Source organism: Nicotiana tomentosiformis, unplaced genomic scaffold, assembly GCF_000390325.3.
Source record: "Nicotiana tomentosiformis unplaced genomic scaffold, ASM39032v3 Un00001, whole genome shotgun sequence".
In the NCBI taxonomy this organism is placed as follows: Eukaryota; Viridiplantae; Streptophyta; class Magnoliopsida; order Solanales; family Solanaceae; genus Nicotiana; species Nicotiana tomentosiformis.
Genome location: NW_027174560.1, coordinates 1,962,269 through 2,034,357, shown reverse-complemented (window position 1 = coordinate 2,034,357; position 72,089 = coordinate 1,962,269).

The following is a 72,089-nucleotide window of genomic DNA, read 5'->3' as shown; positions in this document are numbered from 1 at the left end:
GCTGCTCAAGCAGCGGCTGAGTTTTCAGAACATGCACGCCTAGCTTCAAGAGCTATTGTAGAACTTTAAAGGCAATATTGTGTTGATGATGGTGGTTCATGCCACTTAAGTTTCAAGGATGAAAGGTTGGAACATGGGCACTCATTTTCTTGAGATTGTAATGGTAATTTTTCTGTTGGTAGGCAGAATTGGAACATGAAATTTAAGGATGCTACCTCTGCTGCTCAAGTAGCAGCTTAGTTTGCAGAACATGCAAGCCTAGCTGCCAGAGCTGTTGTAGAACTTTCAACGCAATATTGTGTTGATGATGGTCAAGGATGAAAGGTTGGAACATGGGCAATCATTTCCTGGAGATGGTAATGGTAATTTTTCTATTGGCAGGCATAATTGGTACATGAAATTTAAGGATGCTACCTCTGCTGCTCAAGCAGCAACTGAGTTTGGAGAACATGCAAGCCTTGCTGCCTGAGCTGTTGTAGAACTTTCAAGGCATATTGTGTTGATGATGGTGGTTCATGCCACTTAGGTTTCAAGGATAAAATGTTGGCACATGGTCAATCATTTCTTGGAGATGGTAAATTTTCTATTGACATACAGAATTGGAACATGAAATTTAAGGATGCTACCTCTGCTGCTCAAGCATCGGCTGAGTTTTCAGAACTTGCATGCCTAGCTGCAAGAGCTGTTGTAGAACTTTCAAGGCAATATACTATTGATGATGGTGGTTCATGCCACTTAAGTTTCAAGGATGAAAGGTTTGAACATGGGCAATCATTTCCTTGAGATTGTAATGATAATTTTTCTGTTGGCAGGCAGAATTGGAACATGAAATTTAAGGATACTACCTCTGCTGCTCAAGCAACAACAGAGTTTGAAGAACATGTAGGCCTAGCTGCCCGAGCTGTTGGAGAACATTCAAGGGAATATTGTGTTGATGATGATGGTTCATGCCACTTAGGTGTCAAGGATTAAAGGTTGGAACATGGGTAATCATTTCCTTGAGATGGTAATGGTAATTTTCTATTGGCAGGCAGTATTGGAACATGAAATTTAAGGATGCTACCTCTAATGCTCAAGCAGTGGCTGAGTTTGCATTAAATACAAGCTTAGCTACCAGAGTTATTGTAGAACTTTCAAGGTAATATTGTGTTGATAATGGTGGTTCATGCCACTTAGGCTTCAAGGATAAAAGGTTGGAACATGGGCAATTATTTCCTGGAGATATTAATGGTAATTGTTCTGTTGGCAGGCAGAACTGCAACATGAAATTTAAGGAGGCTACCTCTGCTGCTCAAGTAGCAGCTCAGTTTGTAGAACATGCAAGCCTAGCTGCCAGAGCTGTTGCAGAACTTTCAAGGCAATATTGTGTTGATGATTTTGGTTCATGCCACTTAGGTTTCAAGGATAAAAGGTTGGAACATGGGCAATCATTTCCTGGAGATGGTAAATTTTCTATTGGCAGGTAGTATTGGAACATGAAATTTACGGATGCTACCTCTGCTGCTCAAGCAACAGCTGAGTTTGGAGAACAAGCAAACCTAGCAGCCAGAGTTGTTGTAGAACTTTCAAGGCAATATTGTGTTGATGATGGTGGTTCATGCTACTTAGGTTTCAAGGATGAAAGGTTGGAACATGGGCAATCATATCCTGGAGATGGTAATGGTAATATTTCTTTTGGCAGGCAGAATTGGAACATGAAATTTAAGGATGCTACCTCTGCTGCTCAAGCAGCGACTGAGTTTGGAGAACAAGCAAGCCTAGCTGCTAGAGCTGTTGGAGAACTTTCAAGGCAATATTGTGTTGATGATGGTGTTTCATGCCACTTAGGTTTGAGGGATAAAAGGTTGGAACATGGGCAATCATTTCCTGGAGATGGAAATGATAATTGTTCTGTTGGCACGCAGAATTGGAAAATGAAATTTAAGGATGCTACCTCTGCTGCTCAAGCAACAGCTGAGTTTGTAGAACATGCAAGCCTAGCTGCCAGAGCTGTTGTAGAACTTTCAAGGCAATATTGAGTTGATGATGGTGGTTCATGCCACTTAGGTTTCAAGGATGAAAGGTTGGAACATGGGCAAGCATTTCCTGGAGATGGTAATGTTAATTTTTCTGTTGGCAGGCAGAATTGGAACATGAAATTTAAGGATGCTACCTCTGCTGCTCAAGTAGGGACTAAGTTTGCAGAACATGCAAGCCTAGCTACAAAAGGTGTTGTTGGATTTTCAATGCAATATTGTGTTGATGTTGTGGTTCATGCCACTTAGGTTTCAATGATGAAAGGTTGGAACATGGGCAAGCATTTCCTGGAGATGGTTATGTTAATTTTTCTGTTGGCAAGAAGAATTGGAACATGAAATTTAAGGATGCTACCTCTGCTGCTCAAGAAGCGGCTGAGTTTTCAGAACATGCAAGCCTAGCTGCCAGAGCTGTTGTAGAACTTTCAAGGCAATATTGTGTTGATGATGATGGTTCATGCCACTTAGGTTTCAAGGATAAAAGGTTGGAACATGGTCAAGCATTTCCTGGAGATGGTAATGTTAATTTTTCTATTGACAAGCAGAATTGGAACATGAAATTTAGGGATGCTACCTCTGCTGCTCAAGTAGTGGCTGAGTTTGCAGAACATGCAAGGCTAGCGGCCAGAGCTGTTGGAGAACTTTCAAGGCAATATTGTGTTGGTAATGGTGGTTCATGCCACTTAGGTTTCAAGGATAAAAGGTTGGAACACGGGCAATCATTTCCTTGAGATGGTAATGGTAATTTTTTTATTGGCAGGCAGTATTGGAATATGAAATTTAAGGATGCTACCTCTGCTGCTCAAGTAGCGACTGAGTTTGCAGAACATGCAAGCCTAGATACAAATGTTGTTGTAGAACATTCAAGGCAATATTGAGTTGATGATGGTGGTTCATGCCACTTAGGTTTCAAGGATGAAAGGTTGGAACATGGGCAAGCATTTCCTGGAGATGGTAATGTTAATTTTTCTGTTGGCAGGCAGAATTGGAACATGAAATTTAAGGATGCTACCTCTGCTGCTCAAGTAGCGACTGAGTTTGCAGAACATGCAAGCCTAGCTACAAAAGCTGTTGTTGGACTTTCAATGCAATATTGTGTTGATGTAGTTGTTCACGCCACTTAGGTTTCAAGGATGAAAGGTTGGAACATGGGCAAGCATTTCCTGGAGATGGTTATGTTAATTTTTCTGTTGGCAAGCAGAATTGGAATATGAAATTTAAGGATGCTACCTCTGCTGCTGAAGAAGCGGCTGAGTTTTCAGAACATGCAAGCCTAGCTGCCAGAGCTGTTGTAGAACTTTCAAGGCAATATTGTGTTGATGATGATGGTTCATGCCACTTAGGTTTCAAGGATAAAAGGTTGGAACATGGGCAAGCATTTCCTGGAGCTGGTAATGTTAATGTTTCTGTTGGCAAGCAGAATTAGAAGATGAAATTTAGGGATGCTACCTCTGCTGCCCAAGCAGCGGCTAAGTTTGCAGAACATGCAAGCCTAGCTGCCAGAGCTGTTGGAGAACTTTCAAGGCAATATTGTGTTGATGATGGTGGTTCATGCCACTTAGGTTTCAAGGATAAAAGGTTGGAACATGGGCAATCATTTCCTGGAGATGGTAATGGTAATTGTTCTGTTGGCAGGGGGAATTGGAAAATGAAATTTAAGGATGCTACCTCTGCTGCTCAAGTAGCGACTGAGTTTCCAGAACATGCAAGCCTAGATACAAATGTTGTTGTAGAACATTCAAGGCAATCTTGTGTTGATGATGGTGGTTCATACCACTTAGGTTTCCAGGATGAAACGTTGGAACATGGGCAATCATTTCCTGAAGATGGTAAATTTTCTATTGGCAGGCAGAATTGGACCATGAAATTAAAGGATGGTACCTCTGCTGCTCAAGCAGCGGTTGAGTTTACATAACATCCAAGCCTAGCTGCCAGAGTTGTTATAGAACTTTCAAGGCAATATTGTGTTGATGATGGTGGTTCATGCCACTTAGTTTTCAAGGATGAAAGGTTGGAACATGGGAAATCATTACGTTGAGATGGTAATGGTAATTGTTCTATTGGCAGGTAGAATTGGAACATGAAATTTAAAGATGCTACCTCTACTGCTCAAGCAGCGGTTGAGTTTGCATTAAATACAAGCCTAGCTCCCAGAGTTGTTGTAGAACTTTCAAGATAATATTGTGTTGATGATGGTGGTTCATGCCACATAGGTTTCAAGGATAAGAGGGTGGAACATGGGCAATCATTTCCTAGAGATGGTAATGGTAATTGTTCTGTTGGCAGGCAGAACTGGAACATGAAATTTAAGGATACTATCTCTGCTGCTCAAGTAGCGGCTAAGTTTGCAGAACATGCAAGCCTAGCTGCCAGAGGTGTTGTAGAACTTTCAAGGCAATATTGTGTTGATGATGATGGTTCATGCCACTTAGGTTTCAAGGATAAAAGGTTGGAACATGGGAAATCATTTTCTGGAGATGGTAATGGTAATTTTTCTATTGACAGGCAGAGTTGGAACATGAAATTTAAGGATGGTACCTCTGCTGCTCAAGCAGCAGCTGATTTTGGAGAATATGCAAGCCTAGCTGCCAGAGCTGTTGTAGAACTTTCAACGCAATATTGTGTTGATGATGGTGGTTCATGTCACTTAGGTTTCAAGGATGAGAGGTTGGAACATGGGCAATCATTTCCTTGAGATGGTATTGGTAATTTTTCTATTGGTAGGGAGAATCGGAACATGAAATTTAAGAATGCTACCTCTACTGCTCAAGCATCGGCTGAGTTTGGAGCACATGCAAGCCTAGCTGCCAGAGCTGTTGGAGAACTTTCAAGGCATTATTGTGTTGATGATGGTGGTTCATGCCACTTAGGTTTTAAGGATAAAAGGTTGGAACATGGGCAATCATTTCCTGCAGATGGTAATGGTAATTGTTCTGTTGGCAAGCAGAATTGGAAAATGAAATTTAAGGATGCTACCTCTGCTGCTCAAGTAGCGACTGAGTTTGCAGAACATGCAAGCCTAGATACAAATGTTGTTGAGAACTTTCAAGGAAAAATTGAGTTGATGATGGTGGTTAATGCCACTTAGGTTTCAAGGATGAAAGGTTGGAACATGGGCAATCATTTTCTGGAGATGATAATTGTAATTTTTCTATTGACAGGCAGAGTTGGAACATGAAATTTAAGGATGGTACCTCTGCTGCTCAAGCAGCGGCTGATTTTGGAGAATATGCAAGCCTAGCTGCCAGAGCTGTTGGAGAACTTTCAACGCAATATTGTGTTGATGATGGTAGTTCATGCCACTTAGGTTTCAAGGATGAAAGGTTGGAACATGGGCAATCATTTCCTTGAGATGGTAATGGTAATTTTTCTATTGGCAGGCAGAATTGGAACATGAAATTTAAGAATGCTACCTCTACTGCTCAAGCAGCGGCGGAGTTTGGAGAACATGCAAGCCTAGCTGCCAGAGCTGTTGGAGAACTTTCAAGGCAATATTGTGTTGATGATGGTGGTTCATGCCCTAAGGTTTCAAGGATAAAAGGTTGGAACATGGGCAATTATTTCCTGGAGATGGTAAAGGTAATTTTTCTGTTGGCAGGCAGAATTGGAAAATGAAATTTAAGGATGCTACCTCTGCTACTCAAGCAGTGGCTGAGTTTGCACAACATGCAAGCCTAGCTGCCAGAGCTATTGTAGAACTTTCAAGGCAATTTTGTGTTGATGATGGTGGTTCATGCCACTTAGGTTTCAAGGATGAAAGGTTGGAACATGAGCAATCATTTCCTTGAGATGGTAATGGTAATTTTTCTATTGGCAGGCAGTATTGGAACATGAAATTTAAGGATGCTACCTCTGCTGCTCAAGCAGCGGCTGATTTTGGAGAATATGCAAGCCTAGCTGCCAGAGCTGTTGGAGAACTTTCAACGCAATATTGTGTTGATGATGGTAGTTCATGCCACTTAGGTTTCAAGGATGAAAGGTTGGAACATGGGCAATCATTTCCTTGAGATGGTAATGGTAATTTTTCTATTGGCAGGCAGAATTGGAACATGAAATTTAAGTATGCTACCTCTACTGCTCAAGCAGAGGCGGAGTTTGGAGAACATGCAAGCCTAGCTGCCAGAGCTGTTGGAGAACTTTCAAGGCAATATTGTGTTGATGATGGTGGTTCATGCCACTAAGGTTTCAAGGATGAAAGGATGGAACATGGGCAATCATTTCCTGGAGATGGTAAAGGTAATTCTTCTGTTAGCAGGCAGAATTGGAAAATGAAATTTAAGGATGCTACCTCTGCTGCTCAAGTAGCGACTGAGTTTGCAGAACATGCAAGCCTAGATACAAATGTTGTTGAGAACTTTCGAGGAAAAATTGAGTTGATGATGGTGGTTCATGCCACTTAGGTTTCAAGGATGAAAGGTTGGAACATGGGCAATCATTTCCTTGAGATGGTAATGGTAAGTTTTCTATTGGTAGGCAGAATTGGAACATGAAATTTAAGAATGCTACCTCTACTGCTCAAGCATCGGCTGAGTTTGGAGAACATGCAAGCCAAGCTGCCAGAGCTGTTGGAGAACTTTCAAGGCAATATTATGTTGATGATGGTGGTTCATGTCACTTAGGTTTCAAGGATGAGAGGTTGGAACATGGGCAATCATTTCCTTGAGATGGTATTGGTAATTTTTCTATCGGTAGGGAGAATTGGAACATGAAATTTAAGAATGTTACCTCTACTGCTCAAGCATCGGCTGAGTTTGGAGAACATGCAAGCCTAGCTGCCAGAGCTGTTGGAGAACTTTCAAGGTATTATTGTGTTGATGATGGTGGTTCATGCCACTTAGGTTTCAAGGATAAAAGGTTGGAACATGGGCAATCATTTCCTGGAGATGGTAATGGTAATTGTTCTGTTGGCAAGCAGAATTGAAAATGAAATTTAAGGATGCTACCTCTGCTGCCCAAGTAGCGACTGAGTTTGCAGAACATGCAAGCCTAGATACAAATGTTGTTGAGAACTTTCAAGGAAAAATTGAGTTGATGATGGTGGTTAATGCCACTTAGGTTTCAAGGATGAAAGGTTGGAACATGGGCAATCATTTTCTGGAGATGATAATTGTAATTTTTCTATTGACAGGCAGAGTTGGAACATGAAATTTAAGGATGGTACCTCTGCTGCTCAAGCAGCGGCTGATTTTGGAGAATATTCAAGCCTAGCTGCCAGAGCTGTTGGAGAACTTTCAACGCAATATTGTGTTGATGATGGTAGTTCATGCCACTTAGGTTTCAAGGATGAAAGGTTGGAACATGGGCAATCATTTCCTTGAGATGGTAATGGTAATTTTTCTATTGGCAGGCAGAATTGGAACATGAAATTTAAGAATGCTACCTCTACTGCTCAAGCAGCGGCGGAGTTTGGAGAACATGCAAGCCTAGCTGCCAGAGCTGTTGGAGAACTTTCAAGGCAATATTGTGTTGATGATGGTGGTTCATGCCCTAAGGTTTCAAGGATAAAAGGTTGGAACATGGGCAATCATTTCCTGGAGATGGTAAAGGTAATTGTTCTGTTGGCAGGCAGAATTGGAAAATGAAATTTAAGGATGCTACCTCTGCTACTCAAGCAGCGGCTGAGTTCGCACAACATGCAAGCCTAGCTGCCAGAGCTATTGTAGAACTTTCAAGGCAATATTGTGTTGATGATGGTGGTTCATGCCACTTAGGTTTCAAGGATGAAAGGTTGGAACATGGGCAATCATTTCCTTGAGATGGTAATGGTAATTTTTCTATTGGCAGGCAGTATTGGAACATGAAATTTAAGGATGCTACCTCTGCTGCTCAAGCAGCGGCTGATTTTGGAGAATATGCAAGCCTAGCTGCCAGAGCTGTTGGAGAACTTTTAACGCAATATTGTGTTGATGATGGTAGTTCATGCCACTTAGGTTTCAAGGATGAAAGGTTGGAACATGGGCAATCATTTCCTTGAGATGGTAATGGTAATTTTTCTATTGGCAGGCAGAATTGGAACATGAAATTTAAGTATGCTACCTCTACTGCTCAAGCAGCGGCGGAGTTTGGAGAACATGCAAGCCTAGCTGCCAGAGCTATTGGAGAACTTTCTAGGCAATATTGTGTTGATGATGGTGGTTCACGCCCTAAGGTTTCAAGGATAAAAGGTTGGAACATGGGCAATCATTTCCTGGAGATGGTAAAGGTAATTGTTCTGTTGGCAGGCAGAATTGGAAAATGAAATTTAAGGATGCTACCTCTACTACTCAAGCAGCGGCTGAGTTTGCACAACATGCAAGCCTAGCTGCCAGAGCTATTGTAGAACTTTCAAGGCAATATTGTGTTGATGATGGTGGTTCATGCCCTAAGGTTTCAAGGATAAAAGGTTGGAACATGGGCAATCATTTCCTGGAGATGGTGAAGGTAATTGTTCTGTTGGCAGGCAGAATTGGAAAATGAAATTTAAGGATGCTACTTCTGCTACTCAAGCAGTGGCTGAGTTTGCACAACATGCAAGCCTAGCTGCCAGAGCTATTGTAGAACTTTCAAGGCAATTTTGTGTTGATGATGGTGGTTCATGCCACTTAGGTTTCAAGGATGAAAGGTTGGAACATGAGCAATCATTTCCTTGAGATGGTAATAGTAATTTTTCTATTGGCAGGCAGTATTGGAACATGAAATTTAAGGATGCTACCTCTGCTGCTCAAGCAGCGGCTGATTTTGGAGAATATGCAAGCCTAGCTGCCAGAGCTGTTGGAGAACTTTCAACGCAATATTGTGTTGATGATGGTAGTTCATGCCACTTAGGTTTCAAGGATGAAAGGTTGGAACATGGGCAATCATTTCCTTGAGATGGTAATGGTAATTTTTCTATTGGCAGGCAGAATTGGAACATGAAATTTAAGTATGCTACCTCTACTGCTCAAGCAGAGGCGGAGTTTGGAGAACATGCAAGCCTAGCTGCCAGAGCTGTTGGAGAACTTTCAAGGCAATATTGTGTTGATGATGGTGGTTCATGCCACTAAGGTTTCAAGGATGAAAGGTTGGAACATGGGCAATCATTTCCTAGAGATGGTAAAGGTAATTGTTCTGTTAGCAGGCAGAATTGGAAAATGAAATTTAAGGATGCTACCTCTGCTGCTCAAGTAGCGACTGAGTTTGCAGAACATGCAAGCCTAGATACAAATGTTGTTGAGAACGTTCGAGGAAAAATTGAGTTGATGATGGTGGTTCATGCCACTTATGTTTCAAGGATGAAAGGTTGGAACATGGGCAATCATTTCCTTGAGATGGTAATGGTAAGTTTTCTATTGGTAGGCAGAATTGGAACATGAAATTTAAGAATGCTACCTCTACTGCTCAAGCATCGGCTGAGTTTGGAGAACATGCAAGCCAAGCTGCCAGAGCTGTTGGAGAACTTTCAAGGCAATATTATGTTGATGATGGTGGTTCATGTCACTTAGGTTTCAAGGATGAGAGGTTGGAACATGGGCAATCATTTCCTTGAGATGGTATTGGTAATTTTTCTATCGGTAGGGAGAATTGGAACATGAAATTTAAGAATGCTACCTCTACTGCTCAAGCATCGGCTGAGTTTGGAGAACATGCAAGCCTAGCTGCCAGAGCTGTTGGAGAACTTTCAAGGTATTATTGTGTTGATGATGGTGGTTCATGCCACTTAGGTTTCAAGGATAAAAGGTTGGAACATGGGCAATCATTTCCTGGAGATGGTAATGGTAATTGTTCTGTTGGCAAGCAGAATTGAAAATGAAATTTAAGGATGCTACCTCTGCTGCTCAAGTAGCGACTGAGTTTGCAGAACATGCAAGCCTAGATACAAATGTTGTTGAGAACTTTCAAGGAAAAATTGAGTTGATGATGGTGGTTAATGCCACTTAGGTTTCAAGGATGAAAGGTTGGAACATGGGCAATCATTTTCTGGAGATGATAATTGTAATTTTTCTATTGACAGGCAGAGTTGGAACATGAAATTTAAGGATGGTACCTCTGCTGCTCAAGCAGCGGCTGATTTTGGAGAATATTCAAGCCTAGCTTCCAGAGCTGTTGGAGAACTTTCAACGCAATATTGTGTTGATGATGGTAGTTCATGCCACTTAGGTTTCAAGGATGAAAGGTTGGAACATGGGCAATCATTTCCTTGAGATGGTAATGGTAATTTTTCTATTGGCAGGCAGAATTGGAACATGAAATTTAAGAATGCTACCTCTACTGCTCAAGCAGCGGCGGAGTTTGGAGAACATGCAAGCCTAGCTGCCAGAGCTGTTGGAGAACTTTCAAGGCAATATTGTGTTGATGATGGTGGTTCATGCCCTAAGGTTTCAAGGATAAAAGGTTGGAACATGGGCAATCATTTCCTGGAGATGGTAAAGGTAATTGTTCTATTGGCAGGCAGAATTGGAAAATGAAATTTAAGGATGCTACCTCTGCTACTCAAGCAGCGGCTGAGTTCGCACAACATGCAAGCCTAGCTGCCAGAGCTATTGTAGAACTTTCAAGGCAATATTGTGTTGATGATGGTGGTTCATGCCACTTAGGTTTCAAGGATGAAAGGTTGGAACATGGGCAATCATTTCCTTGAGATGGTAATGGTAATTTTTCTATTGGCAGGCAGTATTGGAACATGAAATTTAAGGATGCTACCTCTGCTGCTCAAGCAGCGGCTGATTTTGGAGAATATGCAAGCCTAGCTGCCAGAGCTGTTGGAGAACTTTTAACGCAATATTGTGTTGATGATAGTAGTTCATGCCACTTAGGTTTCAAGGATGAAAGGTTGGAACATGGGCAATCATTTCCTTGAGATGGTAATGGTAATTTTTCTATTGGCAGGCAGAATTGGAACATGAAATTTAAGTATGCTACCTCTACTGCTCAAGCAGCGGCGGAGTTTGGAGAACATGCAAGCCTAGCTGCCAGAGCTATTGGAGAACTTTCAAGGCAATATTGTGTTGATGATGGTGGTTCATGCCCTAAGGTTTCAAGGATAAAAGGTTGGAACATGGGCAATCATTTCCTGGAGATGGTAAAGGTAATTGTTCTGTTGGCAGGCAGAATTGGAAAATGAAATTTAAGGATGCTACCTCTACTACTCAAGCAGCGGCTGAGTTTGCACAACATGCAAGCCTAGCTGCCAGAGCTATTGTAGAACTTTCAAGGCAATATTGTGTTGATGATGGTGGTTCATGCCCTAAGGTTTCAAGGATAAAAGGTTGGAACATGGGCAATCATTTCCTGGAGATGGTGAAGGTAATTGTTCTGTTGGCAGGCAGAATTGGAAAATGAAATTTAAGGATGCTACCTCTGCTACTCAAGCGGCGGCTGAGTTTGCACAACATGCAAGCCTAGCTGCCAGAGCTATTGTAGAACTTTCAAGGCAATATTGTGTTGATGATGGTGGTTCATGCCACTTAGGTTTCAAGGATGAAAGGTTGGAACATGGGCAATCATTTCCTTGAGATGGTAATGGTAATTTTTCTATTGGCAGGCAGTATTGGAACATGAAATTTAAGGATGCTACCTCTGCTGCTCAAGCAGCGGCTGATTTTGGAGAATATGCAAGCCTAGCTGCCAGAGCTGTTGGAGAACTTTCAACGCAATATTGTGTTGATGATGGTAGTTCATGCCACTTAGGTTTCAAGGATGAAAGGTTGGAACATGGGCAATCATTTCCTTGAGATGGTAATGCTAATTTTTCTATTGGCAGGTAGAATTGGAACATGAAATTTAAGTATACTACCTCTACTGCTCAAGCAGCGGCGGAGTTTGGAGAACATGCAAGCCTAGCTGCCAGAGCTGTTGGAGAACTTTCAAGGCAATATTGTGTTGATGATGGTGGTTCATGCCACTAAGGTTTCAAGGATGAAAGGTTGGAACATGGGCAATCATTTCCTGGAGATGGTAAAGGTAATTGTTCTGTTAGCAGGCAGAATTGGAAAATGAAATTTAAGGATGCTACCTCTGCTACTCAAGCAGCGGCTGAGTTTGCACAACATGCAAGCCTAGCTGCCAGAGCTATTGTAGAACTTTCAAGGCAATATTGTGTTGATGATGGTGGTTCATGCCACTTAGGTTTCAAGGATGAAAGGTTGGAACATGGGCAATCATTTCCTTGAGATGGTAATGGTAATTTTTCTATTGGCAGGCAGTATTGGAACATGAAATTTAAGGATGCTACCTCTGCTGCTCAAGCAGCGGCTGATTTTGGAGAATATGCAAGCCTAGCTGCCAGAGCTATTGGAGAACTTTCAAGGCAATATTGTGTTGGTAATGGTGGTTCATGCCACTTAGGTTTCAAGGATGAAAGGTTGGAACACGGGCAATCATTTCCTTGAGATGGTAATGGTAATTTTTCTATTGGCAGGCAGTATTGGAACATGAAATTTAAGGATGCTACCTCTGCTGCTCAAGCAGCGGCTGATTTTGGAGAATATGCAAGCCTAGCTGCCAGAGCTATTGGAGAACTTTCAAGGCAATATTGTGTTGGTAATGGTGGTTCATGCCACTTAGGTTTCAAGGATGAAAGGTTGGAACACGGGCAATCATTTCCTTGAGATGGTAATGGTAATTTTTCTATTGGCAGGCAGTATTGGAATATGAAATTTAAGGATGCTACCTCTGCTACTCAAGCAGCAGCTGATTTTGGAGAATATGCAAGCCTAGCTGCCAGAGCTATTGGAGAACTTTCAAGGCAATATTGTGTTGATGATGGTGGTTCATGACACTTAGGTTTGAAGGATGAAAGGTTGGAACATGGGCAATCATTTCATGGAGATGGTAATGGTAATTGTTCTGTTGGCAGGAAGAATTGGAAAATGAAATTTAAGGATGCTACCTCTGCTGCTCAAGTAGCGACTGAGTTTGCAGAACATGCAAGCCTAGCTGCTAGAGCTATTGTAGAACTTTCAAGGCAATATTGTGTTGATGATGGTGGTTCATGCCACTTAGGTTTCAAGGATGAAAGGTTGGAACATGGGCAATCATTTCCTTGAGATGGTGATGGTAATTTTTCTATTGGCAGGCAGTATTGGAACATGAAATTTAAGGATGCTACCTCTGCTGCTCAAGCAGCGGCTGATTTTGGAGAATATGCAAGCCTAGCTGCCAGAGCTATTGGAGAACTTTCAAGGCAATATTGTGTTGGTAATGGTGGTTCATGCCACTTAGGTTTCAAGGATGAAAGGTTGGAACACGGGCAATCATTTCCTTGAGATGGTAATGGTAATTTTTCTATTGGCAGGCAGTATTGGAACATGAAATTTAAGGATGCTACCTCTGCTGCTCAAGCAGCGGCTGATTTTGGAGAATATGCAACCCTAGCTGCTAGAGCTGTTGGAGAACTTTCAAGGCAATATTGTGTTGATGATGGTAGTTCATGCCACTTAGGTTTCAAGGATGAAAGGTTGGAACATAGGCAATCATTTCCTTGAGATGGTAATGGTAATTTTTCTATTGGCAGGCAGAATTGGAACATGAAATTTAAGTATGCTACCTCTACTGCTCAAGCAGCGGCGGAGTTTGGAGAACATGCAAGCCTAGCTGCCAGAGCTGTTGGAGAACTTTCAAGGCAATATTGTGTTGATGATGGTGGTTCATGCCACTAAGGTTTCAAGGATGAAAGGTTGGAACATGGGCAATCATTTCCTGGAGATGGTAAAGGTAATTGTTCTTTTGGCAGGCAGAATTGGAAAATGAAATTTAAGGATGCTACCTCTACTACTCAAGCAGCGGCTGAGTTTGCACAACATGCAAGCCTAGCTGCCAGAGCTATTGTAGAACTTTCAAGGCAATATTGTGTTGATGATGGTGGTTCATGCCACTAAGGTTTCAAGGATGAAAGGTTGCAACATGGGCAATCATTTCCTTGAGATGGTGATGGTAATTTTTCTATTGGCAGGCAGTATTGGAACATGAAATTTAAGGATGCTACCTCTGCTGCTCAAGCAGCGGCTGATTTTGGAGAATATGCAAGCCTAGCTGCAAGAGCTATTGGAGAACTTTCAAGGCAATATTGTGTTGGTAATGGTGGTTCATGCCACTTATGTTTCAAGGATGAAAGGTTGGAACACGGGCAATCATTTCCTTGAGATGGTAATGGTAATTTTTCTATTGGCAGGCAGTATTGGAATATGAAATTTAAGGATGCTACCTCTGCTACTCAAGCAGCAGCTGATTTTGGAGAATATGCAAGCCTAGCTGCCAGAGCTGTTGGAGAACTTTCAAGGCAATATTGTGTTGATGATGGTGGTTCATGCCACTTAGGTTTGAAGGATGAAAGGTTGGAACATGGGCAATCATTTCCTGGAGATGGTAATGGTAATTGTTCTGTTGGCAAGCAGAATTGGAAAATGAAATTTAAGGATGCTACCTCTGCTGCTCAAGAAGCGACTGAGTTTGCAGAACATGCAAGCCTAGATACAAATGTTGTTGAGAACTTTCGAGGAAAAATTGAGTTGATGATGGTGGTTCATGCCACTTAGGTTTCAAGGATGAAAGGTTGGAACATGGGCAATCATTTTCTGGAGATGGTAATGGTAATTTTTCTATTGACAGGCAGAGTTGGAACATGAAATTTAAGGATGGTACCTCTGCTGCTCAAGCAGCGGCTGATTTTGGAGAATAGGCAAGCCTAGCTGCCAGAGCTGTTGGAGAACTTTCAACGCAATATTGTGTTGATGATGGTGATTCATGCCAATTAGGTTTCAAGGATGAAAGGTTGGAACATGGGAAATCATTTCCTTGAGATGGTAATGGTAAGTTTTCTATTGGCAGGCAGAATTGGAACATGAAATTTAAGAATGCTACCTCTACTGCTCAAGCATCGGCTGAGTTTGGAGAACATGCAAGCCTAGCTGCCAGAGCTGTTGGAGAACTTTCAAGGCAATATTATGTTGATGATGGTGGTTCATGCCACTTAGGTTTCAAGGATAAAAGGTTGGAACATGGGCAATCATTTCCTGGAGATGGTAATGGTAATTGTTCTGTTGGCAGGCAAAATTGGAAAATCAAATTTAAGGATGCTACCTCTGCTGCTCAAGTAGCGACTGAGTTTGCAGAACATGCAAGCCTAGATACAAATGTTGTTGTAGAACTTTCAAGGCAATATTGAGTTGATGATGGTGGTTCATGCCACTTAGGTTTCAAGGATGAAAGGTTGGAACATAGGCAAACATTTCCTCGAGATGGTTATGTTAATTTTTCTATTGGCAAGCAAAATTGAAACATGAAATTTAAGGATGCTACCTCTGCTGCTCAAGTAGCGGCTGAGTTTGCACAACATGCAAGCCTAGCTGCCAGAGCTATTGTAGAACTTTCAAGGCAATATTGTGTTGATGATGGTGGTTCATGCCACTTAGGTTTCAAGGATGAAAGGTTGGAACATGGGCAATCATTTCCTTGAGATGGTAATGGTAATTTTTCTATTGGCAGGCAGTATTGGAACATGAAATTTAAGGATGCTACCTCTGCTGCTCAAGCAGCGGCTGATTTTTGAGAATATGCAAGCCTAGCTGCCAGAGCTGTTGGAGAACTTTCAAGGCAATATTGTGTTGCTAATGGTGGTTCATGCCACTTAGGTTTTAAGGATGAAAGGTTGGAACACGGGCAACCATTTCATTGAGATGGTAATAGTAATTTTTCTATTGGCAGGCAGTATTGGAATATGAAATTTAAGGATGCTACCTCTGCTGCTCAAGTAGCGACTGAGTTTGCAGAACATGCAAGCCTAGATACAAATGTTGTTGTAGAACATTCAAGGCAATATTGAGTTGATGATGGTGGTTCATGCCACTTAGGTTTGAAGGATGAAAGGTTGGAACATGTCAATCATTTCCTTGAGATGGTAATGGTATTTTTTCTATTGGCAGGTAGAATTGGAACATGAAATTTAAGAATGCTACCTCTGCTGCTCAAGCAGCGACTGAGTTTGGAGAACATGCAAGCCTAGCTGCCAGAGCTGTTGGAGAACTTTCAAGGCAATATTGTGTTGATGATCGTGTTTCATGCCACTTAGGTTTCAAGGATAAAAGGTTGGAACATGGGCAATCATTTCCTGGAGATGGTAATGGTAATTGTTCTGTTGCCAGGCAGAATTGGAAAATGAAATTTAAGGATGCTACCTCTGCTGCTCAAGTAGCGACTGAGTTTGCAGAACATGCAAGCCTAGATACAAATTTTGTTGAGAACTTTCGAGGAAAAATTGAGTTGATGATGGTGGTTCATGCCACTTAGGTTTCAAGGATGAAAGGTTGAAACATGGGCAATCATTTTCTGGAGATGGTAATGGTAATTTTTCTATTGACAGGCATTGTTGGACCATGAAATTTATGGATGGTACCTCTGCTGCTCAAGCAGCGGCTGATTTTGGAGAATAGACAAGCCTAGCTGCCAGAGCTGTTGGAGAACTTTCAACGCAATATTGTGTTGATGATGGTGATTCATGCCACTTAGGTTTCAAGGATGAAAGGTTGGAACATGGGCAATCATTTCCTTGAGATGGTAATGGTAAGTTTTCTATTGGCAGGCAGAATTGGAACATGAAATTTAAGAATGCTACCTCTACTGCTCAAGCATCGGCTGAGTTTGGAGAACATGCAAGCCTAGCTGCCAGAGCTGTTGGAGAACTTTCAAGGCAATATTGTGTTGATGATGGTGGTTCATGCCACTTAGGTTTCAAGGATAAAAGGTTGGAACATGGGCAATCATTTCCTGGAGATGGTAATGGTAATTGTTCTGTTGGCAGGAAGAATTGGAAAATCAAATTTAAGGATGCTACCTCTGCTGCTCAAGTAGCGACTGAGTTTGCAGAACATGCAAGCCTAGATACAAATGTTGTTGTAGAAATTTCAAGGCAATATTGAGTTGATGATGGTGGTTCATGCCACTTAGGTTTCAAGGATGAAAGGTTGGAACATAGGCAAACATTTCCTCGAGATGGTTATGTTAATTTTTCTATTGGCAAGCAAAATTGAAACATGAAATTTAAGGATGCTACCTCTGCTGCTCAAGCAGCGGCTGAGTTTGCACAACATGCAAGCCTAGCTGCCAGAGCTACTGTAGAACTTTCAAGGCAATATTGTGTTGATGATGGTGGTTCATGCCACTTAGGTTTCAAGGATGAAAGGTTGGAACATGGGCAATCATTTCCTTGAGATGGTAATGGTAATTTTTCTATTGGCAGGAAGGATTGGAACATGAAATTTAAGGACGCTACCTCTGCTGCTAAAGCAGCGGCTGATTTTGGAGAATATGCAAGCCTAGCTGCCAGAGCTGTTGGAGAATTTTCAAGGCAATATTGTGTTGGTAATGGTGGTTCATGCCACTTAGGTTTCAAGGATGAAAGGTTGGAACACGGGCAATCATTTCCTTGAGATGGTAATTTTAATTTTTCTATTGGCAGGCAGTATTGGAATATGAAATTTAAGGATGCTACCTCTGCTACTCAAGTAGCACTTGATTTTGGAGAATATGCAAGCCTAGCTGCCAGAGATGTTGGAGAACTTTCAAGGCAATATTTTGTTGATGATGGTGGTTCATGCCACTTAGGTTTGAAGGATGAAAGGTTGGCACATGGGCAATCATTTCCTTGAGATGGTAATGGTAATTTTTCTATTGGCAGGCAGAATTGGAACATGAAATTTAAGAATGCTACCTCTGTTGCTCAAGCAGCGACTGAGTTTGGAGAACATGCAAGCCTAGCTGCTAGAGCTGTTGGAGAACTTTCAAGTCAATATTGTGTTGATGATGGTGGTTCATGCCACTTAGGTTTCAAGGATAAAAGGTTGGAACATGGGCAATCATTTCCTGGAGATGGTAATGGTAATTGTACTGTTGTCAGGCAGAATTGGAAAATGAAATTTAAGGATGCTACCTCTGCTGCTCAAGGAGTGACTGAGTTTGCAGAACATGAAAGCCAAGATACAAATGTTGTTGTAGAACTTTCAAGGCAATATTGAGTTGATGGATGTGGTTCATGCCACTTAGGTTTCAAGGATGAAAGGTTGGAACATGGGCAAGCATTTCCTAGAGATGGTTATGTTAATTTTTCTGTTGGCAAGCAGAATTGGAACTTGAAATTTAAGGATGCTACCTCTGCTGCTCAAGCAGCGGCTGAGTTTACAGAACATGCAAGCCGAGCTGCCAGAGCTGTTGTAGAACTTTCAAGGCAATATTGTGTTGATGATGATGGTTCATGCCACTTAGGTTTCAAGGATAAAAGGTTGAAACATGGGCAATCATTTTCTGGAGATGGTAATGGTAATTTTTCTATTGACAGGCAGAGTTGGAACATGAAATTTAAGGATGGGACCTCTGCTGCTCAAGAAGCGGCTGATTTTGAAGAACATGCAAGCCTAGCTGCCAGAGGTGTTGGAGAAGTTTCAAGGATAAAAGGTTGGAACATGGGCAATCATTTCCTGGAGATGGTAATGGTATTTGTTCTGTTGGCAGGCAGAATTGGAAAATGAAATTTAAGGATGCTACCTCTCCTGCTCAAGTAGCGACTGAGTTTGCAGAACATGCAAGCCTAGATACAAATGTTGTTGTAGAACTTTCAAGGAAAAATTGAGTTGATAATGGTGGTTCATGCCACTTAGGTTTCAAGGATGAAAGGTTGGAACATGGATAATCATTTCCTTGAGATGGTAATGGTAATTTTTCTATTGGCAGGCAATACTGGAACATTAAATTTTAGGATGCTACCTCTGCTTCTCAAGCAGCGGCTGATTTTGGAGAATATGCAAGCCTAGCTACCAGAGCTGATGGAGAACTTTCAAGGCAATATTGTGTTGGTAATGGTGGTTCATGCCACTTAGGTTTCAAGGATGAAAGGTTGGAACATGGGCAAGCATTTCCTGGAGATGGTTATGTTAATTTTTCTGTTGGCAAGCAGAATTGGAACATGAAATTTAAGGATGCTACCTCTGCTGCTCAAGCAGCGGCTGAGTTTACAGAACATGCAAGCCTAGCTGCCAGAGTTGTTGGAGAACTTTCAAGGCAATATTGTGTTGATGATGATGGTTCATGCCACTTAGGTTTCATGGATAAAAGGTTGGAACACGGGCAATCATTTTCTAGAGATGGTAATGGTAATTTTCCTATTGACAGGCAGAGTTGGAACATGAAATTTAAGGACGGTACCTCTGCTGCTCAAGCAGCGGCTGATTTTGGAGAATATGCAAGCCTAGCTGCCAGAGCTGTTGGAGAACTTTCAACACAATATTGTGTTGATGATGGTGGTTCATTCCACTTAGGTTTCAAGGATGAAAGGTTGGAACATGGGCAATCATTTCCTTGAGATGGTAATGGTAATTTTTCTATTGGCCGGCAGTATTGGAACATGAAATTTAAGGATGCTACCTCTGCTGCTCAAGCAGCGGCTGATTTTGGAGAATATGCAAGCCTAACTGCCAGAGCTGTTGGAGAACTTTCAAGGCAATATTGTGTTGGTAATGGTGGTTCATGCCACTTAGGTTTCAAGGATGAAAGGTTGGAACACGGGCAATCATTTCCTTGAGATGGTAATTTTAATTTTTCTATTGGCAGGCAGTATTGGAATATGAAATTTAAGGATGCTACCTCTGCTACTCAAGTAGCACTTGATTTTGGAGAATATGCAAGCCTAGCTGCCAGAGATGTTGGAGAACTTTCAAGGCAATATTGTGTTGATGATGGTGGTTCATGCCACTTAGGTTTGAAGGATGAAAGGTTGGCACATGGGCAATCATTTCCTTGAGATGGTAATGGTAATTTTTCTATTGGAAGGCAGAATTGGAACATGAAATTTAAGAATGCTACCTCTGCTGCTCAAGCAGCGACTGAGTTTGGAGAACATGCAAGCCAAGCTGCTAGAGCTGTTGGAGAACTTTCAAGTCAATATTGTGTTGATGAAGGTGGTTCATGCCACTTAGGTTTCAGGGATAAAAGGTTGGAACATGGGCAATCATTTCCTGGAGATGGTAATGGTAATTGTACTGTTGTCAAGCAGAATTGGAAAATGAAATTTAAGGATTATACCTCTGCTGCTCAAGTAGCGACTGAGTTTGCAGAACATGAAAGCCAAGATACAAATGTTGTTGTAGAACTTTCAAGGCAATATTGAGTTGATGATGGTGGTTCATGCCACTTAGGTTTCAAGGATGAAAGGTTGGAACATGGGCAAGCATTTCCTAGAGATGGTTATGTTAATTTTTCTGTTGGCAAGCAGAATTAGAACTTGAAATTTAAGGATGCTACCTCTGCTGCTCAAGTAGCTGCTGAGTTTACAGAACATGCAAGCCTAGCTGCCAGAGTTGTTGGAGAACTTTCAAGGCAATATTGTGTTGATGATGATGGTTCATGCCACTGAGGTTTTATGGATAAAAGGTTGGAACACGGGCAATCATTTTCTAGAGATGGTAATGGTAATTTTTCTATTAACAGGCAGAGTTGGAACATGAAATTTAAGGATGGTACCTCTGCTGCTCAAGCAGCGGCTGATTTTGGAGAATATGCAAGCCTAGCTGCCAGAGCTGTTGGAGAACTTTCAACACAATATTGTGTTGATGATGGTGGTTCATGCCACTTAGGTTTTAAGGATGAAAGGTTGGAACATGGGCAATCATTTCCTTGAGATGGTAATGGTAATTTTTCTATTGGCCGGTAGTATTGGAACATGAAATTTAAGGATGCTACCTCTGCTGCTCAAGCAGCGGCTGATTTTGGAGAATATGCAAGCCTAGCTGCCAGAGCTGTTGGAGAACTTTCAAGGCAATATTGTGTTGGTGATGGTGGTTCATGCCACTTAGGTTTCAAGGATGAAAGGTTGGAACATGGGCAAGCATTTCCTGGAGATGGTTATGTTAATTTTTCTGTTGGCAAGCAGAATTGGAACATGAAATTTAAGGATGCTACCTCTGCTGCTCAAGCAGCGGCTGAGTTTACAGAACATGCAAGCCTAGCTGCCAGAGTTGTTGGAGAACTTTCAAGGCAATATTGTGTTGATGATGATGGTTCATGCCACTTAGGTTTCATGGATAAAAGGTTGGAACACGGGCAATCATTTTCTAGAGATGGTAATGGTAATTTTTCTATTGACAGGCAGAGTTGGAACATGAAATTTAAGGATGGTACCTCTGCTGCTCAAGCAGCGGCTGATTTTGGAGAATATGCAAGCCTAGCTGCCAGAGCTGTTGGAAAACTTTCAACACAATATTGTGTTGATGATGGTGGTTCATGCCACTTAGGTTTCAAGGATGAAAGGTTGGAACATGGGCAATCATTTCCTTGAGATGGTAATGGTAATTTTTCTATTGGCCGGCAGTATTGGAACATGAAATTTATGGATGCTACCTCTGCTGCTCAAGCAGCGGCTAATTTTGGAGAATATGCAAGCCTAACTGCCAGAGCTGTTGGAGAACTTTCAAGGAAATATTGTGTTGGTAATGGTTGTTCATGCCACTTAGGTTTCAAGGATGAAAGGTTGGAACACGGGCAATCATTTCCTTGAGATGGTAATTTTAATTTTTCTATTGGCAGGCAGTATTGGAATATGAAATTTAAGAATGCTACCTCTGCTACTCAAGTAGCACTTGATTTTGGAGAATATGCAAGCCTAGCTGCCAGAGATGTTGGAGAACTTTCAAGGCAATATTGTGTTGGTAATGGTGGTTCATGCCACTTATGTTTCAAGGATGAAAGGTTGGAACATGGGCAAGCATTTCCTGGAGATGGTTATGTTAATTTTTCTGTTGGCAAGCAGAATTGGAACATGAAATTTAAGGATGCTACCTCTGCTACTCAAGCAGCGGCTGAGTTTGCAGAACATGCAAGCCTAGCTGCCAGAGTTGTTGGAGAACTTTCAAGGCAATATTATGTTGATGATGATGGTTCATTCCACTTAGGTTTCATGCATAAAAGGTTGGAACACGGGCAATCATTTTCTAGAGATGGTAATGGTAATTTTTCTATTGACAGGCAGAGTTGGAACATGAAATTTAAGGATGGTACCTCTGCTGCTCAAGCATCGGCTGATTTTGGAGAATATGCAAGCCAAGCTGCCAGAGCTGTTGGAGAACTTTCAACACAATATTGTGTTGATGATGGTGGTTCATGCCACTTAGGTTTCAAGGATGAAAGGTTGGAACATGGGCAATCATTTCCTTGAGATGGTAATGGTAATTTTTCTATTGGCTGGCAGTATTGGAACATGAAATTTAAGGATGCTACCTCTGCTGCTCAAGCAGCGGCTGATTTTGGAGAATATGCAAGCCTAACTGCCAGAGCTATTGGAGAACTTTCAAGGCAATATTGTGTTGGTAATGGCGGTTCATGCCACTTAGGTTTCAAGGATGAAAGGTTGGAACACGGGCAATCATTTCCATGAGATGGTAATTTTAATTTTTCAATTGGCAGGCAGTATTGGAATATGAAATTTAAGGATACTACCTCTGCTACTCAAGTAGCACTTGATTTTGGAGAATATGCAAGCCTAGCTGCCAGAGATGTTGGAGAACTTTCAAGGCAATATTGTGTTGATGATGGTGGTTCATGCCACTTAGGTTTCAAGGATGAAAGGTTGGAACATGGGCAAGCATTTCCTGGAGATGGTTATGTTAATTTTTCTGTTGGCAAGCAGAATTGGAACATGAAATTTAAGGATGCTACCTCTGCTGCTCAAGCAGTGGCTGAGTTTACAGAACATGCAAGCCTAGCTGCCAGAGTTGTTGGAGAACTTTCAAGGCAATATTGTGTTGATGATGATGGTTCATTCCACTTAGGTTTCATGCATAAAAGGTTGGAACACGGGCAATCATTTTCTAGAGATGGTAATGGTAATTTTTCTATTGACATGCAGAGTTGGAACATGAAATTTAAGGATGGTACCTCTGCTGCTCAAGCATCGGCTGATTTTGGAGAATATGCAAGCCTAGCTGCCAGAGCTGTTGGAGAACTTTCAACACAATATTGTGTTGATGATGGTGGTTCATGCCACTTAGGTTTCAAGGATGAAAGGTTGGAACATGGGCAATCATTTCCTTGAGATGGTAATGGTAATTTTTCTATTGGCCGGCAGTATTGGAACATGAAATTTAAGGATGCTACCTCTGCTGCTCAAGCAGCGGCTGATTTTGGAGAATATGCAAGCCTAACTGCCAGAGCTGTTGGAGAACTTTCAAGGCAATATTGTGTTGGTAATGGCGGTTCATGCCACTTAGGTTTCAAGGATGAAAGGTTGGAACACGGGCAATCATTTCCTTGAGATGGTAATTTTAATTTTTCTATTGGCAAGCAGTATTGGAATATGAAATTTAAGGATGCTACCTCTGCTACTCAAGTAGCACTTGATTTTGGAGAATATGCAAGCCTAGCTGCCAGAGATGTTGGAGAACTTTCAAGGCAATATTGTGTTGATGATGGTGGTTCATGCCACTTAGGTTTGAAGGATGAAAGGTTGGCACATGGGCAATCATTTCCTTGAGATGGTAATGGTAATTTTTCTATTGGCAGGCAGAATTGGAACATGAAATTTAAGAATGCTACCTCTGCTGCTCAAGCAGCGACTGAGTTTGGAGAACATGCAAGCCTAGCTGCTAGAGCTGTTGGAGAACTTTCAAGTCAATATTGTGTTGATGATGGTGGTTCATGCCACTTAGGTTTCAAGGATAAAAGGTTGGAACATGGGCAATCATTTCCTGGAGATGGTTATGTTAATATTTCTGTTGGCAAGCAGAATTGGAACTTGAAATTTAAGGATGCTACCTCTGCTGCTCAAGCAGCGGCTGAGTTTACAGAACATGCAAGACGAGCTGCCAGAGCTGTTGTAGAACTTTCAAGGCAATATTGTGTTGATGATGATGGTTCATGCCACTTAGGTTTCAAGGATAAAAGGTTGAAACATGGGCAATCATTTTCTGGAGATGGTAATGGTAATTTTTGTATTGACAGGCAGAGTTGGAACATGAAATTTAAGGATGGTACCTCTGCTGCTCAAGAAGCGGCTGATTTTGAAGAACATGCAAGCCTAGCTGCCAGAGCTGTTGGAGAAGTTTCAAGGCAATATTGTGTTGATGATGGTGGTTCATGCCACTTAGGTTTCAAGGATAAAAGGTTGGAACATGGGCAATCATTTCCTGGAGATGGTAATGGTATTTGTTCTGTTGGCAGGCAGAATTGGAAAATGAAATTTAAGGATGCTACCTCTCCTGCTCAAGTAGCGACTGAGTTTGCAGAACATGCAAGCCTAGATACAAATGTTGTTGTAGAACTTTCAAGGAAAAATTGAGTTGATGATGGTGGTTCATGCCACTTAGGTTTCAAGGATGAAAGGTTGGAACATGGATAATCATTTCCTTGAGATGGTAATGGTAATTTTTCTATTGGCAGGCAGTATTGGAACATTAAATTTTAGGATGCTAGCACTGCTGCTCAAGCAGCGGCTGATTTTGGAGAATATGCAAGCCTAGCTGCCAGAGCTGCTGGAGAACTTTCAAGGCAATATTGTGTTGGTAATGGTGGTTCATGCCACTTAGGTTTCAAGGATGAAAGGTTGGAACATGGGCAAGCATTTCCTGGAGATGGTTATGTTAATTTTTCTGTTGGCAAGCAGAATTGGAACATGAAATTTAAGGATGCTACCTCTGCTGCTCAAGCAGCGGCTGAGTTTACAGAACATGCAAGCCTAGCTGCCAGATTTGTTGGAGAACTTTCAAGGCAATATTGTGTTGATGATGATGGTTCATGCCACTTAGGTTTCATGGATAAAAGGTTGGAACACGGGCAATCATTTTCTAGAGATGGTAATGGTAATTTTTCTATTGACAGGCATAGTTTGAACATGAAATTTAAGGATGGTACCTCTGCTGCTCAAGCAGCGGCTGATTTTGGAGAATATGCAAGCCTAGCTGCCAGAGCTGTTGGAGAACTTTCAACACAATATTGTCTTGATGATGGTGGTTCATGCCACTTAGGTTTCAAGGATGAAAGGTTGGAACATGGGCAATAATTTCCTTGAGATGGTAATGGTAATTTTCCTATTGGCCGGCAGTATTGGAACATGAAATTTAAGGATGCTACCTCTGCTGCTCAAGCAGCGATTGATTTTGGAGAATATGCAAGCCTAAATGCCAGAGCTGTTGGAGAACTTTCAAGGAAATATTGTGTTGGTAATGGTTGTTCATGCCACTTAGGTTTCAAGGATGAAAGGTTGGAACACGGGCAATCATTTCCTTGAGATGGTAATTTTAATTTTTCTATTGGCAGGCAGTATTGGAATATGAAATTTAAGGATGCTACCTCTGCTACTCAAGTAGCACTTGATTTTGGAGAATATGCAAGCCTAGCTGCCAGAGATGTTGGAGAACTTTCAAGGCAATATTGTGTTGGTAATGGTGGTTCATGCCACTTAGGTTTCAAGGATGAAAGGTTGGAACATGGGCAAGCATTTCCTGGAGATGGTTATGTTAATTTTTCTGTTGGCAAGCAGAATTGGAACATGAAATTTAAGGATGCTACCTCTGCTGCTCAAGCAGCGGCTGAGTTTACAGAACATGCAAGCCTAGCTGCCAGAGTTGTTGGAGAACTTTCAAGGCAATATTGTGTTGATGATGATGGTTCATTCCACTTAGGTTTCATGCATAAAAGGTTGGAACACGGGAAATCATTTTCTAGAGATGGTAATGGTAATTTTTCTATTGACAGGCAGAGTTGGAACATGAAATTTAAGGATGGTACCTCTGCTGCTCAAGCATCGGCTGATTTTGAAGAATATGCAAGCCTAGCTGCCAGAGCTGTTGGAGAACTTTCAACACAATATTGTGTTGATGATGGTGGTTCATGCCACTTAGGTTTCGAGGATGAAAGGTTGGAACATGGGCAATCATTTCCTTGAGATGGTAATGGTAATTTTTCTATTGGCCGGCAGTATTGGAACATGAAATTTAAGGATGCTACCTCTGCTGCTCAAGCAGCGGCTGATTTTGGAGAATATGCAAGCCTAACTGCCAGAGCTGTTGGAGAACTTTCAAGGCAATATTGTGTTGGTAATGGCGGTTCATGCCACTTAGGTTTCAAGGATGAAAGGTTGTAACACGGGCAATCATTTCCTTGAGATGCGAATTTTAATTTTTCTATTGGCAGGCAGTATTGGAATATGAAATTTAAGGATGCTACCTCTGCTACTCAAGTAGCACTTGATTTTGGAGAATATGCAAGTCTAGCTGCCAGAGATGTTGGAGAACTTTCAAGGAAATATTGTGTTGATGATGGTGGTTCATGCCACTTAGGTTTGAAGGATGAAAGGTTGGCACATGGGCAATCATTTCCTTGAGATGGTAATGGTAATTTTTCTATTGGCAGGCAGAATTGGAACATGAAATTTAAGAATGCTACCTCTGCTGCTCAAGCAGCGACTGAGTTTGGAGAACATGCAAGCCTAGCTGCTAGAGCTGTTGGAGAACTTTCAAGTCAATATTGTGTTGATGATGGTGGTTCATGCCACTTAGGTTTCAAGGATAAAAGGTTGGAACATGGGCAATTATTTCCTGGAGATGGTAATGGTAATTGTACTGTTGTCAGGCAGAATTGGAAAATGAAATTTAAGGATGCTACCTCTGCTGCTCAAGTAGCGACTGAGTTTGCAGAACATGAAAGCCAAGATACAAATGTTGTTGTAGAACTTTCAAGGCAATATTGAGTTGATGATGGTGGTACATGCCACTTAGGTTTCAAGGATGAAAGGTTGGAACATGGGCAAGCATTTCCTAAAGATGGTTATGTTAATTTTTCTGTTGGCAAGCAGAATTGGAACTTGAACTTTAAGGATGCTACCTCTGCTGCTCAAGCAGCGGCTGAGTTTACAGAACATGCAAGCCGAGCTGCCAGAGCTGTTGTAGAACTTTCAAGGCAATATTGTGTTGATGATGATGGTTCATGCCACTTAGGTTTCAAGGAAAAAAGGTTGAAACATGGGCAATCATTTTCTGGAGATGGTAATGGTAATTTTTCTATTGACAGGCAGAGTTGGAACATGAAATTTAAGGATGGTACCTCTGCTGCTCAAGAAGCGGCTGATTTTGAAGAACATGCAAGCCTAGCTGCCAGAGCTGTTGGAGAAGTTTCAAGGCAATATTGTGTTGATGATGGTGGGTCATGCCACTTAGGTTTCAAGGATAAAAGGTTGGAACATGGGCAATCATTTCCTGGAGATGGTAATGGTATTTGTTCTGTTGGCAGGCAGAATTGGAAAATGAAATTTAAGGATGCTACCTCTCCTGCTCAAGTAGCGACTGAGTTTGCAGAACATGCAAGCCTAAATACAAATGTTGTTGTAGAACTTTCAAGGAAAAATTGAGTTGATGATGGTGGTTCATGCCACTTAGGTTTCAAGGATGAAAGGTTGGAACATGGATAATCATTTCCTTGAGATGGTAATGGTAATTTTTCTATTGGCAGGCAGTATTGGAACATTAAATTTTAGGATGCTACCTCTGCTGCTCAAGCAGCGGCTGATTTTGGAGAATATGCATGCCTAGCTGCCAGAGCTGCTGGAGAACTTTCAAGGCAATATTGTGTTGGTAATGGTGGTTCATGCCACTTAGGTTTCAAGGATGAAAGGTTGGAACATGGGCAAGCATTATCTGGAGATGGTTATGTTAATTTTTCTGTTGGCAAGCAGAATTGGAACATGAAATTTAAGGATGCTACCTCTGCTGCTCAAGCAGCGGCTGAGTTTACAGAACATGCAAGCCTAGCTGTCAGAGTTGTTGGAGAACTTTCAAGGCAATATTGTGTTGATGATGATAGTTCATGCCACTTAGGTTTCATGGATAAAAGGTTGGAACACGGGCAATCATTTTCTAGAGATGGTAATGGTAATTTTTCTATGTACAGGCATAGTTGGAACATGAAAGTTTAGGATGGTACCTCTGCTGCTCAAGCAGCGGCTGATTTTGGAGAATATGCAAGCCTAGCTGCCAGAGCTGTTGGAGAACTTTCAACACAATATTGTGTTGATGATGGTGGTTCATGCCACTTAGGTTTCAAGGATGAAAGGTTGGAACATGGGCAATCATTTCCTTGAGATGGTAATGGTAATTTTTCTATTGGCCGGCAGTATTGGAACATGAAATTTAAGGATGCTACCTCTGCTGCTCAAGCAGCGGCTGATTTTGGAGAATATGCAAGCCTAACTGCCAGAGCTGTTGGAGAACTTTCAAGGCAATATTGTGTTGGTAATGGTGGTTCATGCCACTTAGGTTTCAAGGATGAAAGGTTGGAACACGGGCAATCATTTCCTTGAGATGGTAATTTTAATTTTTCTATTGGCAGGCAGTATTGGAATATGAAATTTAAGGATGCTACCTCTGCTACTCAAGTAGCACTTGATTTTGGAGAATATAGAAGCCTAGCTGCCAGAGATGTTGGAGAACTTTCAAGGCAATATTGTGTTGATGATGGTGGTTCATGCCACTTAGGTTTGAAGGATGAAAGGTTGGCACATGGGCAATCATTTCCTTGAGATGGTAATGGTAATTTTTCTATTGGCAGGCAGAATTGAAACATGAAATTTAAGAATGCTACTTCTGCTGCTCAAGCAGCGACTGAGTTTGGAGAACAAGCAAGCCTAGCTGCTAGAGCTGTTGGAGAACTTTCAAGTCAATATTGTGTTGATGATGGTGGTTCATGCCACTTAGGTTTCAAGGATAAAAGGTTGGAACATGGGCAATCATTTCCTGGAGATGGTAATGGTAATTGTACTGTTGTCAGGCAGAATTGGAAAATGAAATTTAAGGATTCTACCTCTGCTGCTCAAGTAGCGACTGAGTTTGCAGAACTTGAAAGCCAAGATTCAAATATTGTTGTAGAACTTTCAAGGCAATATTGAGTTGATGATGGTGGTTCATGCCACTTAGGTTCCAAGGATGAAAGGTTGGAACATGGGCATGCATTTCCTAGAGATGGTTATGTTAATTTTTCTGCTGGCAAGCAGAATTGGAACTTGAAATTTAAGGATGCTACCTCTGCAGCTCAAGCAGCGGCTGAGTTTACAGAACATGCAAGCCGAGCTGCCAGAGCTGTTGTAGAACTTTCAAGGCAATATTGTGTTGATGATGATGATTCATGCCACTTAGGTTTCAAGGATAAAAGGTTGAAACATGGGCAATCATTTTCTGGAGATGGTAATGGTAATTTTTCTATTGACAGGCAGAGTTGGAACATGAAATTTAAGGATGGTACCTCTGCTGCTCAAGCATCGGCTGATTTTGGAGAATATGCAAGCCTAGCTGCCAGAGCTGTTGGAGAACTTTCAACACAATATTGTGTTGATGATGGTGGTTCATGCCACTTAGGTTTCAAGGATGAAAGGTTGGAACATGGGCAATCATTTCCTTGAGATGGTAATGGTAATTTTTCTATTGGCCGGCAGTATTGGAACATGAAATTTAAGGATGCTACCTCTGCTGCTCAAGCAGCGGCTGATTTTGGAGAATATGCAAGCCTAACTGCTAGAGCTGTTGGAGAACTTTCAAGGCAATATTGTGTTGGTAATAGTGGTTCATGCCACTTAGGTTTCAAGGATGAAAGATTGGAACACGGGCAATCATTTCCTTGAGATGGTAATTTTAATTTTTCTATTGGCAGGCAGTATTGGAATATGAAATTTAAGGATGCTACCTCTGCTACTCAAGTAGCACTTGATTTTGGAGAATATGCAAGCCTAGCTGCCAGAGATGTTGGAGAACTTTCAAGGCAATATTGTGTTGATGATGGTGGTTCATGCCACTTAGGTTTGAAGGATGAAAGGTTGGCACATGGGCAATCATTTCCTTGAGATGGTAATGGTAATTTTTCTATTGGCAGGCAGAATTGGAACATGAAATTTAAGAATGCTACCTCTGCTGCTCAAGCAGCGACTGAGTTTGGAGAACATGCAAGCCTAGCTGCTAGAGCTGTTGGAGAACTTTCATGTCAATATTGTGTTGATGATGGTGGTTCATGCCACTTAGGTTTCAAGGATAAAAGGTTGGAACATGGGCAATCATTTCCTGGAGATGGTAATGGTAATTGTACTGTTGTCAGGCTGAATTGGAAAATGAAATTTAAGGATGCTACCTCTGCTGCTCAAGTAGCGACTGAGTTTGCAGAACATGAAAGCCAAGATACAAATGTTGTTGTAGAACTTTCAAGGCAATATTGAGTTGATGATGGTGGTTCATGCCACTTAGGTTTCAAGGATGAAAGGTTGGAACATGGGCAAGCATTTCCTAGAGATGGTTATGTTAATTTTTCTGTTGGCAAGCAAAATTGGAACTTGAAATTTAAGGATGCTACCTCTGCTGCTCAAGCAGCGGCTGAGTTTACAGAACATGCAAGCCGAGCTGCCAGAGCTGTTGTAGAACTTTCAAGGCAATATTGTGTTGATGATGATGGTTCATGCCACTTAGGTTTCAAGGATAAAAGGTTGAAACATGGGCAATCATTTTCTGGAGATGGTAATGGTAATTTTTCTATTGACAGGCAGAGTTGGAACATGAAATTTAAGGATGGTACCTCTGCTGCTCAAGCAGCGGCTGATTTTGAAGAACATGCAAGCCTAGCTGCCAGAGCTGTTGGAGAAGTTTCAAGGCAATATTGTGTTGATGATGGTGGTTCATGCCACTTAGGTTTCAAGGATAAAAGGTTGGAACATGGGCAATCATTTCCTGGAGATGGTAATGGTATTTGTTCTGTTGGCAGGCAGAATTGGAAAATGAAATTTAAGGATGCTACCTCTCCTGCTCAAGTAGCGACTGAGTTTGCAGAACATGCAAGCCTAGATACAAATGTTGTTGTAGAACTTTCAAGGAAAAGGTGAGTTGATGATGGTGGTTCATGCCACTTAGGTTTCAAGGATGAAAGGTTGGAATATGGATAATCATTTCCTTGAGATGGTAATGGTAATTTTTCTATTGCCAGGCAGTATTGGAACATTAAATTTTAGGATGCTACCTCTGCTGGTCAAGCAGCGGCTGATTTTGGAGAATATGCAAGCCTAGCTGCCAGAGCTCTTGGAGAACTTTCAAGGCAATATTGTGTTGGTAATGGTGGTTCATGCCACTTAGGTTTCAAGGATGAAAGGTTGGAACATGGGCAAGCATTTCCTGGAGATGGTTATGTTAATTTTTCTGTTGGCAAGCAGAATTGGAACATGAAATTTAAGGATGCTACCTCTGCGTCTCAAGCAGCGGCTGAGTTTACAGAACATGCAAGCCTAGCTGCCAGAGTTGTTGGAGAACTTTCAAGGCAATATTGTGTTGATGATGATGGTTCATGCCACTTAGGTTTCATGGATAAAAGGTTGGAACACGGGCAATCATTTTCTAGAGATGGTAATGGTAATTTTTCTATTGACAGGCAGAGTTGGAACATGAAATTTAAGGATGGTACCTCTGCTGCTCAAGCAGCGGCTGATTTTGGAGAATATGCAAGCCTAGCTGCCAGAGCTGTTGGAGAACTTTCAACACAATATTGTGTTGATGATGGTGGTTCATGCCACTTAGGTTTCAAGGATGAAAGGTTGGAACATGGGCAATCATTTCCTTGAGATGGTAATGGTAATTTTTCTATTGGCAGGCAGAATTGGAACATGAAATTTAAGAATGCTACCTCTACTACTCAAGCAGCGGCTGAGTTTGGAGAACATGCAATCCAAGCTGCCAGAGCTGTTGGAGAACTTTCAAGGCAATATTGTGTTGATGATGGTGGTTCATGGCACTTAGGTTTCAAGGATAAAAGGTTGGAACATGGGCAATCATTTCATGGAGATGGTAATGGTAATTGTTCTGTTGGCAGGCAGAATTGGAAAATGAAATTTAAGGATGCTACCTCTGCTGCTCAAGTAGCGACTGAGTTTGCAGAACATTCAAGCCTAGATACAAATGTTGTTGTAGAACTTTCAAGGCAATATTGAGTTGATGAAGGTGGTTCATGCCACTTAGGTTTCAAGGATGAAAGGTTGGAACATTGGGAAGCATTTCCTGGAGATGGTTATGTTAATTTTTCTGTTGGCAAGCAGAATTGGAACATGAAATTTAAGGATGCTACCTCTGCTGCTCAAGCATCGGCTGAGTTTGCACATCATGCAAGCCTAGCTGCCAGAGCTATTGTAGACCTTTCAAGGCAATATTGTATTGATGACGGTGGTTCATGCCACTTAGGTTTCAAGGATGAAAGGTTGGAACATGGTCAATCATTTCCTTGAGATGATAATGGTAATTTTTCTATTGGCAGGCAGTATTGGAACATGAAATTTAAGGATGCTACCTCTGCTGCTCAAGCAGCGACTGATTTTGGAGAATATGCAAGCCTAGCTGCCAGAGATGTTGGAGAACTTTCAAGGCAATATTGTGTTGGTAATGGTGGTTCATGCCACTTAGGTTTCAAGGATGAAAGGTTGGAACACGGGAAATCATTTCCTTGAGATGGTAATGGTAATTTTTCTATTGGAAGGCAGAATTGGAACATGAAATTTAAGAATGCTACCTCTGCTACTCAAGCATCAGCTGATTATGGAGAATATGCAAGCCTAGCTGCCAGAGCTGTTGGAGAACTTTCAAGGCAATATTGTAATGATGATGGTGGTTCATGCCACTTAGGTTTGAAGGATGAAAGGTTGGAACATGGGCAATCATTTCCTTAAGATGGTAATGGAAATTTTTCTATTGGCACGCAGAATTGGAAAATGAAATTTAAGAATGCTACCTCTGCTGCTCAAGCAGTGGCTGAGTTTGCAGAACATGCTAGCTTAGATACAAATGTTGTTGTAGAACTTTCAAGGAAAAATTGAGTTGATGATGGTGGTTCATGCCACTTAGGTTTCAAGGATGAAAGGTTGGAACATGGGAAATCATTTTCTAGAGATGGTAATGGTAATTTTTCTATTGACAGGCAGTATTGGAACATGAAATTTAAGGATGCTACCTCTGCTGCTCAAGCAGCGGCTGATTTTGGAGAATATGCAAGCCTAGCTGCCAGAGATGTTGGAGAACTTTCAAGGCAATATTGTGTTGGTAATGGTGGTTCATGCCACTTAGGTTTCAAGGATGAAAGGTTGGAACACGGGAAATCATTTCCTTGAGATGGTAATGGTAATTTTTCTATTGGAAGGCAGAATTGGAACATGAAATTTAAGAATGCTACCTCTGCTACTCAAGCATCAGCTGATTTTGGAGAATATGCAAGCCTAGCTGCCAGAGCTGTTGGAGAACTTTCAAGGCAATATTGTAATGATGATGGTGGTTCATGCCACTTAGGTTTGAAGGATGAAAGGTTGGAACATGGGCAATCATTTCCTTAAGATGGTAATGGTAATTTTTCTATTGGCAGGCAGAATTGGAAAATGAAATTTAAGAATGCTACCTCTGCTGCTCAAGTAGCGACTGAGTTTGTAGAACATGCAAGCCTAGATACAAATGTTGTTGTAGAACTTTCAAGGCAATATTGAGTTGATGAAGGTGGTTCATGCCACTTAGGTTTCAAGGATGAAAGGTTGGAACATGGGGAAGCATTTCCTTGAGATGGTTATGTTAATTTTTCTGTTGGCAAGCAGAATTGGAACATGAAATTTAAGGATGCTACCTCTGCTGCTCAAGCAGCGGCTGAGTTTGCACAACATGCAAGCCTAGCTGCCAGAGCTATTGTAGAACTTTCAAGGCAATATTGTGTTGATGATGGTGGTTCATGCCACTTAGGTTTCAAGGATGAAAGGTTGGAACATGGGTAATCATTTCCTTGAGATGGTAATGGTAATTTTTCTATTGGCAGGCAGTATTGGAACATGAAATTTAAGGATGCTACCTCTGCTGCTCAAGCAGCGGCTGATTTTGGAGAATATGCAAGCCTAGCTGCTAGAGATGTTGGAGAACTTTCAAGGTAATATTGTGTTGGTAATGGTGGTTCATGCCACTTAGGTTTCAAGGATGAAAGGTTGGAACACGGAAAATCATTTCCTTGAGATGGTAATGGTAATTTTTCTATTGGCAGGCAGTATTGGAATATGAAATTTAAGGATGCTACCTCTGCTACTCAAGTAGCAGCTGATTTTGGAGAATATGCAAGCCTAGCTGCCAGAGCTGTTGGAGAACTTTCAAGGCAATATTGTGTTGATGATGGTGGTTCATGCCACTTAGGTTTGAAGGATGAAAGGTTGGAACATGGGCAATCATTTCCTTGAGATGGTAATGGTAATTTTTCTATTGGCAGGCAGTATTGGAACATGAAATTTAAGAATGCTACCTCTGCTACTCAAGCATCAGCTAACATGGGCAATCATTTGCTGGAGATGGTAATGGTAATTCTTCATTTGGCATGCAGAATTGGAACATGAAATTTAAGGATGCTACCTCTGCTACTCAAGCATCAGCTGATTTTGGAGAATATGCAATCCTAGCTGCCAGAGCTGTTGGAGAACTTTCAAGGCAATATTGTGTTGATGATGGTGGTTCATGCCACTTAGGTTTCAAGGATGAAAGATTGGAACATGGGCAATAATTTGCTGGAGATGGTAATGGTAATTTTTCTGTTGGCAGGCAGAATTGGAACATGAAATTTAAGGATGCTACCTCTGCTGCTCAAGCAGTGGCTGAGTTTGCAAAACATGCAAGCCTAGCCGCCAGAGCTTTTGTAGAACTTTCAAGGCAATATTGTGTTGATGGTGGTGGTTCATGCCACTTAGGTTTCAAGAATGAAAGATTGGAACATGGGCAATCATTTCCTGGAGATGGTAATGGTAATTTTTCTATTGCCAGGAAGTATTGGAACATGAAATTTAAGAATGCTACCTCTGCTACTCAAGCATCAGCTGATTTTGGAGAATATGCAAGCCTAGCTGCCAGAGCTGTTGGAGAACTTTCAAGGCAATATTGTAATGATGATGGTGGTTCATGCCACTTAGGTTTGAAGGATGAAAGGTTGGAACATGGGCAATCATTTCCTTAAGATGGTAATGGTAATTTTTCTTTTGGCAGGCAGAATTGGAAAATGAAATTTAAGAATGCTACCTCTGCTGCTCAAGCAACGGCTGAGTTTGCAGAACATGCTAGCTTAGATACAAATGTTGTTGTAGAAATTTCAAGGAAAAATTGAGTTGATGATGGTGGTTCATGCCACTTAGGTTTCAAGGATGAAAGGTTGGAACATGGGCAATCATTTTCTGGAGATGGTAATGGTAATTTTTCTATTGACAGGTAGAGTTGGAACATGAAATTTAAGGATGGTACCTCTGCTGCTCAAGCAGCGGCTGATTTTGGAGAATATGCAAGCCTAGCTGCCAGAGCTGTTGGAGAACTTTCAACACAATATTGTGTTGATGATGGTGGTTCATGCCACTTAGGTTTCAAGGATGAAAGGTTGGAACACGGGAAATCATTTCCTTGAGATGGTAATGGTAATTTTTCTATTGACAGGCAGTATTGGAATATGAAATTTAAGGATGCTACCTCTGCTACTGAAGCAGCAGCTGATTTTGGAGAATATGCAAGCCTAGCTGCCAGAGCTGTTGGAGAACTTTCAACACAATATTGTGTTGATGATGGTGGTTCATGCCACTTAGGTTTCAAGGATAAAAGGTTGGAACATGGGCAATCATTTCATGGAGATGGTAATGGTAATTGTTCTGTTGGCAGGCAGAATTGGAAAATGAAATTTAAGGATGCTACCTCTGCTGCTCAAGTAGCGACTGAGTTTGTAGAACATGCAAGCCTAGATACAAATGTTGTTGTAGAACTTTCAAGGCAATATTGAGTTGATGAAGGTGGTTCATGCCACTTAGGTTTCAAGGATGAAAGGTTGGAACATGGGGAAGCATTTCCTGGAGATGGTTATGTTAATTTTTCTGTTGGCAAGCAGAATTGGAACATGAAATTTAAGGATGCTACCTCTGCTGCTCAAGCAGCGGCTGAGTTTGCACAACATGCATGCCTAGCTGCCAGAGTTATTGTAGAACTTTCAAGGCAATATTGTGTTGATGATGGTGGTTCATGCCACTTAGGTTTCAAGGATGAAAGGTTGGAACATGGGCAATCATTTCCTTGAGATGGTAATGGTAATTTTTCTCTTGGCAGGCAGTATTGGAACATGAAATTTAAGGATGCTACCTCTGCTGCTCAAGCAGCGGTTGATTTTGGAGAATATGCAAGCCTAGCTGCCAGAGATGTTGGAGAACCTTCAATGCAATATTGTGTTGGTAATAGTGGTTCATGCCACTTAGGTTTCAAGGATGAAAGGTTGGAACACGGGAAATCATTTCCTTGAGATGGTAATGGTAATTTTTCTATTGGCAGGCAGTATTGGAATATGAAATTTAAGGATGCTACCTCTGCTACTGAAGCAGCAGCTGATTTTGTAGAATATGCAAGCCTAGCTGCCAGAGCTGTTGGAGAACTTTCAAGGCAATATTGTGTTGATGATGGTGGTTCATGCCACTTAGGTTTGAAGGATGAAAGGTTGGAACATGGGCAATCATTTCCTTGAGATTGTAATGGTAATTTTTCTATTGGCAGGCAGTATTGGAACATGAAATTTTTGGATGCTACCTCTGCTGCTCAAGCAGCGGCTGATTTTGGAGAATATGCAAGCCTAGCTGCCAGAGATGTTGGAGAACTTTCAAGGCAATATTGTGTTGGTAATGGTGGTTCATGCTACTTAGGTTTCAAGGATGAAAGGTTGGAACACGGGAAATCATTTCCTTGAGATGGTAATGGTAATTTTTCTATTGACAGGCAGTATTGGAATATGAAATTTAAGGATGCTACCTCTGCTACTGAAGCAGCAGCTGATTTTGGAGAATATGCAAGCCTAGCTGCCAGAGCTGTTGGAGAACTTTCAAGGCAATATTGTGTTGATGATGGTGGTTCATGCCACTTAGGTTTGAAGGATGAAAGGTTGGAACATGGGCAATCATTTCCTTGAGATGGTAATGGTAATTTTTCTATTGGCAGGCAGTATTGGAACATGAAATTTTTGGATGCTACCTCTGCTGCTCAAGCAGCGGCTGATTTTGGAGAATATGCAAGCCTAGCTGCCAGAGATGTTGGAGAACTTTCAAGGCAATATTGTGTTGGTAATGGTGGTTCATGCTACTTAGGTTTCAAGGATGAAAGGTTGGAACACGGGAAATCATTTCCTTGAGATGGTAATGGTAATTTTTCTATTGACAGGCAGTATTGGAATATGAAATTTAAGGATGCTACGTCTGCTACTCAAGCATCAGCTGATTTTGGAGAATATGCAATCCTAGCTGCCAGAACTGTTGGAGAACTTTCAAGACAATATTGTGTTGATGATGGTGGTTCATGCCACTTAGGTTTGAAGGATGAAAGGTTGGAACACGGGAAATCATTTCCTTGAGATGGAAATGGTAATTTTTCTATTGGCAGGCAGTATTGGAATATGAAATTTAAGGATGCTACCTCTGCTACTCAAGCAGCAGCTGATTTTGGAGAATATGAAAGCCTAGCTGCCAGAGCTGTTGTAGAACTTTCAAGGCAATATTGTGTTGATAATGATGGTTCATGCCACTTAGGTTTCAAGGATAAAAAGTTGGAACATGGGTAATCGCTTCCTTGAGTTGGTAATGGTAATTTTTTCTGTTGGCAGGCAGAATTGGAACATGAAATTTAAGGATGCTACCTCTGCTGCTCAAGCAGCTGCTGAGTTTGCAAAACATGCAAGCCTAGCTGCCAGAGCTGTTGTAGAACTTTCAAGGCAATATTGTGTTGATGATGGTGGTTCATGCCACTTAGGTTTCAAGGATGAAAGGTTGGAATATGGGCAAGCATTTCCTGTAGATGGTTATGTTAATTTTTCTAATGGCAAGCATAATTGGAACATGAAATTTAAGGATGCTACCTCTGCTGCTCAAGCAGCGGCTGAGTTTACAGAACATGCAAGCCTAGCTGCCAGAGCTGTTGTAGAACTTTCTAGGCAATATTGTGTTGATGATGATGCTTCATGCCACATAGGTTTCAAGTATAAAAGGTTGGAACATGGGCAATCATTTTCTAGAGATGGTTATGGTAATTTTTCTATTGGAAGGCAGAATTGGAACATGAAATTTAAGAATGCTACCTCTACGGCTCAAGCAGCAGCTGAGAGAACATGCAAGCCTAGCTGCCAGAGCTGTTGGAGAAGTTTCAAGGCAATATTGTGTTTATGATGGTGGTTCATGCCACTTAGGTTTCAAGGATAAAAGGTTGGAACATGGGCAATCATTTCCTGGAGATGGTAATGGTAATTATTCTGTTGGCAGGCAGAATTGGAAAATGAAATTTAAGGATGCTACCTCGGCTGCTCAAGTAGCGACTGAGTTTGCAGAACATGCAAGCCTTGATACAAATGTTGTTGTAGAACTTTCAAGGAAAAATTGAGTTGATGATGGTGGTTAATGCCACTTAGGTTTCAAGGATGAAAGGTTGGAACATGGGCAATCATTTTCTGGAGATGGTAATGGTAATTTTTCTATTGACAGGCAGAGTTGGAACATGAAATTTAAGGATGGTACCTCTGCTGCTCAAGCAGCGGCTGATTTTGGAGAATATGCAAGCCTAGCTGCCAGAGCTGTTGGAGAACTTTCAGCGCAATATTATGTTGATGATGGTGGTTCATGCCACTTAGGTTTCAAGGATGAAAGGTTGGAACATGGGCAATCATTTCCTTGAGATGGTAATGGTAATTTTTCTATTGGCAGGCAGAATTGGAACATGAAATTTAAGAATGCTACCTCTACTGCTCAAGCAGTGGCTGAGTTTGGAGAACATGCAAGCCAAGCTGCCAGAGCTGTTGGAGAACTTTCAAGACAATATTGTGTTGATGATGGTGGTTCATGGCACTTAGGTTTCAAGGATAAAAGGTTGGAACATGGGCAATCCTTTCCTGGAGATGGTAATGGTAATTGTTCTGTTGGCAGGCAGAATTGGAAAATGAAATTTAAGGATGCTACCTCTGCTACTCAAGCAACAGCTGATTTTGGAGAATATGCAAGCCTAGCTGCCAGAGCTGTTGGAGAACTTTCAAGGCAATATTATGTTGATAATGATGGTTCATGCCACTTAGGTTTCAACGATAAAAGGTTGGAACATGGGTAATCGCTTCCTTGAGTTGGTAATGGTAATTTTTTCTGTTGACAGGCAGAATTGGAACATGAAATTTAAGGATGCTACCTCTGCTGCTCAAGCAGCTGCTGAGTTTGCAAAACATTCAAGCCTAGCTGCCAGAGCTGTTGTAGAACTTTCAAGGCAATATTGTGTTGATGATGGTGGTTCATGCCACTTAGGTTTCAAGGATGAAAGGTTGGAATATGGGTAAGCATTTCCTGGAGATGGTAATGGTAATTGTTCTATTGGCAGGCAGAATTGGAACATGAAATTTAAGGATGCTACCTCTACTGCTCAAGCAGCGGTTGAGTTTGCATTAAATAAAAGCCTAGCTGCCAGAGTTGTTGTAGAAATTTCAAGGTAATATTGTGTTGATGATGGTGGTTCATGCCACTTCGGTTTCAAGGATAAAAGGTTGGAACATGGGCAATCATTTCCTGGAGATGGTAATGGTAATTGTTCTGTTGGAAGGCAGAACTGGAACATGAAATTTAAGGATGCTACCTCTGCTGCTCAAGTAGCAGCTGAGTTTGTAGAACATGCAAGCCTAGCTGCCAGAGCTGTTGTAGAACTTTCAAGGCATTATTGTGTTGATGATGATGGTTCATGCCACTTAGGTTTCAAGGATAAAAGGTTGGAACATGGGCAATCATTTCCTTGAGATGGTAATGGTAATTTGTCTACTGACAGGCAGAATTGGAACACGAAATTTGAGGATGGTACCTCTGCTGCTCAAGCAGCAGCTGATTTTTGAGAATATGCAAGCCTAGCTACCAGAGCTGTTGGAGAACTTTCAACGCAATATTGTATTGATGATGGTGGTTCATGCCACTTAGGTTTCAAGGATGAAAGGTTGGAACATGGGCAATCATTTCCTTGAGATGGTAATGGTAATTTTTCTGTTGGCAAGCAGAATTGGAACATGAAATTTAAGGATGCTACCTCTGCTGCTCAAGCAGCGGTTGAGTTTACAGAACATGCAAGCCTAGCTGCCAGAGCTGTTGTAGAACTTTCAAGGCAATATTGTGTTGATAATGATGGTTCATGCCACTTAGGTTTCAAGGATAAAAGGTTGGAACATGGGTAATCGCTTCCTTGAGTTGGTAATGGTAACTTTTTCTGTTGGCAGGCAGAATTGGAACATGAAATTTAAGGATGCTACCTCTGCTGCTCAAGCAGCTACTGAGTTTGCAAAACATGCAAGCCTAGCTGCCAGAGCTGTTGTAGAACTTTCAAGGCAATATTGTGTTGATGATGGTGGTTCATGCCACTTAGGTTTCAAGGATGAAAGGTTGGAATATGGGCAAGCATTTCCTGGAGATGGTTATGTTAATTTTTCTGTTGGCAAGAAGAATTGGATCATGAAATTTAAGGATGCTACCTCTGCTGCTCAAGCAGCGACTGAGTTTACAGAACATGCAAGCCTAGATGCCAGAGCTGTTGTAGAACTTTCAAGGGAATATTGTGTTGATGATGATGCTTCATGCCACATAGGTTTCAAGTATAAAAGGTTGGAACATGGGCAATCATTTTCTAGAGATGGTAATGGTAATTTTTCTATTGGAAGGCAGAATTGGAACATAAAATTTAAGAATGCTACCTCTACTGCTCAAGCAGCAGCTGAGTTTGGAGAACATGCAAGCCTAGCTGCCAGAGCTGTTGGAGAAGTTTCAAGGCAATATTGTGCTGATGATGGTGGTTCATGCCACTTAGGTTTCAAGGATAAAAGTTTGGAACATGGGCAATCATTTCCTGGAGATGGTAATGGTAATTGTTCTGTTGGCAGGCAGAATTGGAAAATGAAATTTAAGGATGCTACCTCGGCTGCTCAAGTAGCGACTGAGTTTGCAGAACATGCAAGCCTAGATACAAATGTTGTTGTAGAACTTTCAAGGAAAAATTGAGTTGATGATGGTGGTTCATGCCACTTAGGTTTCAAGGATGAAAGGTTGGAACATGGGCAATTATTTTCTGGAGATGGTAATGGTAATTTTTCTATTGACAGGCAGAGTTGGAACATGAAATTTAAGGATGGTACCTTTGCTGCTCAAGCAGAGAATATGCAAGCCTAGCTGCCAGAGCTGTTGGAGAACTTTCAGCGCAATATTATGTTGATGATGGTGGTTCATGCCACTTAGGTTTCTAGGATGAAAGGTTGGAACATGGGCAATCATTTCCTTGAGATGGTAATGGTAATTTTTCTATTGGCAGGCAGAATTGGAACATGAAATTTAAGAATGCTACCTCTACTGCTCAAGCAGTGGCTGGGTTTGGAGAACATGCATGCCAAGCTGCCAGAGCTGTTGGAGAACTTTCAAGGCAATATTATGTTGATGATGGTGGTTCATGGCACTTAGGGTTCAAGGATAAAAGGTTGGAACATGGGTAATCATTTCCTGGAGATGGTAATGGTAATTGTTCTGTTGGCAGGCAGAATTGGAAAATGAAATTTAAGGATGCTACCTCTGCTACTCAAGCAACAGCTGATTTTGGAGAATATGCAAGCCTAGCTGCCAGAGCTGTTGGAGAACTTTCAAGGCAATATTGTGTTGATGATGGTGGTTCATGCCACTTAGGTTTGAAGGATGAAAGGTTGGAACATGGGCAATCATTTCCTTGAGATGGTAATGGTAATTTTTCTATTGGCAAGCAGAATTGGAACATGAAATTTAAGAATGCTACCTCTGCTGCTCAAGCAGCGGCTGAGTTTGCACAACATGCAAGCCTAGCTGCCAGAGCTATTGTAGAACTTTCAAGGCAATATTGTGTTGATGATGGTGGTTCATGCCACTTAGGTTTCAAGGATGAAAGGTTGGAACATGGGCAATCATTTCCTTGAGATGGTAATGGTAATTTTTCTATTGGCAGGCAGTATTGGAACATGAAATTTAAGGATGCTACCTCTGCTGCTCAAGTAGCGGCTGATTTTGGAGAATATGCAAGCCTAGCTGCCAGAGCTGTTGGAGAACTTTCAAGGCAATATTGTGTTGGTAATGATGGTTCATGCCACTTAGGTTTCAAGGATGAACGGTTGGAACACGGGAAATCATTTCCTTGAGATGGAAATGGTAATTTTTCTATTGGCAGGCAGTATTGGAATATGAAATTTAAGGATGCTACCTCTGCTACTCAAGCAGCAGCTGATTTTGGAGAATATGAAAGCCTAGCTGCCAGAGCTGTTGGAGAACTTTCAAGGCAATATTGTGTTGATGATGGTGGTTCATGCCACTTAGGTTTGAAGGATGAAAGGTTGGAACATGGACAATCATTTCCTTGAGATGGTAATGGTAATTTTTCTATTGGCAAGCAGAATTGGAACATGAAATTTAAGAATGCTACCTCTGTTGCTCAAGCAGCGACTGAGTTTGGAGAACATGCAAGCCTAGCTGCCAGAGCTGTTGGAGAACTTTCAAGGCAATATTTTGTTGATGATGGTGGTTCATGCCACTTAGGTTTCAAGGATAAAAGGTTGGAACATGGGCAATCATTTCCTGGAGATGGTAATGGCAATTGTTCTGTTGGCAGGCAGAATTGGAAAATGAAATTTAAGGATGATACCTCTGCTGCTCAAGCAGCAGCTGAGTTTGCAGAACATGCAAGCCTAACTGCCAGAGCTGTTATAGCACTTTCAAGGCAATATTGTGTTGATTATGATGGTTCATGCTACTTAGGTTTCAAGGATAAAAGGTTGGAACACGGGAAAGCGTTTCCTGGAGATGGTAATGTAAATTTTTCTATTGGCAAGCATAATTGGAACATGAAATTTAAGAATGCTACCTCTGCTGCTGAAGCAGCGGCTGAGTTTGCAGAACATGCAAGACTAGCTGCTAGAGCTATTATAGAACTTTCAAGGCAATATTGTGTTGATGATGATGGTTCATGCTACTTAGGTTTAAAGGATAAAAGGTTGGAACATGGGAAAGCGTTTCCTGGAGATGGTAATGTTAATTTTTCTATTGGCAAGAAGAATTGGAACATGAAATTTAAGGATGCTACCTCTGCTGCTCAAGTAGTGACTGAGTTAGCAAAACATGAAAGCCTAGCAACAAATGTTGTTGTAGAACTTTCAAGGCAATATTTAGTTGATGATGGTGGTTCATGCCACTTAAGTTTCAAGGATGAAAGGTTGGAACATGGGCAAGCATTTCCTGGAGATGGTTATGTTAATTTTTCAGTTGGCAAGCAGAATTGGAACATGAAATTTAAGGATGATACCTCTGCTGCTCATGCAGCAACTGAGTTTGCAGAACATGCAAGCCTAACTGCCAGAGCTGTTATAGAACTATCAAGGCATTATTGTGTTGATGATGATGGTTCAAGCTACTTAGGTTTCAAGGATAAAAGGTTGGAATATGGGAAAGCATTTCCTGGAGATGGTAATGTTAATTTTTCTATTGGCAAGCAGAATTGGAACATGAAATTTAAGGATGCTACCTCTGCTGCTCAAGTAGCGGCTGAGTTTGCAAAACATGTAAGCCTAGCTGCCAGAGCTGTTGTAGAACTTTCAAGGCAATATTGTGTTGATGATGGTGGTTCATGCCACTTAGGTTTCCAGGATGAAAAGTTGGAACATGGGCAATCATTTCCTGAATATGGTAAATTTTCTATTGGCAGGCAGCATTGGAACATGAAATTAAAGGATGGTACCTCTGCTGCTCAAGCAGCGGTTGAGTTTGCAAAACATCCTAGCCTAGCTGCCAGAGTTGTTATATAACTTTAAAGGCAATATTGTGTTGATGATGGTGGTTCATGCTACTTATCTTTCAAGGATGAAAGGTTGGAACATGGGAAATCATTTCCTTGAGATGGTAATGGTAATTGTTCTATTGGCAGGCAGAATTGGAACATGAAATTTAAGGATGCTACCTCTACTGCTCAAGCAGCGGTTGAGTTTGCCTTAAATACAAGCCTAGCTGCCAGAGTTGTTGTAGAACTTTCAAGGTAATATTGAGTTGATGATGGAGGTTCATGCCACTTAGGTTTCAAGGATGAAAGGTTGGAACATGGGCAAGCATTTCCTGGAGATGGTTATGTTAATTGTTCTGTTGGCAAGCAGAATTGGAACATGAAATTTAAGGATGCTACCTCTGCTGCTCAAGCAGCGGCTGAGTTTGCAGAACATGCAAGCCTAGCTGCCAGAGCATTTGTAGAACTTTTAAGGCAATATTGTGTTGATTATGATGGTTCATGCTACTTAGGTTTCAAGGATAAAAGGTTGGAACATGGGAAAGCGTTTCCTGGAGATGGTAATGTTAATTTTTCTATTGGCAAGCATAATTGGAACATGAAATTTAAGAATGCTACCTCTGCTGCTCAAGCAGCGGCTGAGTTTGCAGAACATGCAAGACTAGCTGCTAGAGCTATTATAGAACTTTCAAGGCAATATTGTGTTGATGATGATGGTTCATGCTACTTAGGTTTAAAGGGTAAAAGGTTGGAACATGGGAAAGCGTTTCCTGGAGATGGTAATGTTAATTTTTCTATTGGCAAGCAGAATTGGAACATGAAATTTAAGGATGCTACCTCTGCTGCTCAAGTAGTGACTGAGTTTGCAAAACATGAAAGCCTAGCTACAAATGTTGTTGTAGAACTTTCAAGGCAATATTTAGTTGATGATGGTGGTTCATGCCACTTAAGTTTCAAGGATGAAAGGTTGGAACATGGGCAAGCATTTCCTGGAGATGGTTATGTTAATTTTTCTGTTGGCAAGCAGAATTGGAACATGAAATTTAAGGATGCTACCTCTGCTGCTCAAGCAGCGTCTGAGTTTGCAGAACATGTAAGCCTAGCTGCCAGAGCTGTTGTAGAACTTTCAAGGCAATATTGTGTTGATGATGGTGGTTCATGCCACTTAGGTTTCCAGGATGAAAGGTTGGAACATGGGAAATCATTTCATTGAGATAGTAATGGTAATTGTTCTATTGGCAGGTAGTATTGGAACATGAAATTTAAGGATGATACCTCTGCTGCTCATGCAGCAACTGAGTTTGCAGAACATGCAAGCCTAACTGCCAGAGCTGTTATAGAACTATCAAGGCAATATTGTGTTGATGATGATGGTTCAAGCTACTTAGGTTTCAAGGATAAAAGGTTGGAACATGGGAAAGCATTTCCTGGAGATGGTAATGTTAATTTTTCTATTGGCAAGCAGAATTGGAACATGAAATTTAAGGATGCTACCTCTGCTGCTCAAGCAGCGGCTGAGTTTGCAAAACATGCAAGCCTAGCTGCCAGAGCTGTTGTAGAACTTTCAAGGCAATATTGTGTTGATGATGGTGGTTCATGCCACTTAGGTTTCAAGGATAAAAAGTTGGAACATGGGCAATCATTTCCTGGAGATGGTAATGGTAATTTTTCTATTGGCAGGCAGAATTGGAACATGAAATTTAAGGATGCTACCTCTACTGCTCAAGTAGCGGCTGAGTTTTCAGAACATTCAAGCCTAGCTGCCAGAGCAGTTCTAGAACTTTTAAGGCAATATTGTGTTGATTATGATGGTTCATACTACTTAGTTTTCAAGGATAAAAGGTTGGAACATGGGAAAGAGTTTCCTGGAGATAGTAATGTTAATTTTTCTATTGGCAAGCAGAATTGGAACATGAAATTTAATAATGCTACCTCTGCTGCTCAAGCAGCGGCTGAGTTTGCAAAACATGCAAGACTAGCTGCTAGAGCTATTATAGAACTTTCAAGGCAATATTGTGTTGATGATGATGGTTCATGCTACTTAGGTTTCAAGGATAAAAGGTTGGAACATGGGTAAGCGTTTCCTGTAGATGGTAACGTTAATTTTTCGATTGGCAAGCAGAATTGGAACATGAAATTTAAGGATGCTACCTCTGCTGCTCAAGTAGTGACTGAGTTTGCAAAACATGCAAGCCTAGCAACAAATGTTGTTGTAGAACTTTCAAGGCAATATTGAGTTGATGATGGTGGTTCATGCCACTTAGGTTTCAAGGATGAAAGGTTGGAACATGGGCAAGCATTTCCTGGAGATGGTTATGTTAATTGTTCTGTTGGCAAGCAGAATTGGAACATGAAATTTAAGGATGCTACCTCTGCTGCTCAAGCAGCGGCTGAGTTTACAGAACATGCAAGCCTAGCTGCCAGAGCAGTTGTAGAACTTTTAAGGCAATATTTTGTTGATTATGATGGTTCATGCTACTTAGGTTTCAAGGATAAAAGGTTGGAACACGGGAAAGCGTTTCCTGGAGATGGTAATGTTAATTTTTCTATTGGCAAGCATAATTGGAACATGAAATTTAAGAATGCTACCTCTGCTGCTCAAGCAGCGGCTGAGTTTGCAGAACATGCAAGACTAGCTGCTAGAGCTATTATAGAACTTTCAAGGCAATATTGTGTTGATGATGATGGTTCATGCTACTTAGGTTTAAAGGGTAAAAGGTTGGAACATGGGAAAGCATTTCCTGGAGATGGTAATGTTAATTTTTCTATTGGCAAGCATAATTGGAACATGAAATTTAAGAATTCTACCTCTGCTGCTCAAGCAGCGGCTGAGTTTGCAGAACATGCAAGACTAGCTGCTAGAGCTATTATAGAACTTTCAAGGCAATATTGTGTTGATGATGATGGTTCATGCTACTTAGGTTTAAAGGGTAAAAGGTTGGAACATGGGAAAGCGTTTCCTGGAGATGGTAATGTTAATTTTTCTATTGGCAAGCAGAATTGGAACATGAAATTTAAGGATGCTACCTCTGCTGCTCAAGTAGTGACTGAGTTTGCAAAACATGAAAGCCTAGCTACAAATGTTGTTGTAGAACTTTCAAGGCAATATTTAGTTGATGATGGTGGTTCATGCCACTTAAGTTTCAAGGATGAAAGGTTGGAACATGGGCAAGCATTTCTTGGAGATGGTTATGTTAATTTTTCTGTTGGCAAGCAGAATTGGAACATGAAATTTAAGGATGCTACCTCTGCTGCTCAAGCAGCGGCTGAGTTTGCAAAACATGCAAGCCTAGCTGCCAGAGCTGTTGTAGAACTTTCAAGGCAATATTGTGTTGATGATGGTGGTTCATGCCACTTAGGTTTCAAGGATAAAAAGTTGGAACATGGGCAATCATTTCCTGGAGATGGTAATGGTAATTTTTCTATTGGCAGGCAGAATTGGAACATGAAATTTAAGGATGCTACCTCTACTGCTCAAGTAGCGGCTGAGTTTTCAGAACATTCAAGCCTAGCTGCCAGAGCAGTTCTAGAACTTTTAAGGCAATATTGTGTTGATTATGATGGTTCATACTACTTAGTTTTCAAGGATAAAAGGTTGGAACATGGGAAAGAGTTTCCTGGAGATAGTAATGTTAATTTTTCTATTGGCAAGCAGAATTGGAATATGAAATTTAATAATGCTACCTCTGCTGCTCAAGCAGTGGCTGAGTTTGCAGAACATGCAAGACTAGCTGCTAGAGCTATTATAGAACTTTCAAGGCAATATTGTGTTGATGATGATGGTTCATGCTACTTAGGTTTCAAGGATAAAAGGTTGGAACATGGGTAAGCGTTTCCTGGAGATGGTAATGTTAATTTTTCGATTGGCAAGCAGAATTGGAACATGAAATTTAAGGATGCTACCTCTGCTGCTCAAGTTGTGACTGAGTTTGCAAAACATGCAAGCCTAGCAACAAATGTTGTTGTAGAACTTTCAAGGCAATATTGAGTTGATGATGGTGGTTCATGCCACTTAGGTTTCAAGGATGAAAGGTTGGAACATGGTCAAGCATTTCCTGGAGATGGTTATGTTAATTTTTTTGTTGGCAAGCAGAATTGGAACATAAAATTTAAGGATGCTACCTCTGCTGCTGAAGCAGTGTCTGAGTTTGCAGAACATGCAAGCCTAGCTGCCAGAGCTGTTGTAGAACTTTCAAGGAAATATTGTGTTGATGATGGTGGTTCATGCCACTTAGGTTTCCAGGATGAAAGGTTGGAACATGGGAAATCATTTCATTGAGATAGTAATGGTAATTTTTCTATTGGAGGTAGTATTGGAACATGAAATTTAAGGATGATACCTCTACTGCTCAAGCAGCAGCTGAGTTTGCAGAACATGCAAGCCTAACTGCCAGAGCTGTTATAGCACTTTCAAGGCAATATTGTGTTGCTGATGATGGTTCATGCTACTTAGGTTTCAAGGATAAAAGGTTGGAACATGGGAAAGCATTTCCTGGAGATGGTAATGTTAATTTTTCTGTTGGCAAGCAGAATTGGAACATGAAATTTAAGGATGCTACCTCTGCTGCTCAAGCAGCGGCTGAGTTTGCAGAACATGCATGCCTAGCTGCCAGAGCTGTTGTAGAACTTTCAAGGCAATATTGTGTTGATGATGGTGGTTCATGCCACTTAGGTTTCAAGGATAAAAGGTTTGAACATGGGCAATCATTTCCTGGAGATGGTAATGGTAATTTTTCTATTGGCAGGCAGAATTGGAACATGAAATTTAAGGATGCTACCTCTACTGCTCAAGTAGCGGCTGAGTTTGCAGAACATGCAAGCCTAGCTGCCAGAGCAGTTGTAGAACTTTTAAGGCAATATTGTGTTGATTATGATGGTTCATACTACTTAGTTTTCAAGGATAAAAGGTTGGAACATGGGAAAGAGTTTCTTGGAGATAGTAATGTTAATTTTTCTATTGGCAAGCAGAATTGGAACATGAAATTTAATAATGCTACCTCTGCTGCTCAAACAGCGGCTGAGTTTGCAGAACATGCAAGACTAGCTGCTAGAGCTATTATAGAACTTTCAAGGCAATATTGTGTTGATGATGATTGTTCATGCTACTTAGGTTTCTAGGATAAAAGGTTGGAACATGGGAAAGCGTTTCCTGGAGATGGAAATGTTAATTTTTCGATTGGCAAGCAGAATTGGAACATGAAATTTAAGGATGCTACCTCTACTACTCAAGTAGTGACTGAGTTTGCAAAACATGCAAGCCTAGCAACAAATGTTGTTGTAGAACTTTCAAGGCAATATTGAGTTGATGATGGTGGTTCATGCCACTTAGGTTTCAAGGATGAAAGGTTGGAACATGGTCAAGCATTTCCTGGAGATGGTTATGTTAATTTTTCTGTTGGCAAGCAGAAATGGAACATGAAATTTAAGGATGCTACCTCTGCTGCTCAAGCAGGGTCTGAGTTTGCAGAACATGCAAGCCTAGCTGCCAGAGCTGTTGTAGAACTTTCAAGGAAATATTGTGTTGATGATGGTGGTTCATGCCACTTAGGTTTCCAGGATGAAAGGTTGGAACATGGGAAATCATTTCATTGAGATAGTAATGGTAATTTTCCTATTGGCAGGTAGTATTGGAACAAGAAATTTAAGGATGATACCTCTGCTGCTCAAGCAGCAGCTGAGTTTGTAGAACATGCAAGCCTAACTGCCAGAGTTGTTATAGCACTTTCAAGGCAATATTGTGTTGCTGATGATGGTTCATGCTACTTAGGTTTCAAGGATAAAAGGTTGGAACATGGGAAAGCATTTCCTGGAGATGGTAATGTTAATTTTTCTGTTGGCAAGCAGAATTGGAACATGAAATTTAAGGATGCTACCTCTGCTGCTCAAGCAGCGGCTGAGTTTGCAGAACATGCATGCCTAGCTGCCAGAGCTGTTGTAGAACTTTCAAGGCAGCATTGTGTTGATGATGGTGGTTCATGCCACTTAGGTTTCAAGGATAAAAGGTTTGAACATGGGCAATCATTTCCTGGAGATGGTAATGGTAATTTTTCTATTGGCAGGCAGAATTGGAACATGAAATTTAAGGATGCTACCTCTACTGCTCAAGTAGCGGCTGAGTTTGCAGAACATGCAAGCCTAGCTGCCAGAGCAGTTGTAGAACTTTTAAGGCAATATTGTGTTGATTATGATGGTTCATACTACTTAGTTTTCAAGGATAAAAGGTTGGAACATGGGAAAGAGTTTCTTGGAGATAGTAATGTTAATTTTTCTATTGGCAAGCAGAATTGGAACATGAAATTTAATAATGCTACCTCTGCTGTTCAAACAGCGGCTGAGTTTGCAGAACATGCAAGACTAGCTGCTAGAGCTATTATAGAACTTTTAAGGCAATATTGTGTTGATGATGATGGTTCATGCTACTTAGGTTTCTAGGATAAAAGGTTGGAACATGGGAAAGCGTTTCCTGGAGATGGTAATGTTAATTTTTCGATTGGCAAGCAGAATTGGAACATGAAATTTAAGGATGCTACCTCTACTGCTCAAGTAGTGACTGAGTTTGCAAAACATGCAAGCCTAGCAACAAATGTTGTTGTAGAACTTTCAAGGCAATATTGAGTTGATGATGGTGGTTCATGCCACTTAGGTTTCAAGGATGAAAGGTTGGAACATGGTCAAGCATTTCCTGGAGATGGTTATGTTAATTTTTCTGTTGGCAAGCAGAAATGGAACATGAAATTTAAGGATGCTACCTCTTCTGCTCAAGCAGTGTCTGAGTTTGCAGAACATGCAAGCCTAGCTGCCAGAGCTGTTGTAGAACTTTCAAGGAAATATTGTGTTGATGATGGTGGTTCATGCCACTTAGGTTTCCAGGATGAAAGGTTGGAACATGGGAAATCATTTCATTGAGATAGTAATGGTAATTTTCCTATTGGCAGGTAGTATTGGAACATGAAATTTAAGGATGATACCTCTGCTGCTCAAGCAGCAGCTGAGTTTGCAGAACATGCAAGCCTAACTGCCAGAGCTGTTATAGCACTTTCAAGGCAATATTGTGTTGCTGATGATGGTTCATGCTACTTAGGTTTCAAGGTTAAAAGGTTGGAACATGGGAAAGCATTTCCTGGAGATGGTAATGTTAATTTTTCTGTTGGCAAGCAGAATTGGAACATGAAATTTAAGGATGCTACCTCTGCTGCTCAAGCAGCGGCTGAGTTTGTAGAATATGCATGCCTAGCTGCCAGAGCTGTTGTAGAACTTTCAAGGTAATATTGAGTTGATGATGGAGGTTCATGCCACTTAGGTTTCAAGGATGAAAGGTTGGAACATGGGCAAGCATTTCCTGGAGATGGTTATGTTAATTGTTCTGTTGGCAAGCAGAATTGGAACATGAAATTTAAGGATGCTACCTCTACTGCTCAAGTAGCGGCTGAGTTTGCAGAACATGCAAGCCTAGCTGCCAGAGCAGTTGTAGAACTTTTAAGGCAATATTGTGTTGATTATGATGGTTCGTACTACTTAGTTTTCAAGGATAAAAGGTTGGAACATGGGAAAGAGTTTCTTGGAGATAGTAATGTTAATTTTTCTATTGGCAAGCAGAATTGGAACATGAAATTTAATAATGCTACCTCTGCTGCTCAAGCAGCGGCTGAGTTTGCAGAACATGCAAGACTAGCTGCTAGAGCTATTATAGAACTTTCAAGGCAATATTGAGTTGATGATGATGGTTCATGCTACTTAGGTTTCAAGGATAAAAGGTTGGAACATGGGAAAGCATTTCCTGGAGATGGTAATGTTAATTTTTCGATTGGCAAGCATAATTGGAACATGAAATTTAAGGATGCTACCTCTGCTGCTCAAGTAGTGACTGAGTTTGCAAAACAAGCAAGCCTAGCTACAAATGTTGTTGTAGAACTTTCAAGGCAATATTGAGTTAATGATGGTGGCTCATGCCACTTAGGTTTCAAGGATGAAAGGTTGGAACATGGTCAAGCATTTCCTGGAGATGGTTATGTTAATTTTTCTGTTGGCAAGCAGAATTGGAACATGAAATTTAAGGATGCTACCTCTGCTGCTCAAGCAGTGTCTGAGTTTGCAGAACGTGCAAGCCTAGCTGCCAGAGCTGTTGTAGAACTTTCAAGGAAATATTGTGTTGATGATGGTGGTTCATGCCACTTAGGTTTCCAGGATGAAAGGTTGGAACATGGGAAATCATTTCATTGAGATAGTAATGGTAATTTTTCTATTGGCAGGTAGTATTGGAACATGAAATTTAAGGATGATACCTCTGCTGCTCAAGCAGCAGCTGAGTTTGCAGAATATGCAAGCCTAACTGCCAGAGCTGTTATAGCACTTTCAAGGCAATATTGTGTTGCTGATGATGGTTCATGCTACTTAGGTTTCAAGGATAAAAGGTTGGAACATGGGAAAGCATTTCCTGGAGATGGTAATGTTAATTTTTCTGTTGGCAAGCAGAATTGGAACATGAAATTTAAGGATGCCACCTCTGCTGCTCAAGCAGCGGCTGAGTTTGCAGAACATGCATGCCTAGCTGCCAGAGCTGTTGTAGAACTTTCAAGGCAATATTGTGTTGATGATGGTGGTTCATGCCACTTAGGTTTCAAGGATAAAAGGTTTGAACATGGGCAATCATTTCCTGGAGATGGTAATGGTAATTTTTCTATTGGCAGGCAGAATTGGAACATGAAATTTAAGGATGCTACCTCTACTGCTCAAGTAGCGGCTGAGTTTGCAGAACATGCAAGCCTAGCTGCCAGAGCAGTTGTAGAACTTTTAAGGCAATATTGTGTTGATTATGATGGTTCATACTACTTAGTTTTCAAGGATAAAAGGTTGGAACATGGGAAAGAGTTTCTTGGAGATAGTAATGTTAATTTTTCTATTGGCAAGCAGAATTGGAACATGAAATTTAATAATGCTACCTCTGCTGCTCAAACAGCGGCTGAGTTTGCAGAACATGCAAGACTAGCTGCTAGAGCTATTATAGAACTTTCAAGGCAATATTGTGTTGATGATGATAGTTCATGCTACTTAGGTTTCCAGGATAAAAGGTTGGAACATGGGAAAGCGTTTCCTGGAGATGGTAATGTTAATTTTTCGATTGGCAAGCAGAATTGGAACATGAAATTTAAGGATGCTACCTCTACTGCTCAAGTAGTGACTGAGTTTGCAAAACATGCAAGCCTAGCAACAAATGTTGTTGTAGAACTTTCAAGGCAATATTGAGTTGATGATGGTGGTTCATGCCACTTAGGTTTCAAGGATGAAAGGTTGGAACATGGTCAAGCATTTCCTGGAGATGGTTATGTTAATTTTTCTGTTGGCAAGCAGAAATGGAACATGAAATTTAAGGATGCTACCTCTGCTGCTCAAGCAGTGTCTGAGTTTGCAGAACATGCAAGCCTAGCTGCCAGAGCTGTTGTTGAACTTTCAAGGAAATATTGTGTTGATGATGGTGGTTCATGCCACTTAGGTTTCCAGGATGAAAGGTTGGAACATGGGAAATCATTTCATTGAGATAGTAATGGTAATTTTTCTATTGGCAGGTAGTATTGGAACATGAAATTTAAGGATGATACCTCTGCTGCTCAAGTAGCAGCTGAGTTTGCAGAACATGCAAGCCTAACTGCCAGAGCTGTTATAGCACTTTCAAGTCAATATTGTGTTGCTGATGATGGTTCATGCTACTTAGGTTTCAAGGATAAAAGGTTGGAATATGGGAAAGCATTTCCTGGAGATGGTAATGTTAATTTTTCTGTTGGCAAGCAGAATTGGAACATGAAATTTAAGGATGCTACCTCTGCTGCTCAAGCAGCGGCTGAGTTTGCAGAACATGCATGCCTAGCTGCCAGAGCTGTTGTAGAACTTTCAAGGCAATATTGTGTTGATGATGGTGGTTCATGCCACTTAGGTTTCAAGGATAAAAGGTTTGAACATGGGCAATCATTTCCTGGAGATGGTAATGGTAATTTTTCTATTGGCAGGCAGAATTGGAACATGAAATTTAAGGATGCTACCTCTATTGCTCAAGTAGCGGCTGAGTTTGCAGAACATGCAAGCCTAGCTGCCAGAGCAGTTGTAGAACTTTTAAGGCAATATTGTGTTGATTATGATGGTTCGTACTACTTAGTTTTCAAGGATAAAAGGTTGGAACATGGGAAAGAGTTTCTTGGAGATAGTAATGTTAATTTTTCTATTGGCAAGCAGAATTGGAACATGAAATTTAATAATGCTACCTCTGCTGCTCAAGCAGCGGCTGAGTTTGCAGAACATGCAAGACTAGCTGCTAGAGCTATTATAGAACTTTCAAGGCAATATTGAGTTGATGATGATGGTTCATGCTACTTAGGTTTCAAGGATAAAAGGTTGGAACATGGGAAAGCATTTCCTGGAGATGGTAATGTTAATTTTTTGATTGGCAAGCAGAATTGGAACATGAAATTTAAGGATGCTACCTCTGCTGCTCAAGTCGTGACTGAGTTTGCAAAATATGCAAGCCTAGCTACAAATATTGTTGTAGAACTTTCAAGGCAATATTGAGTTAATGATGGTGGCTCATGCCACTTAGGTTTCAAGGATGAAAGGTTGGAACATGGTCAAGCATTTCCTGGAGATGGTTATGTTAATTTTTCTGTTGGCAAGCAGAATTGGAACATGAAATTTAAGGATGCTACCTTTGCTGCTCAAGAAGTGTCTGAGTTTGCAGAACATGCAAGCCTAGCTGCCAGAGCTGTTGTAGAACTTTCAAGGAAATATAGTGTTGATGATGGTAGTTCATGCCACTTAGGTTTCCAGGATGAAAGGTTGGAACATGGGAAATCATTTCATTGAGATAGTAATGGTAATTTTTCTATTGGCAGGTAGTATTGGAACATGAAATTTAAGGATGATACCTCTGCTGCTCAAGCAGCAGCTGAGTTTCCAGAACATGCAAGCCTAACTGCCAGAGCTGTTATAGCACTTTCAAGGCAATATTGTGTTGTTGATGATGGTTCATGCTACTTAGGTTTCAAGGATAAAAGGTTGGAACATGGGAAAGCATTTCCTGGAGATGGTAATGTTAATTTTTCTGTTGGCAAGCAGAATTGGAACATGAAATATAAGGATGCTACCTCTGCTGCTCAAGCAGCGGCTGAGTTTGCAGAACATGCAAGCCTAGCTGCCAGAGCTGTTGTAGAACTTTCAAGGCAATATTGTGTTGATGATGGTTGTTCATGCCACTTAGGTTTCACGGATAAAAGGTTGGAACATGGGTAATCATTTCCTGGAGATGGTAACGGTAATTTTTCTATTGGCAGGCAGAATTGGAACATGAAATTTAAGGATGCTACCATTGCTACTCAAGCAGCAGCTGAGTTTGCAGAACATGCAAGCCTAGCTGCCAGAGCTATTGTACAACTTTCAAGGCAATATTGAGTTGATGATTATGGTTCATGCCACTTAGTTTTCAAGGATGAAAGGTTGGAACATGGGTAATCGTTTCCTTGAGGTGGTAATGGTAATTTTTCTGTTGGCTGGCAGAATTGGAGCATGAAATTTAAGGATGCTACCTCTGGTGCTCAAGTAGCGACTGAGTTTGCAAAACATGCAAGCCTAGCTACAAATGTTGTTGTATAACTTTCAAGGCAATATTGAGTTGATGATGGTGGTTCATGCCACTTAGGTTTCAAGGATGAAAGGTTGGAACATGGGCAAGCATTTCCTGGAGATGGTTATGTTAACTTTTCTGTTGGCAAGCAGAATTGGAACATGAAATTTAAAGATGCTACCTCTGCTGCTCAAGCAGCGGCTGAGTTTGCAGAACATGCAAGCCTAGCTGCCAGAGCTGTTGTAGAACTTTCAAGGCAATATTGTGTTGATGATGGTGGTTCATGCCACTTAGGTTTCCAGGATGAAAGGTTGGAACATGGGAAATCATTTCTTTGAGATGGTAATGGTAATTTTTCTATTGGCAAGTAGTATTGGAACATAAAAATTAAAGGATGCTACCTCTGCTGCTCAAGCAGCGGCTAAGTTTGCAGAACATGTAAACCTAGCTGCCAGAGCTATTATAGAACTTTCAAGGCAATATTGTGTTGATGATGATGGTTCATGCGACTTAGGTTTCAAGGATAAAAGGTTGTAACATGGGAAAGCGTTTCCTGGAGATGGTAATGTTAATTTTTCTATTGGCAAGCAGAATTGGAACATGAAACTTAAGGATGCTACCTCTGCTGCTCAAGCAGCGGCAGAGTTTGCAGAACAGGCAAGCCTAGCTGCCAGAGCTGTTGTAGAACTTTCAAGGCAATATTGTGTTGATGATGGTGGTTCATGCCACTTAGGTTTCAAGGATAAAAGGTTGGAACATGGGCAATCATTTCCTGGAGATGGTAATGGAAATTTTTCTATTGGCAGGCAGAATTGGAACATAAAATTTAAGGATGCTACCTCTACTGCTCAAGTAGTGACTGAGTTTGCAGAACATGCAAGCCTAGCTGCCAAAGCAGTTGTAGAACTTTTAAGGCAATATTGTGTTGATTATGATGGTTCATGCTACTTAGGTTTCAAGGATAAAAGGTTGGAACATGGGAAAGCGTTTCCTGGAGATGGTAATGTTAATTTTTCTATTGGCAAGCATAATTGGAACATGAAATTTAAGAATGCTACCTCTGCTGCTCAAGCAGCGGCTGAGTTTGCAGAACATGCAAGACTAGCTGCTAGAGCTATTATAGAACTTTCAAGGCAATATTGTGTTGATGATGATGGTTCATGCTACTTAGGTTTCAAGGATAAAAGGTTGGAACATGGGAAAGCATTTCCTGGAGATGGTAATGTTAATTTTTCTATTGGCAAGCAGAATTGGAACATGAAATTTAAGGATGCTACCTCTGCTGCTCAAGTAGTGACTGAGTTTGCAAAACATGTAAGCCTAGCTACAAATGTTGTTGTAGAACTTTCAAGGCAATATTGAGTTGATGATGGTGGTTCATGCCACTTAGGTTTCCAGGATGAAAGGTTGGAACATGGGAAATCATTTCATTGAGATAGTAATGGTAATTTTTCTATTGGCAGGTAGTATTGGAACATGAAATTTAAGGATGATACCTCTGCTGCTCAAGCAGCAGCTGAGTTTGCAGAACATGCAAGCCTAACTACCAGAGCTGTTATAGCACTTTCAAGGCAATATTGTGTTGCTGATGATGGTTCATGCTACTTAGGTTTCAAGGATAAAAGGTTGGAACATGGGAAAGCATTTCCTGGAGATGGTAATGTTAATTTTTCTGTTGGCAAGCAGAATTGGAACATGAAATTTAAGGATGCTACCTCTGCTGCTCAAGCAGCGGCTGAGTTTGCAGAACATGCATGCCTAGCTGCCAGAGCTGTTGTAGAACTTTCAAGGCAATATTGTGTTGATGATGGTGGTTTATGCCACTTAGGTTTCAAGGATAAAAGGTTTGAACATGGGCAATCATTTCCTGGAGATGGTAATGGTAATTTTTCTATTGGCAGGCAGAATTGGAACATGAAATTTAAGGATGCTACCTCTACTGCTCAAGTAGCGGCTGAGTTTGCAGAACATGCAAGCCTAGCTGTCAGAGCAGTTGTAGAACTTTTAAGGCAATATTGTGTTGATTATGATGGTTCGTACTACTTAGTTTTCAAGGATAAAAGGTTGGAACATGGGAAAGAGTTTCTTGGAGATAGTAATGTTAATTTTTCTATTGGCAAGCAGAATTGGAACATGAAATTTAATAATGCTACCTCTGCTGCTCAAGCAGCGGCTGAGTTTGCAGAACATGCAAGACTAGCTGCTAGAGCTATTATAGAACTTTCAAGGCAATATTGAGTTGATGATGAAGGTTCATGCTACTTAGGTTTCAAGGATAAAAGGTTGGAACATGAGAAAGCATTTCCTGGAGATGGTAATGTTAATTTTTCGATTGGCAAGCAGAATTGGAACATGAAATTTAAGGATGCTACCTCTGCTGCTCAAGTAGTGACTGAGTTTGCAAAACATGCAAGCCTAGCTACAAATGTTGTTGTAGAACTTTCAAGGCAATATTGAGTTGATGATGGTGGTTCATGCCACTTAGGTTTCAAGGATGAAAGGTTGGAACATTGTCAAGCATTTCCTGGAGATGGTTATGTTAATTTTTCTGTTGGCAAGCAGAATTGGAACATGAAATTTAAGGATGCTACCTCTGCTGCTCAAGCAGTGTCTGAGTTTGCAGAACATGCAAGCCTAGCTGCCAGAGCTGTTGTAGAACTTTTAAGGAAATATTGTGTTGATGATGGTGGTAAATGCCACTTAGGTTTCCAGGATGAAAGGTTGGAACATGGGAAATCATTTCATTGAGATAGTAATGGTAATATTTCTATTGGCAGGTAGTATTGGAACATGAAATTTAAGGATGATACCTCTGCTGCTCAAGCAGCAGCTGAGTTTGCAAAACATGCAAGCCTAACTGCCAGAGCTGTTATAGCATTTTCAAGGCAATATTGTGTTGTTGATGATGGTTCATGCTACTTAGGTTTCAAGGATAAAAGGTTGGAACATGGGAAAGCATTTCCTGGAGATGGTAATGTTAATTTTTCTGTTGGCAAGCAGAATTGGAACATGAAATATAAGGATGCTACCTCTGCTGCTCAAGCAGCGGCTGAGTTTGCAGAACATGCAAACCTAGCTGCCAGAGCTGTTGTAGAACTTTCAAGGCAATATTGTGTTGATGATGGTGGTTCATGCCACTTAGTTTTCAAGGATGAAAGTTTGGAACATGGGAAATCATTTCCTTGAGATAGTAATGGTAATTTTTCTATTGGCAGGTAGTATTGGAACATGAAATTTAAGGATGATACCTCTGCTGCTCAAGCAGCGGCTGAGTTTGCAGAACATGCAATCCTAACTGCCAGAGATATTATAGAACTTTCAAGGCAATATTGTGTTGATGATCATGGTTCATACTACTTAGGTTTCAAGGATAAAAGGTTGGAACATGGGAAAGCATTTCCTGGAGATGGTAATGTTAATTTTTCTGTTGGCATGCAGAATTGAAACATGTAATTTAAGGATGCTACCTCTGCTGCTCAAGCAGCGGCTGAGTTTGCAGAACATGCAAGCCTAGCTGCCAGAGCAGTTGTAGAACTTTCAAGGCAATATTGTGTTGATGATGGTTGTTCATGCCACTTAGGTTTCAAGGATAAAAGGTTGGAACATGGGTAATCATTTCCTGGAGATGGTAATGGTAATTTTTCTATTGGCAGGCAGAATTGGAACATGAAATTTAAGGATGCTACCATTGCTACTCAAGCAGCAGCTGAGTTTGCAGAACATGCAAGCCTAGCTGCCAGAGCTATTGTACAACTTTCAAGGCAATATTGAGTTGATGATTATGGTTCATGCCACTTAGTTTTCAAGGATGAAAGGTTGGAACATGGGTAATCGTTTCCTTGAGGTGGTAATGGTAATTTTTCTGTTGGCTGGCAGAATTGGAGCATGAAATTTAAGGATGCTACCTCTGCTGCTCAAGTAGCGACTGAGTTTTCAAAACATGCAAGCCTAGCTACAAATGTTGTTGTATAACTTTCAAGGCAATATTGAGTTGATGATGGTGGTTCATGCCACTTAGGTTTCAAGGATGAAAGGTTGGAACATGGGTAAGCATTTCCTGGAGATGGTTATGTTAACTTTTCTGTTGGCAAGCAGAATTGGAACATGAAATTTAAAGATGCTACCTCTGCTGCTCAAGCAGCGGCTGAGTTTGCAGAACATGCAAGCCTAGCTACCAGAGCTGTTGTAGAACTTTCAAGGCAATATTGTGTTGATGATGGTGGTTCATGCCACTTAGGTTTCCAGGATGAAAGGTTGGAACATGGGAAATCATTTCCTTGAGATGGTAATGGTAATTTTTCTATTAACAAGTAGTATTGGAACATAAAAATTAAAGGATGCTACCTCTGCTGCTCAAGCAGCGGCTAAGTTTGCAGAACATGTAAACCTAGCTGCCAGAGCTATTATAGAACTTTCAAGGCAATATTGTGTTGATGATGATGGTTCATGCGACTTAGGTTTCAAGGATAAAAGGTTGGAACATGGGAAAGCGTTTCCTGGAGATGGTAATGTTAATTTTTCTATTGGCAAGCAGAATTGGAACATGAAACTTAAGGATGCTACCTCTGCTGCTCAAGCAGCGGCAGAGTTTGCAGAACAGGCAAGCCTAGCTGCTAGAGCTGTTGTAGAACTTTCAAGGCAATATTGTGTTGATGATGGTGGTTCATGCCACTTAGGTTTCAAGGATAAAAGGTTGGAACATGGGCAATCATTTCCTGGAGATGGTAATGGAAATTTTTCTATTGGCAGGCAGAATTGGAACATAAAATTTAAGGATGCTACGTCTACTGCTCAAGTAGTGACTGAGTTTGCAGAACATGCAAGCCTAGCTGCCAAAGCAGTTGTAGAACTTTTAAGGCAATATTGTGTTGATTATGATGGTTCATGCTACTTAGGTTTCAAGGATAAAAGGTTGGAACATGGGAAAGCGTTTCCTGGTGATGGTAATGTTAATTTTTCTATTGGCAAGCATAATTGGAACATGAAATTTAAGAATGCTACCTCTGCTGCTCAAGCAGCGGCTGAGTTTGCAGAACATGCAAGACTAGCTGCTAGAGCTATTATAGAACTTTCAAGGCAATATTGTGTTGATGATGATGGTTCATGCTACTTAGGTTTCAAGGATAAAATGTTGGAACATGGGAAAGCATTTCCTGGAGATGGTAATGTTAATTTTTCTATTGGCAAGCAGAATTGGAACATGAAATTTAAGGATGCTACCTCTGCTGCTCAAGTAGTGACTGAGTTTGCAAAACATGCAAGCCTAGCTACAAATGTTGTTGTAGAACTTTCAAGGCAATATTGTGTTGATGATGGTGGTTCATGCCACTTAGGTTTCCAGGATGAAAGGTTGGAACATGGGAAATCATTTCCTTGAGATGGTAATGGTAATTTTTCTATTAACAAGTAGTATTGGAATATAAAAATTAAAGGATGCTACCTCTGCTGCTCAAGCAGCGGCTAAGTTTGCAGAACATGTAAACCTAGCTGCCAGAGCTATTATAGAACTTTCAAGGCAATATTGTGTTGATGATGATGGTTCATGCGACTTAGGTTTCAAGGATAAAAGGTTGGAACATGGGAAAGCGTTTCCTGGAGATGGTAATGTTAATTTTTCTATTGGCAAGCAGAATTGGAACATGAAACTTAAGGATGCTACCTCTGCTGCTCAAGCAGCGGCAGAGTTTGCAGAACAGGCAAGCCTAGCTGCTAGAGCTGTTGTAGAACTTTCAAGGCAATATTGTGTTGATGATGGTGGTTCATGCCACTTAGGTTTCAAGGATAAAAGGTTGGAACATGGGCAATCATTTCCTGGAGATGGTAATGGAAATTTTTCTATTGGCAGGCAGAATTGGAACATAAAATTTAAGGATGCTACGTCTACTGCTCAAGTAGTGACTGAGTTTGCAGAACATGCAAGCCTAGCTGCCAAAGCAGTTGTAGAACTTTTAAGGCAATATTGTGTTGATTATGATGATTCATGCTACTTAGGTTTCAAGGATAAAAGGTTGGAACATGGGAAAGCGTTTCCTGGAGATGGTAATGTTAATTTTTCTATTGGCAAGCATAATTGGAACATGAAATTTAAGAATGCTACCTCTGCTGCTCAAGCAGCGGCTGAGTTTGCAGAACATGCAAGACTAGCTGCTAGAGCTATTATAGAACTTTCAAGGCAATATTGTGTTGATGATGATGGTTCATGCTACTTAGGTTTCAAGGATAAAAGGTTGGAACATGGGAAAGCATTTCCTGGAGATGGTAATGTTAATTTTTCTATTGGCAAGCAGAATTGGAACATGAAATTTAAGGATGCTACCTCTGCTGCTCAAGTAGTGACTGAGTTTGCAAAACATGCAAGCCTAGCTACAAATGTTGTTGTAGAACTTTCAAGGCAATATTGAGTTGATGATGGTGGTTCATGCCACTTAGGTTTCCAGGATGAAAGGTTGGAACATGGGAAATCATTTCATTGAGATAGTAATGGTAATTTTTCTATTGGCAGGTAGTATTGGAACATGAAATTTAAGGATGATACCTCTGCTGCTCAAGCAGCAGCTGAGTTTGTAGAACATGCAAGCCTAACTACCAGAGCTGTTATAGCACTTTCAAGGCAATATTGTGTTGCTGATGATGGTTCATGCTACTTAGGTTTCAAGGATAAAAGGTTGGAATATGGGAAAGCATTTCCTGGAGATGGTAATGTTAATTTTTCTGTTGGCAAGCAGAATTGGAACATGAAATTTAAGGATGCTACCTCTGCTGCTCAAGCAGCGGCTGAGTTTGCAGAACATGCATGCCTAGCTGCCAGAGCTGTTGTAGAACTTTCAAGGCAATATTGTGTTGATGATGGTGGTTCATGCCACTTAGGTTTCAAGGATAAAAGGTTGGAACATGGGCAATCATTTCCTGGAGATGGTAATGGAAATTTTTCTATTGGCAGGCAGAATTGGAACATAAAATTTAAGGATGCTACGTCTACTGCTCAAGTAGTGACTGAGTTTGCAGAACATGCAAGCCTAGCTGCCAAAGCAGTTGTAGAACTTTTAAGGCAATATTGTGTTGATTATGATGATTCATGCTACTTAGGTTTCAAGGATAAAAGGTTGGAACATGGGAAAGCGTTTCCTGGAGATGGTAATGTTAATTTTTCTATTGGCAAGCATAATTGGAACATGAAATTTAAGAATGCTACCTCTGCTGCTCAAGCAGCGGCTGAGTTTGCAGAACATGCAAGACTAGCTGCTAGAGCTATTATAGAACTTTCAAGGCAATATTGAGTTGATGATGATGGTTCATGCTACTTAGGTTTCAAGGATAAAAGGTTGGAACATGGGAAAGCATTTCCTGGAGATGGTAATGTTAATTTTTCTATTGGCAAGCAGAATTGGAACATGAAATTTAAGGATGCTACCTCTGCTGCTCAAGTAGTGACTGAGTTTGCAAAACATGCAAGCCTAGCTACAAATGTTGTTGTAGAACTTTCAAGGCAATATTGAGTTGATGATGGTGGTTCATGCCACTTAGGTTTCCAGGATGAAAGGTTGGAACATGGGAAATCATTTCATTGAGATAGTAATGGTAATTTTTCTATTGGCAGGTAGTATTGGAACATGAAATTTAAGGATGATACCTCTGCTGCTCAAGCAGCAGCTGAGTTTGTAGAACATGCAAGCCTAACTACCAGAGCTGTTATAGCACTTTCAAGGCAATATTGTGTCGCTGATGATGGTTCATGCTACTTAGGTTTCAAGGATAAAAGGTTGGAATATGGGAAAGCATTTCCTGGAGATGGTAATGTTAATTTTTCTGTTGGCAAGCAGAATTGGAATATGAAATTTAAGGATGCTACCTCTGCTGCTCAAGCAGCGGCTGAGTTTGCAGAACATGCATGCCTAGCTGCCAGAGCTGTTGTAGAACTTTCAAGGCAATATTGTGTTGATGATGGTGGTTTATGCCACTTAGGTTTCAAGGATAAAAGGTTTGAACATGGGCAATCATTTCCTGGAGATGGTAATGGTAATTTTTCTATTGGCAGGCAGAATTGGAACATGAAATTTAAGGATGCTACCTCTGCTGCTCGAGCAGCGACTGAGTTTGCAGAACATGCAAGCCTAGCTGTCAGAGCAGTTGTAGAACTTTTAAGGCAATATTGTGTTGATTATGATGGTTCGTACTACTTAGTTTTCAAGGATAAAAGGTTGGAACATGGGAAAGAGTTTCTTGGAGATAGTAATGTTAATTTTTCTATTGGCAAGCAGAATTGGAACATGAAATTTAATAATGCTACCTCTGCTGCTCAAGCAGCGGCTGAGTTTGCAGAACATGCAAGACTAGCTGCTAGAGCTATTATAGAACTTTCAAGGCAATATTGAGTTGATGATGATGGTTCATGCTACTTAGGTTTCAAGGATAAAAGGTTGGAACATGAGAAAGCATTTCCTGGAGATGGTAATGTTAATTTTTCGATTGGCAAGCAGAATTGGAACATGAAATTTAAGGATGCTACCTCTGCTGCTCAAGTAGTGACTGAGTTTGCAAAACATGCAAGCCTAGCTTCAAATGTTGTTGTAGAACTTTCAAGGCAATATTGAGTTAATGATGGTGGCTCATGCCACTTAGGTTGCAAGGATGAAAGGTTGGAACATGGTCAAGCATTTCCTGGAGATGGTTATGTTAATTTTTCTGTTGGCAAGCAGAATTGGAACATGAAATTTAAGGATGCTACCTCTGCTGCTCAAGCAGTGTCTGAGTTTGCAGAACAAGCAAGCCTAGCTGCCAGAGCTGTTGTAGAACTTTTAAGGAAATATTGTGTTGATGATCGTGGTTCATGCCACTTAGGTTTCCAGGATGAAAGGTTGGAACATGGGAAATCATTTCATTGAGATAGTAATGGTAATATTTCTATTGGCAGGTAGTATTGGAACATGAAATTTAAGGATGATACCTCTGCTGCTCAAGCAGCAGCTGAGTTTGCAGAACATGCAAGCCTAACTGCCAGAGCTGTTATAGCACTTTCAAGGCAATATTGTGTTGTTGATGATGGTTCATGCTACTTAGGTTTCAAGGATAAAAGGTTGGAACATGGGAAAGCATTTCCTGGAGATGGTAATGTTAATTTTTCTGTTGGCAAGCAGAATTGGAACATGAAATATAAGGATGCTACCTCTGCTGCTCAAGCAGCGGCTGAGTTTGCAGAACATGCAAGCCTAGCTGCCAGAGCTGTTGTAGAACTTTCAAGGCAATATTGTGTTGATGATGGTGGTTCATGCCACTTAGTTTTCAAGCATGAAAGTTTGGAACATTGGAAATCATTTCCTTGAGATAGTAATGGTAATTTTTCTATTGGCAGGTAGTATTGGAACATGAAATTTAAGGATGATACCTCTGCTGCTCAAGCAGCGGCTGAGTTTGCAGAACATGCAAGCCTAACTGCTAGAGATATTATAGAACTTTCAAGGCAATATTGTGTTTATGATCATGGTTCATACTACTTAGGTTTCAAGGATAAAAGGTTGGAACATGGGAAAGCATTTCCTGGAGATGGTAATGTTAATTTTTTTGTTGGCAAGCAGAATTGAAACATGTAATTTAAGGATGCTACCTCTGCTGCTCAAGCAGCGGCTGAGTTTGCAGAACATGCAAGCCTAGCTGCCAGAGCAGTTGTAGAACTTTCAAGGCAATATTGTGTTGATGATGGTTGTTCATGCCACTTAGGTTTCAAGGATAAAAGGTTGGAACATGGGTAATCATTTCCTGGAGATGGTAATGGTAATTTTTCTATTGGCAGGCAGAATTGGAACATGAAATTTAAGGATGCTACCATTGCTACTCAAGCAGCAGCTGAGTTTGCAGAACATGCAAGCCTAGCTGCCAGAGCTATTGTACAACTTTCAAGGCAATATTGAGTTGATGATTATGGTTCATGCCACTTAGTTTTCAAGGATGAAAGGTTGGAACATGGGTAATCGTTTCCTTGAGGTGGTAATGGTAATTTTTCTGTTGGCTGGCAGAATTGGAGCATGAAATTTAAGGATGCTACCTCTGCTGCTCAAGTAGCGACTGAGTTTGCAAAACATGCAAGCCTAGCTACAAATGTTGTTGTATAACTTTCAAGGCAATATTGAGTTGATGATGGTGGTTCATGCCACTTAGGTTTCAAGGATGAAAGGTTGGAACATGGGCAAGCATTTCCTGGAGATGGTTATGTTAACTTTTCTGTTGGCAAGCAGAATTGGAACATGAAATTTAAAGATGCTACCTCTGCTGCTCAAGCAGCGGCTGAGTTTGCAGAACATGCAAGCCTAGCTGCCAGAGCTGTTGTAGAACTTTCAAGGCAATATTGTGTTGATGATGGTGGTTCATGCCACTTAGGTTTCCAGGATGAAAGGTTGGAACATGGGAAATCATTTCCTTGAGATGGTAATGGTAATTTTTCTATTGGCAAGTAGTATTGGAACATAAAAATTAAAGGATTCTACCTCTGCTGCTCAAGCAGCGGCTGAGTTTGCAGAACATGTAAACCTAGCTGCCAGAGCTATTATAGAACTTTCAAGGCAATATTGTGTTGATGATGATGGTTCATGCGACTTAGGTTTCAAGGATAAAAGGTTGGAACATGGGAAAGTGTTTCCTGGAGATGGTAATGTTAATTTTTCTATTGGCAAGCAGAATTGGAACATGAAACTTAAGGATGCTACCTCTGCAGCTCAAGCAGCGGCAGAGTTTGCAGAACAGGCAAGCCTAGCTGCCAGAGCTGTTGTAGAACTTTCAAGGCAATATTGTGTTGATGATGATGGTTCATGCTACTTAGGTTTCAAGGATAAAAGGTTGGAACATGGGAAAGCATTTCCTGGAGATGGTAATGTTAATTTTTCTATTGGCAAGCAGAATTGGAACATGAAATTTAAGGATGCTACCTCTGCTGCTCAAGTAGTGACTGAGTTTGCAAAACATGCAAGCCTAGCTACAAATGTTGTTGTAGAACTTTCAAGGCAATATTGAGTTGATGATGGTGGTTCATGCCACTTAGGTTTCAAGGAAGAAAGTTTGGAACATGGGCAAGCATTTCCTGGAGATGGTTATGTTAATTTTTCTGTTGGCAAGCAGAATTGGAACATGAAATTTAAGGATGCTACCTCTGCTGCTCAAGCAGCGTCTGAGTTTGCAGAACATGCAAGCCTAGCTGCCACAGCTGTGGTAGAACTTTCAAGGCAATATTGTGTTGATGATGGTGGTTCATGCGACTTAGGTTTCCAGGATGAAAGGTTGGAACATGGGAAATCATTTCCTTGAGATAGTAATGGTAATTTTTCTATTGGCAGGTAGTATTGGAACATGAAATTTAAGGATGATACCTCTGCTGCTCAAGCAGCGGCTGAGTTTGCAGAACATGCAAGCCTAACTGCCAGAGCTGTTATAGAACTTTCAAGGCAATATTGTGTTGATGATAATGGTTCATGCTACTTAGGTTTCAAGGATAAAAGGTTGGAACATGGGAAAGCATTTCCTGGAGATGATAATGTTAATTTTTCTATTGCCAGGCAGAATTGGAACATAAAATTTAAGGATACTACCTCTACTGCTCAAGTAGTGACTGAGTTTGCAGAACATGCAAGCCTAGCTGCCAAAGCAGTTGTAGAACTTTTAAGGCAATATTGTGTTGATTATGATGGTTCATGCTACTTAGGTTTCAAGGATAAAAGGTTGGAACATGGGAAAGCGTTTCCTGGAGATGGTAATGTTAATTTTTCTATTGGCAAGCATAATTGGAACATGAAATTTCAGAATGCTACCTCTGCTGCTCAAGCAGCGGCTGAGTTTGCAGAACATGCAAGACTAGCTGCTAGAGCTATTATAGAACTTTCAAGGCAATATTGTGTTGATGATGATGGTTCATGCTACTTAGGTTTCAAGGATAAAAGGTTGGAACATGGGAAAGCATTTCCTGGAGATGGTAATGTTAATTTTTCTATTGGCAAGCAGAATTGGAACATGAAATTTAAGGATGCTACCTCTGCTGCTCAAGTAGTGACTGAGTTTGCAAAACATGCAAGCCTAGCTACAAATGTTGTTGTAGAACTTTCAAGGCAATATTGAGTTGATGATGGTGGTTCATGCCACTTAGGTTTCAAGGAAGAAAGTTTGGAACATGGGCAAGCATTTCCTGGAGATGGTTATGTTAATTTTTCTGTTGGCAAGCAGAATTGGAACATGAAATTTAAGGATGCTACCTCTGCTGCTCAAGCAGCGTCTGAGTTTGCAGAACATGCAAGCCTAGCTGCCACAGCTGTGGTAGAACTTTCAAGGCAATATTGTGTTGATGATGGTGGTTCATGCGACTTAGGTTTCCAGGATGAAAGGTTGGAACATGGGAAATCATTTCCTTGAGATAGTAATGGTAATTTTTCTATTGGCAGGTAGTATTGGAACATGAAATTTAAGGATGATACCTCTGCTGCTCAAGCAGCGGCTGAGTTTGCAGAACATGCAAGCCTAACTGCCAGAGCTGTTATAGAACTTTCAAGGCAATATTGTGTTGATGATAATGGTTCATGCTACTTAGGTTTCAATGATAAAAGGTTGGAACATGGGAAAGCATTTCCTGGAGATGATAATGTTAATTTTTCTGTTGGCAAGCAGAATTGGAACATGAAATTTAAGGATGCTACCTCTACTGCTCAAGTAGTGACTGAGTTTGCAGAACATGCAAGCCTAGCTGCCAAAGCAGTTGTAGAACTTTTAAGGCAATATTGTGTTGATTATGATGGTTCATGCTACTTAGGTTTCAAGGATAAAAGGTTGGAACATGGGAAAGCGTTTCCTGGAGATGGTAATGTTAATTTTTCTATTGGCAAGCATAATTGGAACATGAAATTTCAGAATGCTACCTCTGCTGCTCAAGCAGCGGCTGAGTTTGCAGAACATGCAAGACTAGCTGCCAGAGCTATTGTAGAACTTACAAGGCAATATTGAGTTGATGATTATGGTTCATGCCACTTAGTTTTCAAGGATGAAAGGTTGGAACATGGGTAATCGTTTCCTTGAGGTGGTAATGGTAATCTTTCTGTTGGCAGGCAGAATTGGAGCATGAAATTTAAGGATGCAACCTCTGCTGCTCAAGTAGCGACTGAGTTTGCAAAACATGCAAGCCTAGCTACAAATGTTGTTGTATAACTTTCAAGGCAATATTGAGTTAATAATGGTGGTTCATGCCACTTAGGTTTCAAGGATGAAAGGTTGGAACATGGGCAAGCATTTCCTGGAGATGGTTATGTTAATTTTTTTGTTGGCAAGCAGAATTGGAACATGAAATTTCAGGATGCTACTTCTGTTGCTCAAGCAGCGGCTGAGTTTGCAGAACATGCAAGCCTAGCGGCCAGAGCTGTTGTAGAACTTTCAAGGCAATATTGTGTTGATAATGGTGGTTCATGCCACTTAGGTTTCCAGGATGAAAGGTTGGAACATGGGAAATCATTTCCTTGAGATGGTAATGGTAATATTTCTATTGGCAGGTAGTATTGGAACATAAAAATTAAAGGATGCTACCTCTGCTGCTCAAGCAGCGGCTGAGTTTGCAGAACATGCAAGCCTAGCTGCCAGAGCTATTATAGAACTTTCAAGGCAATATTGTGTTGATGATGATGGTTCATGCGACTTAGGTTTCAAGGATAAAACCTTGGAACATGGGAAAGCGTTCTTGGAGATGGTAATGGTAATTTTTCTGTTGGCAAGCAGAATTGGAACATGAAATTTAAGAATGCTACCTCTGCTGCTCAAGCAGCGGCTGAGTTTGCAGAACATGCAAGCCTAGCTGCTAGTGCTATTATAGAACTTTCAAGGCAATATTGTGTTGATGATGATGGTTCATGCTACTTAGGTTTCAAGGATAAAAGGTTGGAACATGGGAAAGCGTTTCCTGGAGATGGTAATGGTAATATTTCTATTGGCAGGCAGAATTGGAACATAAAAATTAAAGGAAGCTACCTCTGCTGCTCAAGCAGCGACTGAGTTTGCAGAACATGCAAGCCTAGCTACAAATGTTGTTGTAGAACTTTCAACGCAATATTGAGTTGATGATGGTGGTTCATGCCACTTAGGTTTCAAGGGTGAAAGGTTGGAACATGGGCAAGCATTTCCTGGAGATGGTTATGTTAATTTTTTTGTTGGCAAGCAGAATTGGAACATGAAATTTAAGGATGCTACCTCTGCTGCTCAAGCAGCGGCTGAGTTCTTAGAACATGCAAGCCTAGCGGCCAGAGCTGTTGTAGAACTTTCAAGGCAATATTGTGTTGATGATGATGGTTCATGCCACTTAGGTTTCAAGGATAAAAGGTTGGAACATGGGAAAGCATTTCCTGGAGATGGTAATGTTAATTTTTCTATTGGCAAGCAGAATTGGAACATGAAACTTAAGGATGCTACCTCTGCTGCTCAAGCAGCGGCAGAGTTTGCAGAACATGCAAGCCTAGCTGCCAGAGCTGTTGTAGAACTTTCAAGGTAATATTGTGTTGATGATGGTGGTTCATGCCACTTAGGGTTTCAAGGATAAAAGATTGGAACATGGGCAATCATTTCCTGGAGATGGTAATGGTAATTTTTCTATTGGCAGGCAGAATTGGAACATGAAATTTAAGAATGCTACCTCTGCTGCTCAATCAGCGGCTGAGTTTGCAGAACTTGCAAGCCTAGCTGCTAGAGCTATTATAGAACTTTCAAGGCAATATTGTGCTGATGATGATGGTTCATGCTACTTAGGTTTCAAGGATAAAAGGTTGGAACATGGGAAAGCGTTTCCTGGAGAAGGTAATGTTAATTTTTCTATTGGCAAGCAGAATTGGAACATGAAACTTAAGGATGCTACCTCTGCTGCTCAAGCAGCGGCAGAGTTTGCAGAACATGCAAGCCTAGCTGCCAGAGCTGTTGTAGAACTTTCAAGGAAATATTGTGTTGATGATGGTGGTTCATGCCACTTAGGTTTCAAGGATAAAAGGTTGGAACATGGGCAATCATTTCCTGGAGATGGTAATGGTAATTTTTCTATTGGCAGGCAGAATTGGAACATGAAATTTAAGGATGCTACCATTGCTACTCAAGTAGCGGATGAGTTTGCAAAACATGCAAGCCTAGCTGCCAGAGCAGTTGTAGAACTTTTGAGGCAATATTTTGTTGATTATGATGGTTCATGCTACTTAGGTTTCAAGGATAAAAGGTTGGAACATGGGAAAGAGTTTCCTGGAGATGGTAATGTTAATTTTTCTATTGGCAAGGAGAATTGGAACTTGAAATTTAAGAATGCTACCTCTGCTGCTCAAGCAGCGGCTGAGTTTGCAGAACATGCAAGCCTAGCTGCTAGAGCTATTATAGAACTTTCAAGGCAATATTGTGTTGATGATGATGGTTCATGCTACTTAGGTTTCAAGGGTAAAAGGTTGGAACATAGGAAAGTGTTTCCTGGAGATGGTAATGTTAATTTTTCTATTGGCTAGCAGAATTGGAACATGAAATTTAAGGATGCTACCTCTGCTACTCAAGTAGCGACTGAGTTTGCAAAACATGCAAGCCTAGCTACAAATGTTGTTGTAGAACTTTCAAGGCAATATTGAGTTGATGATAGTGGTTCATGCCACTTAGGTTTCAAGGATGAAAGGTTGGAACATGGGCAAGCATTTCCTGGAGATAGTTATGTTAATTTTTCTGTTGGCAAGTGAAATTGGAACATGAAATTTAAGGATGCTACCTCTGCTGCTCAAGCAGCGGCTGAGTTTGCAGAACATGCAAGCCTAGCAGCCAGAGCTGTTGTAGAACTTTCAAGGCAATATTGTGTTGACGATGGTGGTTCATGCCACTTAGGTTTCCAGGCTGAAAGGTTGGAACATGGGAAATCATTTCCTTGAGATAGTAATGGTAATTTTTCTATTGGCAGGTAGTATTGGAACATGAAATTTTAGGATGATACCTCTTCTGCTCAAGCAGCGGCTGAGTTTGCAGAACATGCAAGCCTGACTGCCAGAGCTGTTGTAGAACTTTCAAGGCAATATTGTGTTGATGATGATAGTTCATGCCACTTAGGTTTCAAGGATAAAAGGTTGGAACATGGGAAAGTATTTCCTCGAGATGGTAATGTTAATTTTTCTATGGGCAGGCAGAATTGGAACATGAAATTTAAGGATGCTACCTCTGCTGCTCAAGCAGCAGCTGAGTTTGCAGAACATGCAAGCCTAGCTGCCAGAGCTGTTGTAGAACTTTCAAGGCAATATTGTGTTGATGAAGGTGGTTCATGCCACTTAGGTTTCAAGGATAAAAGGTTGGAACATGGGCAATCATTTCCTGGAGATGGTAATGGTAATTTTTCTATTGGCAGGCAGAATTGGAACATGAAATTTAAAGATGCTACCATTGCTACTCAAGCAGCGGCTGAGTTTGAAGAACATGCAAGCCTAGCTGCCAGAGCTATTGTAGAACTTTCAAGGCAATATTGAGTTGATGATTATGGTTCATGCCACTTAGTTTTCAAGGATGAAAGGTTGGAACATGGGTAATCGTTTCCTTGAGGTGGTAATGGTAATTTTTCTGTTGGCAGGCAGAATTGGAGCATGAAATTTAAGGATGCTACCTCTACTACTCAAGTAGCGACTGAGTTTGCAAAACATTCAAGCCTAGCTACAAATG